Here is a 60,948-nt window from a genome sequence, read left to right as displayed (position 1 = left end):
ATGAGCACAGATTTTCCAGAACGTCCTTCTTTGTAACTGTATCTGCGCTCCTGAACTTAGATTCGTCCTGTCACAAGTGATGCATTCTTGTACTTTTGAAGGCCAATTTGTGGGTAGGAATTTGTCCAATTTGTCCTTACATGCACAGAATATGACAGCTTTTCAAATGGAATCACTCTCAGGAATTTTTCAAACCAAACTGAAACACAAGGTATTTATCACTGATCCACATCTGAAGAGTACATGTCAACACATTTTGCTTATATTTAACAGCATGTCATGCAGTATCTTTCAGTCCACAGGGCATAAATATACAGTATGCGGCTTCGCCCATGTTGCACAGATTTTGGTACGCCCTGCAGCATATCTAGATCTTGTAACGAGTGTCAGATGTAATCATGAATCATCTTATATTGTATTTTACAAGGTGAGTTAAGCAACTTTTATGCTTGGCTGCGGTGAATAGTTTGTGTATCGATGCAGTGCAGATAAATAATGACATGCATGAAGCATTTGACTTAAACATCCACTGAAGAGACAAAAAATAGCGTCGGACCGATGAGAAGACCGAAATGCTCCTCAAATTCCAAGTTCCATCATGTTTCCACATTGTTTGACACTGACCTCATCTCCCTAATTGCGCCCTCTTCTTCTGCAGAGGTTTAACGGCACCTGACCGCAGAATTAGCGCCACCTACTGTTTGTTTGATGAACCAACACCTTTTCCTTCTTGATGTCAAAGTAGTGGAAGGAAACATCCATTAACTTGCATTTTCTTTTGCAGATTCTCTGTTCAAATTTACATTAGATTTGTTACAGAAAACCAGCATGTTTGATTTCTGTATTCTTTTCAAAACACAAATATAAGAAAGTGACATTTTAAGCCATAACACTCAGTGGTAAAAGTTGCCAAAAGGTGTCTAAACAATTTCGATTTAAATCTGATCCAGAAGTCAACCAGACTAAATCTGATCCGACACTTCATGCCAGCTTTAGTCCCAGTGCCTCAACCCTGATATGAAAACCTATTTTCTTTTTCACCCGAGTGCCTACAAAACACATGAAGTCGTATGTGAGCATGGTGAATTTGACTTTTTAATACATGGCAGGGTCGAGGCAAAGTGTCGCCATTCGCTCCACAGCAAAAAGAAACCTCCACACGTTCACATTCATAAAGCTCTGACTGTAATATCTTCACGGATTGATGTGGGAAGACAGAAAGCTGAACTTGAACCTCCTTTGCATAATTGTGGTGGACACATTATGAATAATTCACTCACTCAAACAGAGAGTTAAACATTGCAGAGTTTCAAACGCACAGCGCTGTAACAAAATCTCCTTATTTACTTTCATTGGCCTGTAATTGTGTTGGGAAAAGGGAAACTCGGTTCAAACCTGTGTGATCGTATAGTTAACAAACTTGTAGCCTACAATGAATCACACGACCAAACACAAGGCACGAGGAGCTGGAGAGGTTTGTTTATGGACCGAAAACACTGTTTTTCTCCATTTCCATAAAAATTACACTGCGCCATCATCCACAGTGCTGGAGGCGCTCTTGCAATCTGGTGAGCATCTGATTGTTATTTGGGCCTCATTGTACTGTTATCAAGATAAAAAACACTGAGCTGGGGCCCAAGGGCTCTTTAAAGAAACCCAGAGAGGTCTAAATTGAGACTGTGACTGACATTGGTCGCGATGTCGGCGAGAAGGCTGTAATCAGAGCTGGCTTTGTGTAGACAGCGGGACCATCCGACGCTCGCTAAAAAAACTGCGGCACATCTCGGAGCTGTAGGCTGACACACGGGCGGAGGACATGCAGCAGCTGTCTGCTCTTACTTCAAGACCTCGAGTCACGTTCGACTTCAGAGTTCGTAAATGTTACAACAGCATCGATACCCGTGAAGCCTTTCAGAGATTCTTAAAGCCGCGCGATCAATGTTTTTACACCAACAGTGGAAACAAACATTTGACGGAATTTCACTCTCGAGGTCCAATTCATCGATTTTGCCATATGTCGACCGTTATTAGCCAAAACTTCAGAAAACTACATGTTAGCTCTTGTCCATCGTGATTCCACTTTATCGTCGTCGCAGAGAGATGCTGCTGTCTTTAGCAAAAAAAGCTCTGATAGACACATTGTGCACTACCTGCCCAGTACCAAGACAAGATTAGCTACTAGCTAGTGAATGTTATGGAGCATTTAGCAGCTAAACAGCCAGATATTTCTCTCCAAAACAGAGCTAAAACAGAAAGTTACAGTCGTCACGTGGTCAAAATCACATCTCCAAATAAATGCTAATGGTGCTCCAAATCTGATGAACGTGTAGAAAGGCAACTATTTGCTAACACATTAGCCGTAGCAACTTTTTAGGGTGTGAGCATGTTAGCGTTAGCTTGTTCTGCTGCCCCAAAGTGGCTAAAAACAAACATAAATTGACAATATAGATTTCATGTTGTCCAGATGTTATTCTGTACCCGACAACATGCCAAACAGAATCGCTACATTAAGCAGCATTTACATAACAATTTCATGTTTATTCATATATTGTAAATGCAAAGTAATATTGTGATAAGACTACAAAAAGAGCAACTGAACCAAAAGAGTGTCGTTTGACTTAATGAGACTTTCACTCGTGATAAAAGGCTCTGCTGCCTCACAAGAATGATGCTGTTTACTGACCGACGTTATTTAAGCCTCATCTTACAATATCATTATTCTGATTTAGTGTCATGCCCGTTTATGTCCACCATTCTGAATTGCGATGGACGACCGGTTGGCCACAGCTGTACAAACCCTGATTTAAGGCTTGTGTAAAAGTAGATGGACCATGAGGAGTGCATGTGTGATTATGGAAGCTGCTCTGTGCCTCAAATGAATGGGTACAAGATGTGTCAGAGCAGTGATAATGGCTGAGATATACGGGCTTTTCCCCAATTTTTTCATCTTTCAAGCTATTCTCCGGACCCGTCTGTACATGTCTGTGCCCACTGAGAGTGCTGGACATTAAGAAAGACTTTTCCCTCCTCAACTTGTTTTTTCTCCCTCAAGAGGGCAGTGTTTGAATGAAGGAGCCTCCATCTGTCAGCACTCATCAAATCACTGGGATATGAGGGGATGCCAAGAACTTGGAGTCCTCAGTCCATATTGTTTTATTCAAACCAGATACCAGAGATATGGAGCGCTGGATTCCCATGTAAAGCATCAGATACATTCAAATCACGGTGCTGAAGTGTATCTTAGTGCAGGAGGAGGAAGGAGTTGATGGAGGTCAGTGGATTCCTCAAAGCTGCGGGATAAGGTTGAGACTCACAGACTGATCTCATTGGTTTTGGTCTCTTCTAATCACGTAATTGATGTGAGAAATCAATGATTAACTCAAGCAGGCAGGGTGAAGCCTGTTCGGAGGAGTGTCGCAGGAGGCGCATGTCGCAGCAGCTTCATTTCTGCGTCCAGAGACGCGGTCCAAAATAAACCACCTCAAAAACGTCTAAATGCTTCGGAGACACGTGATGCTGTGGAAGCCATTAAAGGGGGAGAAGACGCTTGTTGTTCACTAAGTGCCAACAACAACAACAACAACAACAACACAGTGAGATGTGCAGATCAGCTGCTTCACTCAGCATGCTCCAACAGTTAGTCTGCTCCTCCATGTTCTTCACCTCTCCTCCTCTCCTCTCTCCTCCCTTTTCACTCTGTCTTTCTCTCCTTCAAAGGATTTTTTCCTCCTCTCACCTTTTTCTTCTCCTCTCCCATCTCTCACCTTTCACCTCCGTCTCATCCCTTCTCCTCTCCTCTCACTTCTGTTATCTTCTCCTCTATTTCCTTCTCTTCTCCTCCTCCCTCCTCTATTTTCCTCTCCTTTCTCTTCCTCCCCTCTATTTCACTCCTTCATCTATTTCTCTCTCCTTTCATTCTCTCCTCTTTTTTCCTCCTCTTGTCTGTCTTCCTGTCCTTTCATATCTTCTCCTCCCTCGTCCTCTCTCCTGTCTCTTCCTCTCCTCTCTCCTCTCTTCTCCTCTCCCCTCTTCCTCCCCTCTTCCAATCCTCTCCTGTTTCCTTGTCACCTCTCCTCTCCTCTCTCTCCTCTCCTCCTTTCCTCCCATCCACTCTTCCTCTCCCCTCCTCTCATCTCTCTTCCTCTCCTCTCCTTTCCTCTCTCCTCGTCTCCTCTCCTCTGCTCTGTCTTCCTCTCTCCTCCTCTCCTCGCTCACTCCTTCAGACCTCTCCCCTTTCAGTTTCTCAATGAATCTCTCCCCCAGGTTCAACCCCTCCCACTCGGTGTAAGCTCTTAATTGTCAGTCTTGACGGAAACTTGCGTAGGCTTAAATACCGTGTGCGCCTCCTGCACTGAGGCTGGAACTGACCGACTCCTTCAAGCGGGCATCTCCCTCTCTCTCTCTGTCTCCCTCGTGTGTGTGTGTGAGTGTGTGTGTGTGTGTGTTTCTTTCTCCTCCTCGCGCACTTTGCGTTATTTCTGCCGTCGACCGACAAGCATGCAGGTGTCTGTGGCGCTCCTCGTCTCCAGCTCGGCGCTCCTGCTGCTCCAGGGATGCTGCACCGCCGTGAAAGGATGGAAGGTACTAAAAAACGATGCCACGGAGATTTTACCGGAGTACAGAGAAAATACTCGGACACCTCAGGAGGCAATAATTCAGGCGTCCAACGGCAGCAATAACAACAACAACAACAACAACAACAACAACAACAACAGCAACTCTATGAATAACAGGGCGAAAGACGGTGGAAGAGCAGCAATCACAGTCTCCTACAGTGAGTATCCCTTCAAGTTCATTCATGATAAATTAAAAGAAATAAAAGTGGCACGTTTGAGGTGAATGAGGTGAAATGAAAGCCTGACAGTTAATGCTGTGCAGTGTTTGAATTCACGTCCAGGTCAACCTGAAAAAGGTTCAGTCACTTTATTTAAGGCCTGATGCGTAAAAGTGACAAGAATGAAATAACGACGCATGTAGAGGTCAAACCGTCTGTCAGAGGCGAGCGCGCGTGTGAAGAAGGAAGCTTGAAAACATGTCATTTAGAGATAAACAACGAACTGCGGTTTATACACATTTAGACAATTAACGTTATACTCAAGTTCAAGATCTTCATTTTGCAAGAAATACATTTTCTTTTTCAGATAAAATAATTGAATTCACGATTTGTGCCGCAAACGCTCCTGCTGACCCAAACATCTCTTATTTAACGCCTAAAAAAAATGTTACAGAAATTTGACAAGTTTTGTTAAATTTAGCGTGTTTGGTTTTGCTCTAAAATGGTTAAATTAGACTTTTTGGACCCACAAAATGAACCTAGGCCGACCAAAATTGTGGATGTGACTTATGAAAGCGCAGAGAAAGCAGCCGCGCGTCGTTTTCACACTGATTCGCTGATGAAGAGCAGCTCTGCTGTGTGGGAAGTGTGTGTTCTGGCCTAATCCGCTGCCAGAGTTGCGGGTGATGAGCGCGGCACAGACACACATTCTTGTGGTTTCATCCTCTACACAATTTGAAGTGGAGCGTTCAGTGAGACATCAGGGCTTTTTTCACATTGTCTTCCAGGTTGTTTCCTTCTCTCTTTATGCTATTAGTCAGGCTCTACTTGCGCCATAACTATTTGATTGCAACAACATGTCTCCGTCGTGGAGGAGCCCACAGTTTGCTCTTCGGGGGATGTGTCTTTTGGGGGGTTTTTGGAAATTGGTTTTTAAATGCAACACTGCCTTTGAGAATGATTCCCACCTGTGGCCAGTAAAGGTCGTATGTCCTGATTGAGCAGCGCATGTAGAAGAGGCTCACTGCTGCTCTCAAGGTGGGTGGTGCAATATTCCCACGCTTTAATCATCATTTAATCAGGGGCGCTCAAACTGCAGATCAGAGGAGGAGAGGATTGATTAGATTAGAAGAGAAACAGCTGACGGGGGGAATTTGCAAGTCAAGATCTGTTAGTGTGACTGACTTTTGTCTGTGGAGGATATCCCCACCTCAGGAGCAGTGAATGGACACATTAAGCCAGATTGTGCTTTTTTTTTATTCTTTATTAGTCCTCCAAAAAGGGGTGGAAAAACGCATCCGCTTGTTTTCACTTGGATAAGCAGCATATGTGTTGAGTTTCACGCAGGGAGGCAGAAATCTCCTGGATTATTTTCTTCATCCATCTCTCAGCTCTCGTCCTGGGACGGCTTCTCATGGTCCCCGTGGGGTCACGGCAGAGGCTTGACCACTGCCTGGCCTCTGTCCAGTCCTCCCCCAAGACTTGTCTCTCACCGCCGGGGAGAAGACCAGCTCACGCAACTGTACAGTAGTCCAGTGTGTGATCCGTCTTTTTTCAGACCACCATCATTAGTAATGGGTTATATTTTTCAGGCTGACAGTAGAGAGGAGAACAGGAAATGCAAGGGAAGAGAGAGAGAGAGAAGGGATGAAATAAACACTCATCATTGAACAAGACAAGCTGACTTTTTGGGTGGTAATTGGTGCAAACCACTGTCCAGTGCGTGCTGTAGACACTGTATACTACTGTGGTCCCTGCAGCCACAGAATAACACTAGATCAGGTTCTCATGGGGAGGGAAAAAAAGGAAGTCACCTCACATAAATCCTTTGTTCAGCCCTTTTTTTTTGCAAAGAAAGCCACAGAGGAAAACAGATCCCTCTGTGAATGTATCATTTCTGGACCAACAGTTCCTTTGCCCCCCTTTTTTTTACCGCACAGCTTGTAAAAAACACGGGACAATAACTCATGCATACGGCTGCTAAGAAGCTGTGGCTGAAACATCGGATTGCAGCCTGAGTGCGTTGTCTCAGATCAGTCTGGCAGATGTCCAGTTTGTGCAGAATACTGTGTACAGTTGCAGCGCTGCCTTAAAATAACCAGACAGCTATTTACTCCTCCATCACCACATACATTTCCTGAGGGCCCGTGCTGTATGCCAGCTCTGTCTTCCAGCCCAAGCCTCCATTAGGTTTGATTGAGCTGTTTAATGGCCCTCTGGTCTGGATTTGCTATCAGCTGATTGCTGCCAGCTGGATTTCTTTGTCAAGCCCCATGGTCAGCTAATGATCAGACCATGAACCAAATCAGAAACACTGATCTGATCTCAGTGGCTTAAATCTGTACTTTAATGTACAAATTGTTGTGTTAAGTTAAATTTCTAAAAGTGCATTTTTCAGCTGCACTTTTCAAAATGAAATGTCAGAATTAAGAGGATAATGCTGCAGCCTGCTCAGTTTTTATCTGGCTTGTGTTTTTTAGTTTGACTTCACGCTGACACAAATCAGAGAAATTAGCACATGCTGGAATTAGACACAGCTGCAGCACTGAGGCGGTTAACCTGCAGAGTGTCCATTCTGGTGTGCGGCGCTTCAAAGGGCTTGTTTTTGGGCTGAAGCCACGAGTGTAACTGTGATATGCTGCTCTTCGTCCCAGGTGCCTCGGAGCTGAGCTGCAGGGAGCTGCGTTCCACCCGTTACATCACTGACGGATCTTGCCGCAGCGCCAAGCCCGTCAAGGAGCTGGTGTGCTCGGGTCAGTGCATGCCAGCCCACCTCATGCCAAACTCCATCGCCCGCGGCAAGTGGTGGAGGAGTAACGCTACGGACTACCGCTGCATCCCCGCCCACTCCCGGACGAGGAGGGTCCAGCTGCATTGTCCAAACGGCAACACTCGGACTTACAAAATCCGCGTGGTCACATCCTGCAAGTGCAAGCGCTTCAGGCCCCACCACAACCAATCAGAGGCCAAGGAGGTCCCGAAGAGGCAACGCAACAAGAAGCACAGTCGCTCGTCTCAAGACCGGAGAAAGAACAACACGCCGCTGATGGGCAACTCGTACTGATGCTCCTCTTCCAGGGACAGACACCAAAGCACACTCATACGCACGCACACGAATACACAACACACCAAGCAACATATCTCCTTCAAATAGGAAGGAGATGCAAAAAGAAATTTAGAAGAGAGCGAATTCATAAGCTAATTGCTGGGCTGGTTTTTAAGTCATCAGTCTTTGTTTGTCAGCCACATGTCAGCATATGTGTGAACTCTGCTTATTTGCATGACAAAAGGAGTCAGTGCCAGGGCTTGCCCCAACTGTGACTGGTCAGGAGACGTAGCACCGTGTTGGATAATAAGTATCTGATCACCCCAACAGCTCACAACCTCCCTGAGCTCACACATTTCATGTAAGCATAATGAGAAGTCCTCCCCGAGGCTTCAGGCCCATCTGTACAAACATCCAGCGGAAGCAGAGCCGCAACGCACCGCAGCCCTGTTTAAGGCCGAAAAGGTGTACCTTCGCTCCAAGGTGGTTGTAATCTGTCTCCTTTTGGCTTTGTGTGGAGGAGATGGTGGCAGCTCTGGGGGCTCTGACCGTGGGATGTCGACAGGTTTCTGAGAGGCCCCGGCCTGTTCGGCGGTCCAGGCACTAAAGGCCTCACTCGTCAGGACGGTCAGCGGTCTCCGCGCTGCAGCAGCCCCAACCGGGCCTGTCAGTTACAGTAGCGCCTTTCCCACGACCAGACACAGAGAGTCAGCAGAAACAGAGGAAAAGAAATGAGGGGAGAAAGCGGTTTTGTCAGGACTAACACCACAGGGGCACTGGGCAGTCCTGTGACTCCTCGTAATTACTAAATGAGCCCATTCCTGTGTTATTTGAGTCATAAGAAGCCATTTCCTCTAGACATAGCCAGTTCCTGTTTGCTGGAATCGCACACAAAAAAGTGCACATGTGTGTAGGAGGCATCAGATGATTGTGCGTGGTTGTGTTGTTACCTAGGGGCAGAGCGTTCTCCAGCACGCCCACACCGGAATTCTTTTGTAAGAGGCCAAACAGAGCAGCGATCAAACATCCACAGCCAAAATCCATCCGTTGTGTTAGGCTGCAGGATTCACGACACCTCCTCTCCCATTCACTCCCTGCACCCATTCTGTAAATAGCTCAAACAGGAAAGATGGGAATAAAAATAACACAATGCAAACAATAATTGAGTTTTTATCATTGTATTGAATGACAGAATCCGGCAGGAAGAGGAAGTGGCGATACCCAGTGTGTCTGTCAGCGCAGACAACACAACTCCTTCCTCGGCAGTGCCTCGGTGGGGCTGCGCTCCATGAAGAACATTCACGATGTTTCCACATATTGTCAGCACCCCGTTGTTTTTCTGCTCATATCGCTTCCTGATTTTGGTTGTCTAAACTGTACTGACAATGCTTGCTTCTTTTTCCCGACTGTATGTTCGAAATAGCAACTGGAAGGGGGTTTGTCCTGAAAGCTGAGAGCTGTGACTGTACATATCATACCTGTGTGGTCTTCTGGAGTGGTGCCCCCACCTGACGGGGGGTTAAAGAGAAGCAGGGAGGGAGGGCTGTTTCCTACAGACACAAAGAAGGACTGCTTTAAAGAATGAACTGCATATTTATTTTTTATTTCCACATTTAAATTATTTATGCAACCTTTTGTAGTAAATGATAGCCATTATTGTCATATAGTATGATAGAGACTTTGGAAATGAAATACTGTACAGTACATGAATAAAGTAAAGGCAGATATATTTGAAAGAGCTGGCTTATTTGTTATTATTCCTATTTGAATGTGTTGCCGGTGACACTTTAACCCCCATGTAGGATTTATAGGCAATACAGAAACATGTAATACGTGGTTTGTTACGTACTATAATATAGTTGTGAGCACATATAAGTGTTGCATTACCAGCTCCAGTGGACCTCATAAATGGATTAATCTATGATTGTTGGCAAATAATGTACAATAAACCCTTAAAATACCCTTATATCTGCTCACGTGGGCTTTATAGTGTCTTATAAATTACCCATTAAATGCTTATGTCGTGCTAATAAATGCTAAATGTGGGGAGGATAATAAGGTGTGACCGTGTTGCCTTTACTTGCACGTGCATTCTTGGGAAATCTCTCAATTTAAATTTCTGTCTGATGCCCGTGCAAAGAAATTCAAGCGTTTTGGAAGTTGAGATTTCCAACCGTTTAGACTGTCTGCACTGCTTTGCAAAAGAAGAAGAGGAATCTTTGCTCCTGAGATCTGTGCTCAGTCACAACACCAACATTTCTCTGTTTATGAGGCTGGATGTCAGCCACAGCTATCATTCAACCATTCCTCTCTGCCTCTCCTCCCTCAAGGCTTCAGGTTTGATACACTGCGAGCCTGAGAGTTCAAAACGCATCCCTCTTTGCTTTATTTGAGAGCTCTGCGGATGCTCGTCATATCTGGAGCGCACAGCTCCACCAGAGCTCACCGAAGCTTCAGGCTCGCAGTCAAACGGGAGTTATGCAATCCAGGCACAGAAAACAGTACCCAACTAAATGAGGTGTTTATGCTAAGTTTCATCTGCAAATGTAAATTTTAATTACCAGGACAAGAGCTCCCTTAGAGGGCCAAATAAGCTCAGCGTAAACACAAAACAGAAGATCGCTGTGGTAACTGTGGCCGAGAACTCGTCTTTTGTCGCGCCAACGGAGAACAGTAGATATAAAATTTCACTACGTCATCCATAATGTGCAGTCATTATGTCATTTTCGAGCACTGTTTTCCAAGAAAGAACAGACATGGCACGCTTTTACTCAGGCAACTAACATGGAACAACTTTCCCAAGAAAGTCAAGAACACATACTTAAGAACAGTGCCTAAATATATTGATGCTGACAAAGCATCTGCACTGTGCCCTGCAAGTCACCCTTACAGACCTGGGGAATACTAAGGTGCACGAGAAGTCGGGGATGATCTATTCCCAAAAAATGCTACAAGTCCACGACACTTCGTTCAGGCCGAAATGTAAGTGTCATCAGTGAAGTTTTGGATACCAGGTGCAGAAGTCCCTGAGGATCCCTGCTCTGTGTAAGAAACCGGACTCGATTTGGTACACACAACGCCAAGAGTTCGCAAACAGATCCCGGTTGACTCATGGCCTCTATAAGGAATATTTATAGAACTGACATACTGACCACAATAAATGATAACTGGCTTCCTTTGTTCGAGTGTGGGAGAAAAAATGAAAGACTGCACTGTAGGAAAAGAATTACACTGTGTTCATCAGGCCTGCAGTCAGCTCTCAGTGCAGACTCCATGTTAACCTTATCTTTCAACTGACGATTGCTTAAAATAATCACTGTTTCCCAACAAAGATCTGTACTGCTCTCGGCACTCGCTGCAGCCACAATCAACTTGTCTCCGTCCCGCCACGTCTTCGGTTAAACTGAACAAAAGGACCTACGTGGAGTAAATGTGGAGATACTCCTCACAGATGCACTCTGCTTCCTCCTTTGAACTCGCATAATGGATCGGTAAAACATCTCATTTCAGCTCTGTGCAGTGCAAGACTTATTGTTTAGCATGTAGCCAGAACGTTGTCTAGAAGGCAGCCACTTGAATGTCTGAGATGTCTGTCAACACAGACGATGTAACTGATGTTCTGCCAAACGCAGAAGAGACAGTCAAATAAAACAGTTTGTTTATCATCTGCAAATAAAGAGATTCTTGACTGGTGCCTGTTTTTGCCAGTGGTATTGCAAAAGTGAGCAAGTCTCCTCAGTTGACTGCAAAAAGCACCAGTGGAAACTGACTTGAGGTGACATTCATAGCATGTGAAACACTTTCTCTCACAGGCCAAAAACGAACCCTTATAAAGTCTTTAATGTGCTGTGTTTCTGGTCAGCTGCCTGTTAAATTGAATTGCTTAACAATCTTGCAGACTGTCCAAGATGTTTATTGAGATGGAATATATTTACCGAACACATAACATTCAGACCTTCGTCAAGGATTACGTGAAATCAAAATGCTTCTACACCCCGGTAGTTTCACCTCCGGGCCTTCCAGTCAAACCTTTCCAGGAACGGATATTATTGCTCAAGTCAAACACATATGGACGATGACGGATGTATTCGGAGACGGATGTTTGTGCTCCTCCAACCACTCCCTTATCAGGTCATGAGTGAGCGCTAATAGCTTAAAACAAATGGAAACCAGAAGACATGCCTGGCTGCCTAAAGGAATGAAAAACGCGGAAAGCACAAGTTCAACTAATTTTTTGTTCCTACAATGATGCAGGCTTTGGAAGGTGGATAGCGTTTCCTGCAGGCTGAGAGTTCAATTCTCAGCAGGGAAGGGAGAAGCTGGGGCCAGGACAGAGGCGAAACCCAAAGATGTCCTCACATGTTAACTTCAGCACCCAGACTGCATCTTAAAAAGTGATTCATGTTGTCCTGGGTGAAGCTAGAGTGCCATGACGAAACAGGCCTCCTCTGCATTCGTAGAGAGACGTGGAAGTAGGTGACACTTTTCCAGAGATGGACAGCAGCACCGTACGGGTCAGGGGCTTCCACTGAGCCATGTAAGCCGCAGTCTCTCAGCTGAGGCCAGGCATGCAGTGAGGCGAGCCAACCATATGTGCTCAGGACAACAGGAGGTGCAGGGGATAGGAAACAGGGCTGTCAACAAACACTTCTAAACAACCACAGCGAGCCCCAAGGTTCTGGAGGCAGAATGCATTTCCTTGCTTAATCATCACCTTATGGACTTAGTATCTTGTATGCACATCAGCAAATTTTTCACTTCAGTGTTGTGTTTTAACAGATAAAACGTTTGCAAAAGTTAGGTGTTAACTTACAACCTTTTTCAAACCTTAAAAGAGATGAAGATTAAATGTATTTGGTGAAAACTATGTGGTAGGTGTATGTTATTTTGTGTGGGGCCATGTTAAGGCCAATCTAACACGTGTAGCATCCAGAGTTTACATAACCTGTCATTCGATAATTAGCTTGAGGTCAATGGAACTGACAACTCAAGGAAAGCTGACATAAGCAGGGTCAATTCCTCCACATACAAAAGCAATTAAAAGCCTGACATCTACATACATTTGACGTGTTGTAAACTGTTACAAATCTTCATTAAAAAAGCATAAATAAGGTTAGATAGCAAAAATATTTCCGCCTCCCAACATAGAGAGCCTTCTGGGTTCAGGTCCAGATGGAAGAAAACCTTAAAATCCCACATTTACAACACAAACAACTAAAACTCCAGTCTTGGAGCAGAGCCTTTCTCAACATGATGTGAAATGACTGGCTTCATATGTCTAGATAAGGATGGCAGTTTTTTGAAAAATTATCAAATTTCATTCTTTATATAATATTGATGTTTTTTAGCAGCCTTCAACGAACTCTTCCCATAAGCTCTAGCCTTTTTTCAGGATAAACGTCACAGCTGAACAATAGAGGCGAGTCAAGGGCGAGTCGAGGGGTCGCGGTCAGCCCGTGTACGTCTGTAAAAACAGCATGACTTCTCAATCCTGTTTCTGATTAAATACTGAAGGACAAAACAAAATAAACAAAACAAATCAAAATAACATGATAATTAATTTAATCTACTGTTAAAGCTGCATTAAATAATTTTTGGATAGTAGGGGGCAGAAAAGCTTCAAAACAATCACTCAACAAGATTCTTGATGTACTTTTAGTTTATCAAGGCTAAAATGTTTGCAAAGATGCACCTCCCAACACATCCAGCAATATTTATGTGGCTGTGTAATCTTTCTTGCCTCCTCTCAAATGTAAATCCAGTTTCCACTTACATCTCAACTTATATCTCTAGTTTGTTGGAGAAGCAGCTAACTGCTCCCCTCTCGCTAACTAGCAAGCTAAAAGTTCCCTTCTCACCAGTGACCTGTTGACTTTGGTTGACTTGTGGTTTCATGCTGGACAGATTGCATACATTTGGCATTTATTTCGGAGCTGTTAGCTGTTTTGTTTCCTTCATAAAGACTCATGAATGAGAAGAATTAGCTGAAAATGTCTAAAAGTGGCAGACTGTGTTGCTGAGTGCTGAATCGGAGCAACACCGGCAGCTTTAGCAATTAGCTAAAGCTAAACTAGCATGATGAGCATTTAGCTCAAGCTTAATTAGCTTTAGGTGTTAATATCAAGCAGTTTATTTAATTTGAACAAACTTTTACCTGGTTAAGTATTAAAAAATGAAAATTAATGAGCACTCTCTTGAAACAAGCTGTTTTATTTGTTTTTTAAATAACATGTTGATGGATCAAATGTGTTCAAATGAAGGCTGACAGTACAGACCCTCGGACATCATGTTCAACAAGTTTCAGCAGCTACAGAAAATTCCCAGTTTGCTCTTTGACACATTTGATCAGTTTGCTTAAATTCGTTGGAAATGAGCTGACTCACTTCACTCCTCACCATCAGCTGGTCATTTTTCCACAGACTGTGACCCAGGATTTGACAAACCCAGCCCGGCGCTCCCTTCCAGGGTGGAGCACAAGATGGCTTCGAGGTACCGGAGCTGCTGCTGCTCATCACGTCTAAAATATGTCTGTTTCATTCTGTGACATTCAGGAGTTTCTATCAGCAGCCGTGTCATCTCCAGATGGTGTATGAGCAAAGCGGATGCATTTATTGAGTAACGGAAAGAGTCGTCTTTTCAATTTAGCTGGATATATTGTACATGTATGCACATTGGCACATGGGCCTAACCTGTCGCTACGGTATATGCACACAGAGACACACACACTCATATAAAGCTGGTGGTCACCCAGAGCACTTGAGCTAAAGCATGTTTCCAATAAGGCGAGTTAATTCAGCAGGCATTTCTGAAAAATACAGCGACTAGAGGGATCGTTAAAGCTTGCCTCCTTTAAGAGCGCACAGAAACAATTAAATCCACTGCAGATGATTTTTAAACAGGAGCAAAGTATTTGTGTGGGTGGTAGACATGGCAAGTTGGGGATTATGCAGCCCATGAGAAACAGATTTATGACAGGCAGTAGTCTGTCTCTAACCAAAACCTCCCCTCGCATTTTGAATCCTTACAGAAATAAATACAGTGAGTGAATCAAACCAATTTTCTTGATGTCATCATCGCTAACCACAAGGATGCTGATTGTATTAATGTGGTGGTGCCAACCAGACCGTGACTTGTGATCCATCCCTCCCTATACCCTCCCTTCTCTTCCACTCATAAATTGTTTGGCCCATTATAGCCGATTCTGATCATGACAAAGCTCTCTGGACAGGAGCTCGCCGATGACAACAGCATCTTTGTCCTGTTTGAATTAGATTAATTTCTGTGGCATTATATCACCACACTGGCTCAGCGGCTGAGCCCGCTCGCTCCCCTTGGCTCCCCTTGGCTAGTGGCACTCCCTCCCTGGAGGAGGATATCGTATCTAGTGTAGCCTATCTTGAAAAACCACAGACACCATCCTCAGTTCACTGGCATTGCAAAATAGGCTGTGCAGGACTGAGAAGTAAACAGTGGCGTATTCTCCTTCCCAGAACAACAAACTGGAGTTTTTCCCCTAAGGGTTTATGGCTACTTCCACAGACAGACCGGTGCCTTTGTGCTTGTTTGTATGTTTATGTCATAGTTCCTCAGCTGAGGAGGTTATTTTAGGGCACAAGCGTAGCATTACATCTCTGTATCTGTCACCCTGAACTTGACGATATTCCTCTGTTACACACATGATGTAAACAGTCAGGAAACTCAACTTTGTCCCCACATGGAAGCTGTTTTATTTCTGAGCCCGGCTGCTGATTAATCAGGCGTCAGTTTCTTTTTTTCTTTTCGCTTCACTCCGGCCCCCATTGGACCAGCTCAATGCAATCAGCTCCAAGTGCAGAGGAAATTGCTTCCTATCCGTGTGGCCGTGGGTGCACGACCCATGAGAGGCTGAGGCAGATATCTCCACAATCTCCCCCAGCTTAGGAGAGTTTAAGATCAGGATCAATTCAGCTCTCCAGCCCTTATCAGATGTCAAAGAGCCTCTGGAACTGTACGCCTAATTCAGTGTCCCAGTGTTGACCCAGGTTGCAAAGAAGGTCCCTGAAAGTATGTTGCTTCAGTGTGGTCAGAAGTAATGCCCCTGAATCAAGCTTTTTGGTGAAACAGATGATTCTGGGAGGATCCGGCAAAACTTATGCTGCTCTAATGTCATATTTTCCGTCTAAAATGAAGCTTTTTCTCTAAAAAAAAAAAAAAAAAAGGTAATTTATGCTTGGAAGCCCTTACCCTGCTTGACAAACAACAGCATAATTGATAGCTGGGCATGACTATCAAATGCTATAATCGCTTTTCTCATGGAAACGTTCTTCTCAGGGAAATGTGTGGTGAGAGCGGAGTAGTCCGATACTGGGGCGTGGGCAGGATTATTACTGTTATGACAGCTACAGCTAATTGTTCATAAAATAGTTCTATGAGAAAGTGTCTCTTTTCATGACTCACAGTCTACCATCTGTCTTTCTGAGGAGAACTTTTCCATTTAAAACATTAAGTGTTTGCATCATCTCCAAATTCTCAGAGAGATCAGTAGAATCCTGGGACCCGACTCAAAAATAACTCACAGCCTTTGTTTTTGCTGTTTATGATGATATATAACCCACAGGCTTTGACATCCACAATGATGTGCTTCTATCGCTGCAATAAAATCGAGAAGGCGACAATCTCCATCTTTGCTTTCCTGTCCTTCACGGGTTTGTTCGGCTGAATTCACATGTCTGAATTTCACTGTTGCCTGGAAAAGCATAGGATTGTTTTCATGTCACTATCATAGATTGCTTCCTTAGTCAGCATATCTGACCCAGCAGGAAGAAAAACGGGGCAAGCAGTATGTTTTCTACCTCCAGTGAAGAGGAATAGACGGGGAGAGAGTTGATTCACCCAGCAGATGCCTCTGGACCCTTTTTAAGGACAAGCAACCAAGAGAATACATAGATAATTAAATGCATTACAAAACCATCTCAGGCTACTGTGTGTGGCGCCTCAATCTCAAACATTTTAAAGGAAAACCCATTGCGTGTCATTGACTTTGGCCAGAAACTTGCATGTCTCTGCACTATTTTGCTTACAGAAAACTCTTTTTTTCCCAACAAATTTGAATAACACTGCTCAATGCCATATGAAATATGACTGCCAGACAGCAAGGCCAAACACCTTCTTGAAAGATGGCTACATCAGTGGGGATGAGATTTTTATGACATGATCGATCACATTTTGCAGCAACTTGGCAAGAACAAAGCACACTGAAAAAAACGGCCAATAAATAAAACCTGATTGCTGTTGTGTCAACAGTTAATCACGCAGCATAGACGCTGTGTTTTCCCTCCAATCTCTCTGATATAAATGATGTGTTCTGTGTCTGGTTCAGACTCGGCTTCTCTCAGTCTGGCCGGTGATGAAACGCTTATCAAAGCGTTGAAGTGAAACTAAAAGAAAAATACATAAGCAAGTGCAGTACAATTTACAATTCCAGTCATACTTTTCTGATTAACTTTAAGTGTTTTGTAATCTCGTACACTCCAATGTTGAAAACAAAACTTGTTTTTGTGTGAAAGGAATTCCAGGAGTGGAGAGCCACTCGTGCACACTATTGTGTAATCCTTTAAAGTCACAAGAACGCAGACCTTGTAAAACTTTGCAGCCAGAAGTCCAGACCCCCATCCAGCTCTCTCACCAGACTCCAGATCTGAAGTGGCTTAGGTCACAGATTGAGGCACCACTGGCCCACCCAGGACCAGCACTCCGCCCATACGTACACTGGCCATAAGTATTTGGACACCTCTCAGTCTGGGTCTACTTTTATATTCTATTTTTATAGAATCTAAAGTTTTCCTTCAATAACCTGCTCATTTTTGCTTCCTGATAGTTACTAAGGAAGTTGTTGTACATGAATTATGATCTTAATAACCTAAACCTTATAACTCTAGCCCCCAGAACAAGGCATTTGTGCTTTATAATGACTATTAAAAAGCCAGTACGCAACTAATATGTATCCTTATATGAAACAAATTCGTGCCTTTAATCAATAGCAATCCATCTGGACAGCACTAAACTTTGAGGGAACAGAGAGCCAACAGGTCCAAAATGGAGGAAGTTAGCATGGCTTGCTAGCTTTGTTGCACCATCCACCTCTGTGAGTCGACAGTACAAATATGGACAGATTGTGTCATCTAAAAAGTGAGCTAATGAGCTACCTGTCAGTTAGCAAGTTTGTTAGGGGAGTAGAAATCCTAGGAGAAACACTAGAAATACTCTCAAGTTACTGTGACTGACTAGCACTAGCAGTTGGCTAGTGCTAGTCAGTCTGCTAATAGTTAGCTTAGTGGTTAGCTCACCAGCTGCCACAGTTCTATTGAGTAGTCACTTTGTCCCCAAAACTGCCAGAGGAGAAAACAAAATAAAAACAATCTCAGGGAGCTTTTGTTACGGACTAGCGCTAGCATGTTCCCAGCTAGCTAGTGTGTTAGCAGTTAGCTCACCTGCTACACTAGTTCACCCACTAGCCCTGCGAGTAGTTCACCAAACTTCTAGATATTTTATAAAGGCACAAGGATGAATGAAGCTCCCGACCACTGAGCCTTTCCTATCAGGCCGCTTAGTGCCACCGCAGAGAGCACAGCGGGTCAACAACCTGTCAGCAACCTGTGGATGATGAACATGATTGGAACAGCAGACTAGCTCAGGATAGTTCTGGTGGTCTGCCTCACTTCCACCTCCGGAATGTCCATATTACAAACTGCAATCACTTCCTATCTTCAGAACTGTTACAAGCGCATAGTTCATTTCAATGTCAGATGTCTTTTTTTCCTCCTTTCCCCCCACCATGTAATGGCATTCACTGCGCCGTGTGAGGACAGACGAGGAGAGCGCTTTCTGCTCCCATAAATAAGGCCGAGGTAGGCTCCGGCCTGTTTCATCCATCACTGGGCTGGAGCTGTGTTTGTAGAGCTGGAGGGAGCGAGGGGGTCCAGATTCATCCATGTTCCCAGCAGCCGTTCCCCTGTGGGAACTTCACACAGCCATTAAACACCTCATGGCAGCCCGCTAGCTATTGGGCCAGCTGAGCTGAAGAGAGAGCTGCAGTCCCACAAGCTCTCCTCTCGTCCCCGTGGACGTGTCAACAGGTTTTTCATTTAAAGTTTAAGTGCACATCTTGGGCACATAAGTCTGCTGAAATAGGAGAAATGGAGGCGCATACGTCTTCAGACTAACAGAGAGTCACATGGGTATTAATGTAGGACGTGTTGTAGTGATGTCGTTTTGATTTGGTCACAGTAACAGAAATAATTGTTCGCATACAGCAAATCTAACATAGTCAGGAAGTGTTCGTTTATCACAGCTGAATTATAATGAAGCTATTTAGGAGAGTGCAGTGCAGCTGATGTGACTTCGGAGCAGGTGTTCAAAATGATCTGAAATCAGCTCTGATGGCTGTTTGAACTCCGTTTTATTGTACACCGAATGAGAATTGACAGCTTTTAACAGTCCAGTGTGGAATTGGTTTACAGCAATTCAGGCGTTTAAATATTTATCTCATTAAATCAAAACCTGCTTGATAAAACGATATGGAGTCAGCGGCTCTGTTCAACTACTTTGGGCCTTTTTCGCCATTTATTTCGACGGTGATTGTGAGGTCATCTCAAAGCGCTCAGAATCCATGACGACGGAGATCCTTCGATAAACACAGATGACTTCTGGGATGTCAGCAGGCCGGTGAAACCTGCAGTTTGAGTCTAAAGGGATGCGATAACGTCTAACATGCCCTTAAGTCACCCTTGGGAGTGAAACGAGGTGGTTTTTATGAGGGAGTGGAGCGCAGGTGTTGAAATTGACAGACTGCGCTGCAGATTCCCAAGCTTTTTAAAAGCATGCATCTGGACTAATAAAGCGCCTCCATTTATAAAGACAGGGCCGGACCCAGATATGTGTGCGCTTGGTTATCATCACTTACCACTTTATTAAAAATCTAAATGAAAAACATAATTATAAACAAACCAAACCAACACCTCGCTCTCCAAAATCCTGACAACGGGTCAAATTCCCCAGCTCGAGTATGTCCCCCCACCCTGCCGTGGGAGTGGTGCGTTTGATCTCACCTCGCTCTGATTAATTAAAGGAGAATGCCACAGACTCTCGGTGTCTCCATGGGTTTCACACAGCCGTCCCAAAGAGGCGAGCTGCATCATTCAGGCTTTGTGCTGAAGAGGTGGCTGCTTCCAGCACTCCTTAAAACCACACTCCACATGCCACAGATTCCTTCTGACCGCACAACTGGGCAGAAGCAGATGCCTGATTGATGCATAGACTTCACTAAATGTGTTTTCTTCATCAAACAGTGTCTTTGAACTGCACGACTTTTATTATTATGGTGATTTTACTCTCCAGCATCATAGTGGTATAGTTCGTAAAGAGCTGATTTACACCCGCATAAGGAGAGTGTTTATCTCCGTTTTTATAACAGTTTTTATCTATATATCTTTCTAGAGAGTGCTTTCTAATAAGTTGCGCTTTAGAAAGGGTTTATAAAGACTTTATTAATGGTTAATACATCATTTTTAATGCTGTATAATTCAGTTACAAACCATTAATAAGGAAGCCAGCTTGTGAAAAATCTTTGGCTGAAGTGAAATTCATTTGTAGCACATAACCTCATACACAAGCTTTAGACAGCGATGAAACAGTAAAAAATAGTAGAAAAAAAACAAAAACAAATTAATAATGTGACAAAATGAAAGGATGAAGAGTTTCTCTCTTTTAAAGCCATCAAATCTGGAATTGTACATTTTGATTTAAAAAAAAAAATAGTAAAGGATAAGAAACATCAATTCTACAGATATAAGTGTTTACAAAGTTACTAATAAAAGGTAATACAGATCATTAATAATGGGTAATGACCATCATTTCAGCAGTTATGAATGTTAGTAAGTAATTAATGAAAGTTAGTCAACAAGAAGTCTGCAGATATAAATGTTAATTTCATTAATAAAGGGGAATAAAAATTAAGACTGAGTTTTTAATGGTAATTTATTAATAAGGATTGAGTTTCTCCCTTCTAATAAGCCAATGAAAAAGTCATTTTAATTAGAAAAAAGATAATGGATTCTAACACAAATGCAGTTCTGCATTTATCAGCCATTAACGAAGTTACTAGTCAGCTGTCCCAGCTGATCAATGTTCTCATCTTCTGTCCTGTTCAATACGTTTCCTCCTTTCGAATCATTTCACTGGGAGCAGAACACACTCCTCCAGCTCTGTGAGGGAGTGTGCCTGTCTGTGAGATGGACTGCACCATTATAAAGTATCTCTCCGAGCTCCATCATGCAGCGTGACAGTAAGGACACGGCCCTGGATCGGTGACAGCACCCATAAGTCTCCGGCGGGGCCCCGGGGACGCTGTCTCATGACTCGGTGCAGGTGCCTCCCGTTCCTGCCGCGGTTGCCAGCCAGTCAGCCCCTAAATGGCTCTCCTCCTCCGTCTCTGCTCGTATCCCCTTTAAGCTGAGCTCCATCACGTCACTCAGTAAGATGTTCCACAGCCATGGAGGGGCTTAGCGCACGACGCCATGTTTAGTCATTAGTGAGCAGGAGATCTCTGCGAGCCGAGCTGTACGCGATATCAAATGTCACATCTGACAGGAGCTGGAGAGGAGAGCATGTGTGTGTGAGCGAAGGGGTGAAGGATCAAAGAGAAAAGCATACTTATGTTAACTTACACCTGGTGATAGTGAAGCATCAAGAGCGCGCTGCTTAAACAGAGATACACTTGTAAAACAGGCGACAGTTGGCCTCCTGTGAGACGCATTAGTTATCAGCTGGTCTGACTCACAGGAAGTGTGCAGCTCATATAAGCCTACCAATGGCCAACTCTTTCAGTCAGCATCCCCTTCTGCTATCTGCTCCTTACCTTTAAAAGTCAATGTCGCTAATGAAACAACAAGCTACGAACCTATATTTTAAAAATGACAAGTTCTGACTATATTTTGGATTATACAGTTAGGTGGTCCTGCCTGGTTCTTCTGCTGGGATGTTAATACCAGGGCTCACTCCCCATGTGCAAATATTCCACCAAAACATCCCAGCAGTATCTTGCAAGGGCACCATTGCTGCACGCTGGATTCAGCGCCACCCATGGCCACTGTGATTGGAAGAGCTTTTGTCTGAAATCAAGTGTGGACATAGATTTGGCTGTAGAAGATGAGTTATTAGCCATCATGAAACTGATGATTAAAGCTCGGCACTTTAATTTGTACAAAAACAACAGTGTACAAACAACAAGTCGTGGTTGTACAGACCACCTTTGCCACCTTCTCTTCCATGATTTGATTAGTAGCTGATCACCTGTTATGAACAGGTATACTGCTGAGCAGTCGGTGTACTCCTCCTTCATCCAAACAGCTGTCCAACAAATGAACTGTTGCTTCACTTGATGCCTCAGCAGCTGTGATTTGTCAAGAACAGGAGGGCTGCGATTAAAAGCAAATAACTTGTCAAACAATTAGTGCATTACATGGCTTTTCAAAAGCCACGGCCGCGTGCTTGTACACACAAACACACAGTTTTTATAAAGGCACTGGCATGGCATGTGTGTGTATGGGCCAACTGGGCACAGGTTGTACAATTTAGTTTGTTAGGAAACAGACCAAACACCCGGCAGGCGTAAAGGCAAATGTCCCACTGAGTCTGTAAAGACCGACTCAGAATGTTAACAGAAAATCACAGCTTTTCCCAAAACTGCTAAAAACACAAGGGGGTTTCTGGGTACTGACGTAGCTGGGGTAGGAGGGAACAACCACTGCTAACTGCCATAACCCCTAATGTTAACGTCCTGACGGAGGAATGTGTAGGTCCAAGCGTATTTGGGGAGTTGATAAACGATGCTGATCAATATTTGTTTAGTCACAGATCTGACAAAATGATGTCAGTCATGGTTGATGCTAACAACAGAATGCAGAAATTACAAGTAAAAGTCCTTCTGATGAGATGTCATTTGACTAAAAATACATATCATCAATTAATAAGTGATGCATTAATATTTAAGTGCCATTTTAGAGTCCTCGCTGATTGAGGTGGAGATAATTCCTTTGTTTTGGTAGATTAATCAATACCAATGATAGAAGTGTTTCATAAGCTGATCATGTGTCATATTTGAAATATTAATGTGTAAAATAAAGTAACTACAGCTGTTAGACAAATGTAATGGAGTAAAAAGTACAGTATTAAACTCTGAAATGTGTGAAGGAGAAGCAAAGTAATAAAAATACTCACAATAAAACCGAGGTAAAGTGCAGGGTTTTTTTTTTTTTTTTTTTTTTTTTACAAATTCCCAGTATGTATATGTGTATAAATGTGTGTGTATGTACTGTATTCTGCCGTGGTTGCATACATTCACATGTACAAGGCGTGATGTCATCATCGTGTTGCAGCTTCAGCCTCGTCACTGTAATCCCTTCTTGACACTGATTTATTATTTTGTGGCTGCGTAAGCATTTGTGTAATTCTGCTTTCAGTTTTTATGATTATTTATTTTCAAATAAACACAGAAATGAAGATCGATCAGCTGATCAAACATGTTAAGTGTGCATGTGTAGTGTTGCTGTAAGAAACAGCTCACAGGTTTGTCTCGAGCTTGTTCAGCTTTTGAAATATATCTTTTTCTGCTCTGCTGGGAGGGTATTTTGCTTTCAAGCCAGCTGCAAACCAAATGTTTTCTGAGAGTTTTCATGCGCCTCAGGCATATTTCTGCTAAATCACAAAAACCCAAAGGACTGAATTAGCACAATTTAACAAATCTTAGCCATAATTACACATTTTTGCATTATGTGTTGCCTTGAATGGTGCAAAACCTTAGATCTAGTTGAAATAACACACAAGATTGTTCAACCAAAACTATGTGACATACACAGCAAACATTCGACTTGACATTACAAGTTCGACAAGTGAGGGGGGCTGGGGGAAGCAAAAGGATTCCACTGATGTTTGCGCCACTAAAAACATGCATCCTCTAGTGAATAACAACAGAACGCCGTCCAAATGGGCTGTTGTATCGAAACCTTAGATCACCGAAGGGAGAAAGAAAAACTATGTGCAAGTTAATGTCTTCCTTTTGGAGCAACTATCACACATGTATTCGTGTCTTGAGAAATCTAGTGCCATCCGACTCTGCTTGTATCCACAGTACCAGTTAAGGAGCAAAGCAAGATGAACTCTGATCAGGACAGGTCGGATAACTCTGTGTTTTTACGGTGGTCATCGAAAGGTGCTGCAGGATCCATTAGGAATAACGGTTCAGTGGACAAATAGAGCTGGGTGTCTCTGAGGTGCTGATTGAGCCGGCAGATGGAGTATAAATTATGATGAAAAGGCATCAGCAAGGTTGACCCCCCTCCATCTATGCTTAATCTGCAGCCAAGGAGAGATTTTATTTTCCTTGCAAGATCGGGGGGAAAAAAACGGCCGGGGAATCATTCTGCTAAGCCCTCGGTTGGCAGGCTCTGTCTCAGAGTGGTTCAGCATCTGTTGCTTTATTTTCCGATGGAACTCTCAGCTCTTTTTTTTTTTTGTGCCTAAATGATTTCTTGCACCATGTGAAATTGATCAATCTTTCATAATAGCAGGGCTAGCTTTAATTTTGAAAATGTCCCACATCTTGAGTCCAGTTTGCAAACTTTGGCAACAGTCAAAAAATACCCCTGAGGTGGTATCAGTGTAATAGAGGTCAGAACATATTAAAAAGAATGAGTTTGTTTAAATAAACAGGGATAATGGCCGGTTCTGGTCTGAAATGGTCTGTTTTGCCATGTTTTGGTAGTAAAGTTTAGTTTAGTATCATAGCAATTAAACACAGGAATCGTAAAGCAGAAAATGATAAAACCCCGTAATAAAATGCCAAGTGAGGAAACAAATTAATAGGGCATTAATATATCACAGCTGGCCTCTAGAGCCATCTGAAGCTATTAAATACCGCTACCAAGGCTGCAAAATCCTCTAAATTTGTTATTTTAATAACACAATGTTTTTTAGGGATTTCTTTAAAAAAATGAGGCAGATAACTTTAAGATAAACGAACAAAAAGGACCAGAAACACAACTTCCCAGGCCGTGGTAACGGCACCGTTCAGCGATCGCAACTGGGGGGATGACATAACTCCTTTCACTTCCACAACCTGAACCAGAAGAAAAAAATAAAAGAGCCGAAAAACCATCTCCAGTCGTGCACAGTCAGTCGAAGTGAAGCCTGACCTCTTTCCCTGTGACTCCATCATGCACCTGTGCAGGCGGGGACCTCAGGGACAGTCCCTGTTCAAACCATGCATGGGGCCTCAGGCCTCCCTGTCGTGCCTGATGTATGTTGAAGTGTCCCGGGGTCCTCTCCCCGTAGGTGTGGGTCCCCCTCCAGAGGCCCGATTAAAACGGCCTGCTCTCTCAGCTGTGTTTGCCGCTTGTCAAACACTCTGGTTTACGGGCTTCATTAGCAGAGGAGGTGGGTTACATATGGGGAGTGTGTTTTACTGCCACTGGCTGTCTGTAAAGTCCAGAGATCACGACTTGTCCGACACTCAGTAAATCAGCCAAGCTTGTGCACATTTCAGTTCAGTCGTGGAACACAAGTGCAAAGCGGATGAGAAAGAGAAGCTGTTATGGTTACAGAACAGTTTCAAGAAATGAGAAATGCTTAAAAGCACTGCCAGTGCAAAATCCAATACTGTAAGACTTCATGACACATAATCAATACCTGACTGTGTTTATGGGAACGTCTTTTGGCTGTGTTTTGTGTGCATGTGGGGGTCAACATTAAGTTTGAACAGATTGTTCTGCATGCAGCTTTGTTGCAGCTGAGTCCTGAGAGTGTGTGTTCAGTGCTGTTATGTTGTTAATATTATTGTTATTATCAATATTATGCTATTATAGGATGTTTGCACGTGAGCGACCTTCACTAGCTTGATACTTTAACAACAATACTGTACCTTTCTGTTAAAAAAAAGACAGAAAAAAGACATCAAATATTCATTCTGCATATAATGAAGGTGTCAGAGACAATGGGCATAAAACCTGTTGAAAGAGCCACAAAGAGGTAAAAACTAAGTATAAAGAACAACTTCACTGTGAACCAACACGTTTCAGCTTGTGCTCTTCATCATTCAACATATTACAAAGAATATTTAAATAAGATGGAGATGAAAAAAAAAATATAAGAAAATAGAAAAAAAAAACAATCAAACATATTCAAAGGACCTGTGAGGTACACCATGAGGTAACAGAAAGATGTGGGAAACCCTTCTTTAACCTGTGTGGTCGACACATTACAGACATGATGCTTTCACAGGATGTTTAGAGAAACCGCTGATGACACCTGCTGACATTTGAAGACAAAGCTCAGTTAAGAGACTGAGGTGCTGATATTTGCTAAGTTATGGCTGAAAAATGTCAGCCGTGTTTGCTCTAGATTCACTCCCACACAGTAATGAAACAGTGATTTAATAGTGTAAACTTGGGATACAACAGAGTTAAATCCAAAGGAATTTTTGCAGTGGGAGGTTACAGCAGATTTGTGACTGTGTTAACAATGGAAGAATAATTTAGCTCCCAATAAAGTCAAATGTAAACAGTTACATTCAGGACCACAACAGAGTCTTTTCAATAACATAAACTGGCAACAGGCAAGATTTTTGCTTTATCATATCATTATGAAGTAAATATTGATTGGACAATGTGATGGCTTTAGGATAATGGCGTTTAGATTGGTTCCCCGTAAGGAAAATGAAATATAAATGGCGATCCAGTCCGGCTGACATCATTTCTATCTGCTTATGTGTCTCAGTTATACATTAAATGAATGAATAAACTCTCTCGGAGGAAAACAGAAAGCGATCCAGTTGTCTGGGTTGGGACGGTAATTAAATAAAAAGATAACTTAGTATGAGTTTTCAATTACAGAGGTCAATAGTTGGGCTTGACAATAATAAAATTACATATTGTACCTTTATTTTTGGCCCTTTGTTTTGATTGGCCGCTGAACTGGACCTGTTGTGATTGGTTGAAAAGAGACAAAGATGGCGGGGAGACGCACTAAGGCAAGGGGAGAGCAGAGCGGCAAGTGTTTGGATGTTGTTCAAGTAGCTGTTATTGAGCCAAAGTTAAGTTAAGTTAACACGCCGTCACGGAACTATTCCTTCCTGATTCCAGCTAATTTAGCTGCACCTCAGTACGTGACTGAGGTCCGTGTATGTTTGTTGTTAGCCGCTAAGCTAGCGAAAATAGGATGCTAATCGCGAAGCTAGTATGCTAATGACGCGCTAACGGCTGGTTTAGCTAGCCTCTTCAAGTTAGCTTGTGTGATAAGTTAACGCAGAAGAGTGGGGGCTTTGACCCGACGTTTTAAGGTCAGACAGACCCCGCAGTGACCGAGAAAACTGCAGGTCTTCTGATGAAGACGCTTGTTTGACTGTTCAAGTGCCAATGGAGACCTAGCATGTGGTCTCTGATGAAGACTTCAGCCGGACACAGCCGGATAACGTCCAACACCCAGCCACTTTGTCCCGGACTGACCGAGAACTGTAAGTTTTCCATTTTATTTTGGTACTTTGAGAGTAACTACATTTTGGTTAAATGTTGTTTTGAGGATTTTAGTGATTTTTCTCTATATTTCTCTGCAAAGCATGTGCGATTGTCAGTAGAGGCCAATGACAGAGCGAGGTCCACTAGTTGGTCGATGGTGTGGTTCTCTCGGCGGCAGTTAATATGCCGCCCAAGTGTTGTGTAGGAAATACTAGTGTTTTATTAGCACTTTTACTTCAGTAAAGGATCTGTGTACTTCCTGTACCACTGTTAAGTTGTAGAGTGGCAACAATCGATCTGTCTATTAATTAAGACAATAATTTTCTGTTTGAAGGGGTCTTTTTTTTATTTTTTTTGACAAATTAGGCTTACATTGTCTGGGGTTGGTTAAAAGTGAATCAACCTAAATTAGGTTGTTGTTGTTGTTGTTGTTGTTTCTGTTTGCAAGCTGTGATCATTTCACCTCACTGGTAGCTACGTTGAGTAAGACTCTGTCTTTGCAGTCTAACTTCAGTTTGTGGCATCTTACACACAGAATATGGTGTTGAATAAGGGTTTTGCTGAGTTGTTCAACCAGTGCAGTCCTCAGTCTTCTTGGATGAAATTATTGGACATTTACCAGAGTGCTTATTATATCAAGTCCCACTGCCACAAATCTAATGCTTTGAATTATTTGGACTTATTTGCCAGAAATACTGTATGTGTTCCTACCACATTTGTCTCCTAATGCAGTGAGACATAAGAGCGCCTAATGCCAGTGAGTGAATACATATGGGAGAAAATTTGTTCCATTTCTTAGAGATTTAGTTGGAGGTAACTTTATATTTTCTGAGCTTTTAATATCAGGGAGTCGACTGACTGAGGAGACAGGACCAAGCAGTCATAACAGAAATCCTCATCTCTTCTGCTTAATGCGGCTCAGTATTGGCTGTGACTGTCATTTTAATTCTCACCCAATCAGGCTACTTTCACTATTGATGTGCTGGAAAATAGTGATGCACACTTTATGGCCCGTGCCAGACATGGCAGACGCGCCGCTCTGTGGTGGTGACAGCATTTATGTTTCCCAGGACGTATTTCAATTTAATGATGCAAGTAAAACGAGGGCTTTCCCTCAAGCTTACTTCTTGACTATTCCTATTTTTCAAGCAATTTCACCTGTCCACAGCCGGCCTCAGATCGCAAACTGATGTTGTGCTGAAGCATGACATTGATGTCTTTTTGGGTTTCAAGACTTTGTTGTGGAAAACTGGGAAACAAATGACTTCAGAGTCAACTGAGGCATTGAAATACCTGTATGTGGGTGTGCTGTCACTACGGGTTTTTTAGTACTTTGGCAGTGAGCTGACAAGCCAGCAAATCTGGCAATTTTTGCGCTTCTTTGGCAGTTTTCATCATCCACTTTCCTGGTGGTCTTCAACCTACCAAGTTATAGCATTCAGCCATCTTAAGTGCTCAGAGAAAGACCTGGCAGGGAGGCGAACCTGGCAAAGTGGTCTTTCATGCAGAAAAACAGCAGTGTGTGTGGCACATCGCACGCAGGTATGTGAGTGTGTGCATGTTGGTGTTGATGGCGTCTAGTGTGGGAGCAGGCAGCTCTGTCATGAATTTAAACAGCTCACTGAGGACAAGGCACTGGCAGCCGAATGCACATCTGAGGTGACGCATCATATAAAAAAGGCAACGAGCGTTTAATCTCTTTCTCCTTGAAAAAGAGCAGCTCCCTCTTTCGCAGAGTTCCCAAAAAAAACACTACATTCTCCAACAACGCAGATGGGGGTTGAATAATTCATGGCAACACAGGCAAAGTGTCCTCATGCTGCAGTTCTATAAAAATAATCCCATAACATCATCACACTCACCCCATAGCTCGCGGCGCTCATACAAGGCAGCTGGGAGAGGTTGACTGGCCTTTAAGCTTCATGACTCAGACTCCATTCACTGGGCCTCTTCTAGTCTTTGTGAAGAAAACTTTGCGAGAAAGAGCAGAATTTTATTAGAAAGGAGCACAGAACTAAAAGAGAAGCTATCAAGAGTCTTCAGCTATGTATTCAGACACAGCAGTGCTTTGAGCTAACGTCAGCATGCTAACATGCTCACAATGCCAATGCTAAGTTTTTAAGTGTGCTATCTTCTTACACTGTGTTAGCATGTTAACATTTGCTTATTTGCTCTAAACACAAAGGACAGCTGAGGCTGATGGGAATGTCATTAGTTTTGCCGGCTCAGAATATTTCATCCACAGTCACAAATATCAACCTTATGGTGGCGCTGGAGGTAAAGTCAGGGGATCAGTAGATTCATTCAGATGAATTGCCTGGGAACCTTGAATATTTGTTCAAAATTTCATGGCAAACCATCCACTGGTTGTCAAGATACATCAGTCTCAGCTGAAGTGGTGGATCAACAGATGACATTCCTACATCGACGCCAGTAGTGCAACTGTGTGAGTACAAGGAGAGAAGAAAGATAAATGCTACGTGTCTGCGGAGAGGAGATGGACAGTGTGTTTCCTGAAGTGAATGTGACTGAGCTCAGCTTCCAAGGGGCAGCCTACTTATTTTGGCCGTTTTTGTTCATCTTGGCAGACGCAGTATTAACAGTCGTCCGCCCATTCCTTTAATGTGCTTCCAAAGTCAAGTTGAACAATTTCATTAGAACAGCACTTTCCCGTCCTGGGAGACAGATTGGGAGACAGTTGACAGGGATGAAAAAAGCAGGAACTGATGATAAAAGGATGAAAAAGAGGTCAGGAAGAGGAAAGAAGAAAAGGAGGTGAAGACTGAATTGCTCTGATATTTCACCCAACTTGACAGGACAGTTGTGTTAAATGCAGTGAGTACAGTTAACTTGGCTTTGAGTTTTTCCCTCACACCTCCTTTCTGAGAGGTGAAGCAGTGACAAACGGACGTCTCATGGCTCTTTGCCAAACTTCCCCCTCTCTGGAGTGATGTGATCTCCCCCACAGAGGATATTAACAGTGACCCCTTATGTTCATACTGTGACCCGTGGACAACCTCGCTGCTCCGTCTGCTCAGTTTGTTCCAACTCTGAACGCTGTTGTCAATTTATTCAAGGTTTCCGTGTGTGGTTATGATAACATGAACCCCAAAAAGACATTTACATTGTGATAATGTGTGCCTGGGAGCAAGTCTATTTACATGTAAGTGCAGTCAAAAGCATTAACATGGAATCACAGGCTACAGTCAGTGTTTAATCCTGTTTATATGCAGCGTGGAAATACTGGTGTAATACTCATAATTCTGTGTTACCCTGAAACATAATGCAAGAAAAAGACTTGATGGCCATTACTTTTAAATTTTTACTGTAATCTGCATTTGTGTAAAACGGTTTAAACAGATCACATCCCCTTTAAAAGTAACTATCATTCACAAAATGAATGATTATTTCCGCAGACGTGCATTCCTGTAAGTACCACTTGTAATTAAACTCTTCATCTGTTGATAGAAATACTTCAAAAGCTTCTCTGTTGCCTGTGTTTTCACAAACAGGCAGCGCGGTGGTGTGAAAAAGTGACTTTACGAGCACATAAAAGCGGATACTGTTACAGCATACTGGCTTGTGGTCAAAATCTCTTAAATGGTTAAAACAACAGTTGGGTTTTGTGGGTTTTTTTAAATCACCCCTTTCTCTGGCTTGAACTCGGTCAAATGAAAACTGTGGCACACTATGGTTGAACCTCAGTCCATAAAAGGAGCGCAGCTCAAAGCAAGGCAATTTATGCAAACTGGCTGTGGTTGAACATGATATTTTATATTTCATTAGGCCAGTTTAGTCATGTAAACCTGCAGAGAGGTCCTTATGGACAACTTAACAACAACCGTGACCATGGTATTTAGTCATACTTCAAGTGGAATCTGCAGACATTTAATAAAGACCATATTTATCCTCAGAATTGTAATTATTGTTGGGAAAAACAGGGACTCGCTGGGGAGTGATGTTGTATATCTGTACAAACAGAGTGATTGAACTAATTTTCTTTATTTCGGTAAGGGACTGGGGCTCATCCAGATTTCACGTGCATATAAACACACACTCATACCCGTGGTCACATCCGCGCATTCTTGCCCCATGGGCCAGGGTGAGTCTTTCTCTTTGTTCTAGCCGAGCGCCTGATTAGAAACATCAAGCATAATTTCCTAATTGGGCTGTCCTAACCACTTTCATCTGGGGGATGCAAGACGAGCAGGTACAGCCGTAATCTAATAACCATGAATGTACGGCCCACTCCAACGGACACATGTAACAGAGGATGTTCACCCTGTGACTCAGGCTTTTCCATGGAAGAATTGAGTTATCATCGCCACCGTCATTCCTCCCCCTCCAGCGCTGCATGGCCTACAGCAGATCCTCTGGCCTGTGCATTACCTACTGCACCTGCGTCATGAGCATGTGAAGATGAGGTTCTTGTGCAGCTTGTCCTGGAAGCACATTTGGGATGTTGTGTGTGTCCTGCAGAGGCTGCACTAATCAGTATTTTGATATTAAAGATTGAGTGTGATGTGAAAGAGGTCACTGGTAGTGACAAAGCGTCAGCCCTAAGAGGCCTTTTAGTGTTGTTCAGCTCATTTTTTTGCAGCCCACAACTGTTTGTTTCAGTCTCACTGCTTTCATCTGCTTTGTTTTTAGTCACAGCATGCAGATGTTTTCAGTGAAAGAGCTCTGATAAACCTACTGAACGCGACCTGCCCAGCACCAAACAACGGACAAAGTTAATGACCGTGGTGACCAAAGTGAGCATTTAGCAGCTAAAGAGCCAAATACTTTCTCAGGAGTTAGTTAAGAGCAAAACAGAGCTAAAAGGAGAGTGAATATTCAACTAACACTCATCAGGTGGACAGAAACGCGACATTGGTTAATTGTGCTCCATGTCTGCTCAATGTTTAGATGACAGCCTGTCACAGCTTGTTGTACTGCTGCTTTTTGTATTTTGATTACATGGAAAAATGAAACTTCTTGACACGAGAAGGCAAACAAAGATGTCTGAGTTTATAGACGGACACTATGAGTCTTCAAAATGTACAGAGACGTGAGTAAAAAAGAGAGAGGCTGCTTACTTTGCAAGCTTATCCTGGAGCTAACATCTCTAACATTATCTTGGCCAGTGGTGGAAGAAGTACTCAGATCTTTTACTTAAGTAAAAGTATTAATACCACAGCGTAGAAATTATGTCAGAAATAAAAGTCCTGCAGTCAATTTAGTAGCATCAATATATACTAGAAGTGGAAAAGAAAATGGAAATACTCAAGTAAAATACAAGTACCTTGAAATTGTACTTGTACACACTTGAGTAAATGTACTTTGTCACTTTCCACCGCTGATCTTTGTGCATTGTGAGGGTGAGGAAACACAGACTGCAGTCAAATATGTGAATATTTGCAAAAATCACTTAACTTTCTGTCTGAACACACAGCTGCAGCATTCGTGAATGGGTTTGTCCGTTCACTGCGGCTGTTTGAGTGCATGATTTATGGATTGGAGAAGATGTTAGCGTGTATAATAAAACTGATATATGGACCTCTAGTTGCCTGAGATCTGGGAAATAACAGATTTTCACAATATCAGCAGTCTTCCTTTTCTTATGTGGAAGGATCAGGCTCAGTGATTCCAGCGCTTTGTTAATTAGCTTGATTTCTCCAATGAGGTACACTATGAAGTATTCTTATGTGTGGTTTCTAAGTGAGTTATGATGGAGATTGTTACTTTCGCAGTCAGCAAACACCATCTCATTACTTAACTGATATTATGTTTAGTGTTACTCTTTGATGAGTCTGCTTGCAGTATTTTTAGGATAAATGGTCATTTGTCGAATTTACTGAGAATCAATAAGTTCCTGGTTGTGGTAATCTGGAGGTCATCATTGCAACCTTCAACAAATAATATTTTTTATTTCAATATTCAGCAGATTAGGAAAGTCATTACTTAAAAATGTCCCAAAAACTATCCAGAAAAAGTTTTAAAAGCACTTTAGATAAATACCACTGACAAGCCAACGCAGTATTTTCTACCAGCCTCTGTGAACATCTCGTATAAATGTTGTTTGGCTTAAGTATTTCTTGATGAACTCCAAACTTTCAGTTCAAAACCTCCTCTGGGACAAACAAAAATGCTCATGCAAATAAATCAGGCTACATCAAATGCTTTGATAAATGAATGTAAACAAATGCAAGTCAGATGTGGGGAAGTGCATGCGTCCGCAGAGGGCCCTAACCTCCTCACTCCAGTAAAAAGCTGATGTCAGATAGCTATACTAAATGGACAGTGAGTTTAAAATTGTCAACATATACTCAACAAGTGATTGAGTCATCTCTCTTTGGGGCCGGAGCTTCATATGGCACACATGTTATACGCTTACAGAGGGCCTCATTCATCTATCAAATCTGAGATCAGAGTGTGGTTGTGCCTGCAGGTTCGTGCTTGTGTGTGTGTCAAGGTGTCTGTGTACTGAGCTCTGCAGCATACATGTGCGAAACATACGCAACCATACGAGAAAAAGTGGGCCATCCCGTGGGCATTGGAGGAATGCAGATGGTGTGGTATGGAGAGGAGGAGGTGTAGAGTGTGTGCCCCTTTTTACCCCCCTTGTGGTGGTTAATAGATGAAGATGGCGGGAAAGGTGGGGTCTCCGTGGCCTTATCACAAGGCTCCATCTGTGGGGTTTGCAGCGCCGACATCCCCTGGGACAGTCTTGCGACCCGGGAAAGCCCTGAGGTCAAGGCCGAACCAATAAACCTTCACTATCTATACCTCCCTCATACCCTGGTCCCACCATCCACCATCCCTCCATCCCTCCATCACCCTGTCTCACACACTCATCATCCCCCGGCTCTCTAAATAAGGGCATGTTGAGTCTATCAGCACTTGGGAGCACAGAGGAGACCTACTTGCAAATCAGGAGGGAGTGAAGTTAAGGGAAAAGAAAGCTTTCATCTGATAAAAGCAGAATGTAGCAGAAATTCCTCAAATGGTTGTTTTTAGATTTGGAGTCTTGGGAGATCCTCGCTGATTTTGCTGCCTGTGTCAGTCGGAGGGGTATTTTCAAAAAAACATGCAGACCCATACAGAAATCCTGCTTCTCATAGTCAACCACTTTTGTGCTCATTATATCAGGTTTTGGCCTCTTTGAGCCCACAACCTTCGCTGTGTAGATGTATCTTTTCTGAACTATAATTCCAGCTTAATTGATAAACCAACTAATTATGTTCTTTTCTTTCAGTTTTCATCAGTATCCAGATGAGGAACAATGGCGGACATCCATCACCCAGCGCTCTGGACCGTAGCACAGGAGGTGTTCGTGGGGGACAGCTTGGGAGTTTGAGGTTTGTGGTTTTGACATTTGATTGATGGATGGCGAGAAAGATGAGAGAGCAAGTGAGGCAGATGAATGTTGTGGCCAAATGCTTCAGCTGCCACTCTGTGCTGGCATAGCAACATGGGAATGACCCACATGGCCCGACAAGCATAAAACACAGATGCACACACACGCTCACAGACACAGTCATGTTTTAAAATGAACACGCATATATGAACCACATACCTTTACCTACAGTACAGATTACAGTATAAAGACGTCCAGTCTAAATATTTGGAGTGGCTGTCACTGGTCCCTGGCTGTTTGAATGTACCTGTAGGGTTTATGCGTGTTGGGAATTGTTCCCTTCTGACAGATGGAGCTTTTAGTTCCGTTTTTAGGCTGATCTGGGTTAATAAATTCAAGCTGCGTTACGAAGCTTTACCGTCTGTCCCTTGTGCATGCCAGTATACACTCTGTCCTCATCCATGCATCAACTTAATGCACTGCTTTATGTTTGAATGAGTATGATGCTTAGCCCCCTGCATATAGGAGCTTTAGGTTGATTCTCTGTTGTTCTGAGACTTAATGGCAGAAAACGAAGTAAATGCTTGGCCAAATCAAAACCAGGGCCGTTTGTCAGGGTGCATTACATGTCAGCCTTCTGCTTCACCTTTCCCATTGGTCACAGAGAGCCAGTAAACTGCCCAGAGACAAAGGGCCCTTCCTAGAAATGCTGTTGAACCATCACAATCCTCCCAAAGTGTTTGCATTCAAAGTATTACTGGTCAGCCTCCATCAATTACATTCTTGGCAGTCGCCGGCAGTGGAGCCAAATTTATTAAAGGGTGGTGCCCAGTTGAGATACTTGCACGGGCTTTGAGGAGGGCTTTTAAAGATTTCAAGGTACAGGGGAGGGGGGTTTGCTTTGAACTAACCCCTTTATCATTTCAGCTTAACATCTATTAGAATTCTGCAGACATCAATTGTGATAGATAACTCTGCCCAGAAAAGCTGTGTTCTTTTTTGACATCTTAAAATGATTACCAGGGTTAAAGAGGCCCTTTAACATTAGAAGGAGGACTGGTGGGGTGGGGGTGGGGGTGGAGTGGAGGGGTGTGTGTGTGTGGAAGGCCTCCCAGGAAAATGGCACATGGCTTGCTGCTGTGGGAGTCTGGCACATCAGATTATGCTGCTCATGCTCTGTATTAATTTTTGTAATCAGGGTTGCAGAAAGCTAGCTTTTACAGACACAGCTGATGTCATGCCACACAACACTGCACATAAACAATGTCACTTCACACTCACTGATGTTGAGTAAATGCCCTAACAACGTCTCTGGCCTGTGCAAAAAAAAACAAAAAACTCTAAGACTGACTTTTACAGTACATTGAAGGAGACAACAGCAGACATTTCTGAGTATCTGTTGACCGTGAAGGGTGACCCGGTGGCCTCTGGAAAGTTTAAATGCCATTTGATCCTCTTCTATTCTGTTTCTCTTCACCCTCCAAGACAACACCCAGGACACAAAGCCTGATTTGTGTCTTTCTCACCCACTCAGAATTAGAAATGTTCCCACAGCCCAGTTCATATGTGCTGTGTATACCTTCACTTCCCACACACCTGAATCACATTTTCCTGTGTTTGAGGCTGTGTTTGTTCTCCTTGACCCGCCCCAGTGATGAATAAACAATCTACCGTCCCTGCCCTGCTTTAGGCGTCCTTGCCTGGACGATTGCCTCCTTCCTTTCACCTGTGTGTGAACACATGTTTGAATATGTGTCGTCATGTGTGCTGTCCTGTCACTGCTGAGTGGCTTTGGAAATGTGCCGTTTGTTTGGGAGCTTTCTCAACTCTGTGCACAAAAGGTTACAGATCCACTGTAGCCATGTGGAAGGTGTGGTTGCAGGGTGATTGTGAAGAGTTATCATCAGTGTAGTGGAGCTTCCCATAGCCTCAACTTTTAAGAACCTTGTGTAGCATTCGTGCAAGTTTCTCTGTGTGTTTCTACTGTATTTTACAAACCGCAGTGTTTTGGATGTATGTCATTAAAACAGTTCCAGATGCACAGACTGTGTCGTTTTTCTGTGCTGTTGGACTAAGTGGCTGTGGACAGACAGCAGGGGAAGAAGTGATGCAGTTGTTCAGGCCACACCGCTGCTGGGGTGGCACAAGCTGGGCAGCATCCAGCTCTTCAAACCACTTCTGAGTTTTTTGGTTCTGTGTTGTGAGCCTTTATTTTTCTGTAATTTTGTTCCCGCTTCATTCTGTGTTATATCCTCATTCTGCTAAGAAATCTTCTCCTCTGCCTTTTGGTTTTTAGCCATGCTAGCAGCATGACAATCTGTTGGTCAGCCGCTCTGATTCACACTGAAATATCTCAACGCCTCTTTGATGGATCGCTTAAAGTGGATGAAATATAATAACGTTTATGATCACTTGACTTTCCATCGAGTGCCATCATCAGGTCAACATTTTAGTTTGTACTTTTTTCAAATTGTATTTGTTTTTGACCCAAATACCTTCAAAACGGATGTTGAAAATGTTACGGTGAACATCAGTACGTTGGTATTGTCATTGCGAGTCTGTCGCTGACTCCAGTTCTCTCTGAACGGCGTCCTCTCCCCAGCAGTAAAAACGGCCTAGATGTGCACATGTCTCTGTGTGTATGTAGATACAGGAGGTTGCTGGTGGTCTGTATAAAGCGTAATGAGAAAAGAGGATTTAGATTGCTGTGCTTTTGAGTGGAACCTAGCCATGAACAATAGCCAAAACAAACCCACATGCAGGTCACACACTGGAAGTTCTTCTGTCAAGGATCTGTGATCAGTTTTTCATCAAGCCAGTGTTTACATTGGTGCAACTCCAGCCTCTAATTGAGTATATGGTACAATAGTTTTCACCCTGCCTTTTCAGTCACTCAGCAGATCCCTGATGATGTTTCGCCTCATTTGAAATGCTGGATGTGAGCACTACTAAATCTTCATCCACTTTCCATCTCATAGAAAAAAAAAATAATAATGATAATCCACACCTGCAGTTTCACCTTTGGACTAAACCTCTCAAGTGATTTACTGTGAAATCTGTTTGCGAATGCCAAGAAAAAGCCTTTTAATTAGTATGCAAATGATCACAAATCATGGCTGATTTCGACGCTTCTTTTTGTAAACAGATTTAATTTAATTGATGATCGTTTCATGATTTTTCACACACACACACACACACACACACACACACTCACACACACACACACACACTACTGAGATCAGGTCAAGAACAAAATATCACTGTAATGATGAAATGATTGAATTCCAAAAAAGAGACTTTCTCATATTGCACCATAGAGGAGTCATTATTCTCAACATCACAGATGTCTTGGTCTAAGAAGGGAGAGTATTTCATCCTTTTATTTTCTACTGACAGATCTCTCTGTTGACTCACTTAAGAGGTCATCCAAAGCTTTCTGTCCATAAATCTTAAGTGATGGCCGCATCTCTCAGAAGCTCAGTAATGTCAAGACACTGAGCCCCTGTTAAAGCAAGATTAAAGGGAAAAACCAACCCCTCTCCCATTGTGTTTATTAACCAAACAAACCACATGGCTTAAGTCAGCCTTGCTCTGCTCTTAGAAACACGGCCAAATTAAGGAACTCAGATTATTAATGATTCAACAACACAGCAACCCCAGTAGATAATGGTCTCGCCCACACTTTGAAAGACTTGTAAATATTTTGTTTGCTGAGGCAAAGATGGAATTGCATTCCAGCTTCTTATCGACACTTTCTGTGGGAAAACGAACTCGAAGGGATGGATTTGGTTCTCCCAAATACTCCCCCTATCCCAGCACTATCCCAGCTAAAGGAATGTGATTCTATTTAATTAGGGACCACAAGTGGGCTCATGGGAAGCCCCCCATTTTTAATTACTGATCCCCATGGCTCCCTGGGCTGTCTCCAGCTGGTTGGAGGTCAATGCTGCAAGGCTCAAGTCATAGTGCCATGCTGCCAGAGGTTACCAGGGCCAGCTGGTTCTCAGACTGGGTGTGTGTGTGCGTGTGTGTGCCAAGTCCAGTATTCTCCTTCCCCTGTCGAGACTCTTTCAGTGGATGGCATGCTACAGGCCTGCTCTAAACATGTTTCAAAATATTTGTAAACCTAAATGGCTTCAAATGTTTGAACAAGCAGACATGAAAGGTTGACTACCAAATCAGCCGAGGAGCCCAAAAGCTGTGTGAGCCCCTGCAAGATGAGTTAAATGAGCGATTCCACATGAATTTCCAAATATGTTCAAATGTACTTTTCTAATATGGTCCAGCTCTTGTGTGTTTATGCCACCGCCCAAGTAAACACCAGAAACTATTTGGCCATGTCACAGATTAGAAGTCATTACTCGGATTCAAATGCTAACTTTGATCTAATTGGAGAGAAAGGCTTTGGTTTAGTGCGGTCTCTAATCCAACAGTTATATTTTACAAGAACAGATATAACCACAAACACATATGGCAAGGAACTGCCCATTGTGTAACAAAACCCGCAGGGCTTTCAGTTAATGTCTCATGTCTCTGACCCATGGACTCCACTAGTTAAGTATAATGATGTTGAAGTGGGAAAATAAAAACAAATTGACCGTTTCACAATATTAAGTACAGTCAGGAGCAGATTCTACCTATTTCTACCACTACCACAGCTGCTTAAAGGTTAAAGCAGAAGGACACAGAGCAGAGCCTCTGGATATGTTGATAAAATGTAAGTGGAGTACACATTAATTACTGTCTTCTTCTCTGCCTTTGGTCGAGGAACATAAACCCCAGCTCCCTCCAAATGGGAGCCGAGGCATGATCGTATCAGTTCAGCCTGTGATCAGTACGGTTTTCAGTTTGTCAAACCCAGTTTTTGAGACTGTTTATGGCTCTTTCTCAGCAAAAGTCATTCACAGCATTAGCAAGACTGGCAAGTCACAGGCCGTAAAAACCAAATCAATGAGCTGAAAGACTGTAAAACGGTCCCAGAGGTGAGGAGAAACTGCAAAGTAGGGTGATAATTTTTTGTTGGTTTGTCTAGGGATGCCAGTTTTAATTCATTTTGGTTTCAATAGTTCAACGCCCATTAATTGTTGAGAGACTTGTTAATTTTGAGCTAGATATCCCACTGGGCTGGATCTCCCAGTCGGCACTGATGAAGTGACGGATAGTTTTAATGCAGCTTTTGTTTGTGAGAGCTGTTCAGCAGCTGGTGCTCAGAGCTAGCTTGTCTGCCCCGGCTGACTTGACTTGTGGCATATTGTACTTGGGGCTTGAGGTACAGAATAAGCTTACTGAATCTCTCTCCATCTACCACACTGCATATCATTCTCAATCTTTTGCCACATCTGCTGGATGATGGCCTCAGGTGCGCATCACACTCTTCCCCTGACCAGCAGTGACGTGATCTTTGGCAGCGAGCCATCCTCGTAAATGGAAGCTGGGAGCTTGTTCTCAATGTGGTGAAGCATGTGCTCAACTTCTTTCTGGGGGAAATGTTGCCACACTGAGCTTCATTTAATGCTTCTCAGTTTTTACCTCATAGGCTTTTTGCGCTGCACTTAGCCCCAGGCTACCGGAGCTGTTAGCCCCGGGCTAACAGAGCTGTGAGCCCCGGGCAAAGGGAGCCGTTAGTGGAGTGTGTGCATGAGTGTGTGCATTTATGCAAATTAATCTATAAACTGGCGTGCAGAACTGGTCAGAAATATTCTCTGTGGTTAACCGATTCACACTTAACTGTTATAATGCTGAGTCACTATAAGAGGCCTCTTTCATATAAATGTTGTCATTTGATCTATTGCTAATAGAAACATATATCATATTAGATATGGTCAGTAAAATCCTTACCAGAACAACTAATGGTCAAACTTCTCTAAGATGCCTTTCAAATTTGTGCGATTTGTTTATCATCCTTTCAGATATGACTTGATGCGTTTGAGGCCAATTGAGCACAACTTAGCATGAGTGACACCCGTAGCAGTAGGTTGGTGGGAACAGATGATCAGAGGTCAAAGGTCTCAGTGTTCAAACATATTGACGATGCAGCTATTTGACCTGACAATCCACCCATCAGTCACCTCCTCACTGTGCGAACAAGCGCCATGTCAAAGGCTTTTAATGACATGGTGACGCTTAATGAACCTGCTTAAAAAGTTCACATGTACTCACAATAGAAGTTTGATTGATAGCAATGTAATGAGGTTTAAGTTGTTAAAAGTAGTGATGTAGACACTTCTGGAAAAATGTTTCATTTTCACATCAAGCAACAAATTTCTGAAAGTATTCACGTTTATCCTCCTGGAGTGTGTACTCTTTGTATTGGTGAATAGAATTCAAGCTGAAATAAGCCCTGCAAGTTTCTGCATTGCAGACAAAAACACCATCTTCCCACAGGCTTACAGGAAAAACAAAGGAGCTAAAAGAGAAGTGAGCAAAAGGATAAAGGTGAAAAGCTGACTAGATCCTATGTTTCTGTAGAATTTCCTCCCTACACACATTTTCTCACAGACACACACATACACACACACCGGACAACCTGTTCCAAAAGAACCATTGACCTTCTTCATGAAAGCCTCCAATAACAAAACGAGACATCAATAAGCTGAAAAATGATACTTTGCAAGCGGAAATCACCTCGGCGCATGGAATAGCCCCGGAATGGCTGTTTAGAGCACAATTGCCATAATACTGTAAAGGAGGGGATGTGCTTCTGTATTGTGTTGGCCAACAAAAGCTGACTGTAAACTCACAGCCACACCACCCTATGGATTTAGCAGTTCAAGCTATTGTCCTGGTCCCGAAAAGCAGTGCTTTGTGGCTGAAGGCCAATGTGTGTGTCAGGTAACAGGTGGTGAAGATCAGTGGAGATAACAGAGAAAAGAGAGACAGAAAGAGAGCGCTAGAGAATGAAAGACGGAGGGAAAGAGAGAGTGAGGAGGAGACAGAGGAGTAAACCTGTTTCTTTTTTTTCGTCCTTGTTTGAAAAAATTATTTTGATTGCTCTTCAACTTGGGCGGAGCAGGCTTTAATCTTTTCCACTAGTTCACAAAAGGGCTGTCACAATGGTATGATACCTCCATACACTGAGCCGCAATGAAGCATTCAAGAGCTCGGAAACAATCCCCAAAAACAACAGCACACCATGGGCTGTACACACTACCACAGCAAACCTCTGTTCCTCCAGCTCAGCTTCTTCTAAATAAATGGGTTAACCTTACTACATATACAGATTCTAGCTTTGAATGCCAACTTTAATGTTTAATTTGTCCTGCTCTTCTACATTAAAGCTGCATTAATCTTCATATTTATAATGGATCAAATAGCTTGGTGTAATGAGAAAGGTGTCAAATCTGAGGTCATGCTCAGCTCTGTGGTGCTTTATAGCCACGTTTAACTTTATATTGGTTTTCGGCCCACAAACTCAGCTGTCGTCAACTTTGTTTCCAGACGCAGCTGGTTTTGATAAGCACGTTGTACACAACCTGGCCAGCACCAAACGTCACACAGACAAAGGGAGCAACTAGCTGGTGAAGAGGATGGGGGAAATTTAACCTCTAAAAAGCTAGACGTTATCAAAGCAGAGTAAATACTGGACTTGCATTCATCTGGTGGCCAGAAATGTGAACAAATGCTAATATTGCTTCTCATCTTCTGGATGTGCAAATATGTTACTGTTTGCTAACGCATTAACTTAATGAAGTGGTGACATTGTATTTTCAGCTCTGTCTGCTGCCCAACAGTTTAATAACATTCAAATATTTTTCTTACATAATGAAATCCATAGTGTTCAGGACATTGTTGGTGAGAGGTAGCTGAAATTATGTTGCAGCTGCAGTGAAGCTGGCTAATCATCCAGTGTGTTGCTTGTAACTCTGTCTCACGTTGTATATAAAAATCCATCTAGCTGAATGAAACTGCCCTCAACCATCCAGGTGATGTCTTTGATAGTTTGTTACTGTCTAAAGTAATAAAATTGTGCACTAAAGTAGTACCATATCCTAATAGATTTTATGATATGAAAACATTTTCACAGTAAATCATGTTTTATTTCACTTCGAGTAAAGAAAGACATAATTAGCGCCGTCAGTCAGAAAGGTTGTGAGCTGCTACACAGAACAATGAGACCAAAGCATCACATAGACAACCGTGGTACATGTACCAGTCCAACAACACTCCACCATCAGCCTCTACGGACCTTTTACCAAACCAGCCGGCCCAAAACAGATCTTTCATCCAGGGACAGAAGAAAGCCAGCTCTGGTCCAGAGTGGTCAGGTGTGGTTTAGACTGGACTGGAAAGAAGAAGGTGCAGGTAACATAAATGGTCCTGTCGGCATCTGGATAATGATGTGCAGAACATTCACGGACCTGCCCGTTCAGATCACACCCTATCATTCAGCCCTGAGTGGTTGGTCAGCATCCAAGAGGGTACGTCCAGCGGGATGCCCTGGAGGAAATGAGGTCATCGGAACAGATTGTGTGGAGTAAATGAAGTAAACCATGCCGATCCAAGTCTTTCGCCTCTGCATTTGACCTGTTATTACTGTCAACTAGAACTCAATTTTTACTGTTAGAGATGACTTCATTGATATACCTCCTGGTTGTCTTTGAACGCCTACGCCACCACGGACGCACCCTGCCAGAGGTCTCATGCTCAAACAAAGCTCCTACACATATGTCCAGTTTAAGACGCTCTAAGGTCCGGTGAGCATGCTCCCATCATCCTCAGTCCTGTTCAGCTTCCAAACAACAAGCTCAGTGAAGACGGATGACTGGGAGGAAAGAAGAACAAGTGAGGTTTATATGCTCTTTGTTGTTTTTATTACTCAGTATACAGCGGAGAGCATCAGGGAAGAGAAAAAGAAAAATAAGGAAAAAAGCTCACGAGCCAAGGTCCAACATTTCACATCACCCAAAAACAGTTTGCACCTTAGCCTGTTGATCCTCCAGCACACCCCAAAGTGAGGGAATTTGGAGGAAGGGTAAAAAGAGCTTGTGTCTTCATGCCAAGCATTACGTCTTGCCTTAGTCACCAACCCCTGAGCCTTCAGTCTTGGCTCAAAGGGGGACAGCCACTTCAACAGATGACGTTTTTTTTTTTTTTTTTCAGCACAACCACAGAAACTGCAAGGAAAAAACAATCAAATGGCATGAGGATGTCAGATTTCCGATCAAAAACTTCTGAGAAAACCCTCGTACTCAAGGATTTCCTGTTTCATCATTTATTTGTGTGTTTGTTTTCCAAGTCGCCATCAGCGGTATTGTTTCACTATCATCGCGCTTTGATGTTTTTGCCAGTTTTTTCAACATGCATTATGATCTGGAGATGAGTAATGAATTACAACAGAGACGGAAATGTTTTCTTTAATTAGAACTGGCAGTGAAAGCGTGTGGTTTGAGCTGTCCCACTGAAAGGATGTGATGCATGCACTTATTTAAGGGACAGTTCACCCCAAAGTCCAAAACACATTTTGTCCCATTACCTGTAGTGCTATTTATCCTTCTAGATTGTTTTGCTGTGAGTTACCGAGTTCTGGAGATATCGGCTGTAGAGGTTGCTTAAGATAATCCACAGTGCCCCACCACCACCACCATTAAAAGTATTATTTATTTGCATTGGCTCTTTGCCTTTAGTTCTTATGTTGTCAAGTTGATGAGGGCCATTCAGTGCTTGACAAAAAAATAACAATAGAATAGAAAACAGTAAAAAAAAAAGAAAAAAGTCTTCAGTGGGATTGGCAGTACTAGAGATCTATTCACATTGCAGGCCCTAATTTAATCGAAAATATCAGTTTTAAAGAATACACAATCGATTAAAAAGTCTAAAAATGACAGACATAGACACAGTGCAGCTACACTGTGTTGGTTGCTGATACAATTCTTGAGTAGAGTGTGGTTGAGAAAGTCAAGCAAGCTTTTCATCACATATGTTTTGCAGAGTCCCTCATTGGCTTTGTAGAAGTAACAAAGCCAAATTGCTCTTGACATAGATAGGGCCCACTCTGGAGTGCGTTCAAAACATGCTATATCCAACAAATATGTTTGCCTGCAGTCTGTGAGCGAGTTAGTGGTATGGGAACAATTGCTCTGAGAAAAGCCCAGGAATATGTTTACTGTCATGCGAGGCGAGCTGCATTGAGACAACAAAATACCCTAAATTATTGTAACCCCAGCATGTAAAGGTTTTAGTTTTTTGGAGCAAATGGCAAACAAAAGTAATACGACAATAGCAGGTCACATGTGCAGTTAGAGTGCTGTAGCTGCAAGCGAGGATGACTGTTTAGACACAGTGTGACTGCTTCAAGTGAAACATATATAGTTTCTTAAAAGGGTTCTGTGTTTGTAGGAAGTGTGTGAAAGAGTATACTTTAGCTCCTTTATATGCACAGGCACAAAGAAAAGCCGTCGCTTCGACAAAATATGTCATGAAACGGAAGGTCCCACCCATGTTTTACCTGAGTCCCATTGAAAGAAAGTGTGCAGAGCAGGATATCATTACTATTAAAGAGGAAACAAGGCTTAACCAGTGCCAACAACCTGCTATTAGAAATGTGAATACCTTATTGTGTTGGTGGTCTAAGGCTGAATCTTAAAATAACAGGGTTTTACATGGTTCTCGCTCCCCTAGGCTGTGAGCTCTAGCCACAGTTGCCTTTCAAAGATTTTCGCTTTCCTTGTAATCGACGCGCTTATTCACATGCTTCCTCGCAGAAACCTAAAAAAAAGATATAAAAAAAGAGGGTTGGCACTCTCTTACTCCTCCATTAGTATTCTGAGAGAACAGGGCCGCGGCAGAATTAATAGCCTTTGACACGTTCAACTTCCTTTCCAGAATCCAGTTTGATTGGTGGGGAGCTTTCGTGTGGGTGATGATAAGAATGCCGGAAGGCAGGCTGACATTGCAAGTCCCCAGACAACTGATTTCATTAGTAATGTCTGGTGAGATAGGTCTTAACCTGAGTCCTCTCCTCTTAAAGTCCCCATCTTTTTCTCTCTGGGGCAGAAGAGTACGAATTCCAACACATTTATCACCTAGAAGTAAAAGCCAAGAAAATAAATTGGGAGGAATGGGGGTTTTGGTAAAGGGGGCCAAGCTTGATGAATCGAGCACTTTTCTGTTCTCCATGCATCAGGTTGGTTATTTCTCCAGGCCGTCTGAACCATGAATATGATCTTGTCCCTGCGGATGTTGTATGTGACTTGCAGTATTTCATCACAGTCTGGTCTGCGAATTGATCGAGGCTGATCAGCGGTGATGTATGGGAAAGATAAGCAGGCAAGATGAGTTGTTTGACTCCCATCTACTGATAAATAACAGCTGTAGGGAAAAACAAATACCGTACATCTGTGAAGGAGTTGTTTCAAGCATTTCTACTTGTGGGAAATCTTTTGACTGTGGACGCAGAACAACTTACAGGTTTTTGAGTATTTTCTTGGCTGATTCCACATTTTTACACACAATATATTCAGGTTTGACTACTTTTAGGGCAACCAAAGGAACTACACAGCTGTTATCAATGAGTGTAATGATGCTTTTGAATGCTGTAATTATTTTTGAACATTATTTGTCAAATAGTTGCGTCACTAATGGAATCTTACAAAATGTGAACCCCAGTGGTATTTTTTCTTGTACTTATAATTTGACTGCTATGTGACTTTTTACTGACCCTGAGAGGCCAAAAAAACAAGTAACAGCATAATTTTATCTGATTTTTTTTAGTGTGAGATTAGGTTGGTAATCATGATAGCTTAAAGAAAACTATGAATTTAAACATTTTAATTTCAGTCAGCACTGAGATCGTTCAGCAAAAACAACCTTCTGATGTCTGATCAGACTTTTTCTGAGGTGGGCGATGCTTTGACGAGCTTGGTCTCATGATCTCAGTATTTCCAAAGTTTGGGCCGAATTGTTGAAAGTGCACTGATTCAATTGCGATGCATTTCATTTTGCTGACATTTCAAAACATTAGCTTGTGCAGCATTTTAGTGTAAACACAACTTTTGTCTGCTTTGGTGGCCTTTCTGCTCGCAGACCTTTGCAGCTCCCGGCCTGCTTCACTGTCTGCAAACCTTACACCTGCTGTTCTGCTCGCCCTCACAGGCAAACCTCACTAATTCAAATGACCTCATGAAGTTTCTCTCCTCTCCTCCAGACTTCTCACACCCTTCTCTCCCCTCTCTGCCAGTCAGCCGTTTATAAACACTCCTTCTGCTCAGCCGTCGAACGCAGCCCGAGCCAAATCACGGCACATATAAACAGGAAAGCCAGTGAATAGACCTGACCTCCCTCCGTTTTACATGCCAGCCACCATGCAGCCTGTCAGTCAAGAGCTGCTGGCCCGTAAAGAGCCCTTCGCATGCGTGTGATGTTTATAGTGTTATATTCCTGTGTTTGATCCTCACATGTCCTGGCTTTTTTTTTTTTTTTTTTTTTCTTTCCTTCAGAGAGTTTTCTCCCACTGCATTTGTGAGGCGAGGAGCGTGTGAGAATGACTGTGGGAGAGCGTAATCGTTCCTGACGGAGGAATATCTGTCACAAGGGAGTAACGGCTCTGTGGTCAGATTCACAGTGAGAGGAAAGTTCTCTGTAGATGGAAGGATTTGCTGGGGAGTTTGTAGTTTCCACCGAAAGATGCTGACTTTGAGGGTACACATGTGGCACAGTTTGATTCATCCTTTAATTCCAGCCATTATTTTCACTGCCAGACACCGTGGCCAAACAAAGATTGGTAATTTTGATCAGAATTTCCATACTTCCACTGAAGGCGCGACAAACACGGACCACATCCACGATGCGTTATTTAAAATGCAAAACAGCATTTGCAGAATTTCCAATCACTCTCATAACATAATGATTTTGAAATGTGTGGCTGCCCTCATGTAAAGGGCGGCTCCTCTTAATGGTGCACATAAATCTGAGGTAATGTTCACCATGAAGGCTGGACGCAGACAGATCTTCGTCACATCCACAAAATACAATCGTCTGACAGCTTGTTTGCTTATTTTTGATTTTCATAGGATTTGTCATATTTCTGTGGTGGCAAGGAAATGGATTATTATTATTCAGGCCAAATATTTAATGTTCCTATTATTTGAGCAAGCGCATAAACAAATGCGTCATCAGCAATTCATTGCGCATACAATAACACAGAGGCTGTTTCCCACAGTGGGGCCAGGCCTGGCAGCCGGGCTAGCCTCCGCTCGGAGCTGCTGGGAGGAAGCCAGCTCAGGGTTCAGACCACCACAGCACTGACACACACGCACACACACACAGGCCACCACTGCAGAGTTATATTCTGTACTACGCAATGCATCTGTGGTCACCGAAGACACAGATGCCACCACTGCTTTGCATCATGGGTACAGGGTATTTGTTATGACAGTCTTTGATAGCTGAAAAATAAATCTGTTTTTCAAGTTGTAACTAAGTGCCTTTAAAAGGTTCTTAATAACTGTTACTAATAAGCAACATTTGTAAATGTGATAATGATGGTTTAGATAAAGTAGTAGTAGCTCAAACAGTGTGATGATGGTAATAATGGTGCTTTTTAGCTGCGCTGGCATGGCGTGGCTTTAGGGATAGCAATCTCAGCAAGTTGGTCGGTCGCTCCACCATTCTGATCCAGAATTGAACTGATCAATATGCCACGTTTACATCAGTCACTTTGTATTATGGGAAACCTGTTCCCACTTGTGCTGTAAGTCGTTGCCACTGGTTGAAACTAGTTGCATCATTCTGTGTTTGAGCTTCTCAATGACAGACCAAAAGGTCGTGACCAAATTGCTCGGTCTTGGTCATCACTGCAACTCCAGGGAGTCATACAGAGGAGGGTGATGTCACTATATGGGGCCTCCGACACATTCCTGGATCCGACCAAAACCTCCAGCAAAGTCAAATGACATACGACTGCGCTCTCAATGCACGCAAATGTGGCCGGCTACATTTACACACTCAGCATAAACCTGTTACCCATAGGACTCAGGCTGCATTGACATGGTAACACACATCTGTTTTTAAGCATTTTGTGGCACAAATGTGGTCTCTTAATAACATCCTAAATTGGGGGAAAAAATCATTTTCATGTTGTTTCCCATTTATTTTCTCAGCAAGGAGAAGCTCACGATCATGCCCTTTCTTTTTGTCAGATAAATACTATAAAAATCTGTAAACCTGGGTGCACATCTGATCTGAGTGAGCAAAAAAATCCATGAAATCTGATGTTCCACCATTTAGACAGCCTAATTTCTAGAATTACAGAGGTAAAAATCTGAAAGTTGAGACCTGTGTAAATAAACCCTGTTAAGACAACAAATAAAACATCAGATGCATGTCACTGAAATGGAAGGGAAAAAGAGATTTGAGTCAGCAGAGCAGCCATAACGGAGCCGTTGTATCCTGTGTCATCTAGATTAACAGCTACGCTGTAGTGTGGATGTAGCCTCTGGGACCGGGGGAAGTGTGTTGTGAAGTTATTGTAGTATCTCAATTCATTTCATGGGAGCCTTTCCAGAGTGCAGGGGCTGCAGCGAGACCCCGTTGATCACTTCTTCATTCTAATGTTCTGACATGCTGGGCCCCTATAGAAGAAAATCTGTAATCTGAGCAAAGCACATGGACCGCAGGGAATACTGAGCAATGCCACAGCGCTGGTCATCTGCTACAGAATCTAAATCAAAAGTGTGAATGGGACACGTCAAGAGAGACCGCCATCAACCGGCAGTAAAGCAGTGTGGCAGTAATTTAAGATGTTCTTATAACCTGATGCCAACAAAGGTGGGACACTGTGTAACACGTAGATAAAAACAGAATTCAATCATTTGCAAACAAACTGTGTTTACTGACAACAGCTTTACGAAGTGTCCCTGAGCCCATGTATTCATCTCCTTTATCCAACCGTGTTCACAAAGAGGTGGACCTCGCTCCGTCCTCGCTTGTGCACGACTGAGCCTTTCCAGGATGCCCCTTTCATACCCAATCATGATACTATCACCTGTTACCAGTGAACCTGTTTACCTGTGGAATGTTCCAAACAGGTGTTTTTGGAGCATTCCACATCTTTCCCAGTCTTTAGTTGCTCCTGTCCCAACGTGTTTGAAATGTGTAGCTGTATGAAGTTCAGAAGTATATTTGCGTATATTTACAAAAATGAGTTGATGAGGTAAATCATTAAATATATTGTCTTTGTGCTGTGTTCATCTGAGTAAATGTCAAGAAGGATTAGCAAATGGTCACATTCTGTGTTGCACGGTGTCCCACCTGTTTTTGGAATAAGGGCTGGAGTAGCTTGTTAACATGATCCAAGCAAAGGTGTGGTTGAGTCATCATTTCAGCAGCCCTTTAATCCTACAAAGACAAGACAGAGGGCATCAAAAAAACTCTTTATGTCTGTAATATGAGCGCGCACGAACAGCATTCATGTGGTTTTTTCTGTGTGTGTGCGGTGGCTGGGGTAAAATACTCATGTTCTGATTTGATCTGAGATATTTCCTTTAGCTGGGTTGCTATTTACAGAACTACTGTAATGACTCAGAGTGCAAACGCCAGCAAACATGCTGATACCCATCGGCAGAGCCTGGCACGCGGCCAAGTCTGAGCGTTTGACAGGGTTCACAGACATGCAGCATGACCTCCAAGTAACATAACAGTATTATTCTCTGGATTACAAGCAATAAGGAGGAGGAACACAAAGAGGATTTGTATGATTTTAGTACCTTTTGTAGTGTGCAGTGTGAATTATGCGTATGTGCTCGGCCATGAGTACACGAGGCTGGGGCAGGTCGTACAGTGACAGTTGTGCAGTTAGATCTACTGGCTTATTTTTACACAATAGTTCAACATTTTGGGAAACTCTTGACGAGTTGATGAACACACTCTCATGTCTGTATGGTAAATATTGAAGCTGCAGCTAGTTAGCTAGCTTAGCCCTGTCCAAAGGTAACAGAATCCCCTTAGCAGCAACTCCAAAACTCCTTTTAACGCATTATATCTTGTTTGTTTAATCCATGAAACCCCGAAGTGTAAACAGAACAGTTTGCTGGTTTTATGGAGGTTCATGGGGGACCTTTAAGGGTGCTGGTAGGCATATTATTATTATTTTACATTATTTTTTTAGGCGAGCTGTTTCCTTGTTTCTTGTCTAAATGCTAAGATAAGCTAACTTGGTGCGAGCTGTAGCCTAATAATTACTATACATACATCGGATTATCAGTCTTCTCATCTAACTCTCAGCAAGAAAGTGAATAAGTGTATTTCCTAAAACGTCAAAACTATTCCTTTAATGCTCGCTCAACCCACAAATAATTTATTTGGCTCTTCTTGAAGCGACAGTGAGCGACCACAGCACTTTACTTTGCACAGAAGGAGTTTTTAGATCAATTCTTCCAAACCCACTCCTTAAAAATAGCATCCAACTGTACTCACGCAGTGACACACACATTGTAGACACATGCGCGCGCACACACACACACACACACACACACACACACACACACACACCTTACTATGCACTCATCAATCATCCTTTTTCCACAGGAGTGTCCTCCAGGATTGAGTCTCAATGTCTGTTATGAAATCTGGACCATGTGTTGTAAACCAATATTAGTTTACAGTCCCTGGGCCTTTCAGCCTAGTTTGGTCCTGTGCCTAAGTACTTCTCAAAATCAAATCCATTTATAATGCAGTGGTGCATGAACATTTGCTTTCCCTTAAAGGCCCAAGCTGGATTCGAAACGGCATCATTAAAATCACCCTGCCGGCTTTGTTACCGCATGCGTCATTGTGCTGAAGACATTCTTTGACTGACTGACTGACCCAGACTTTGAGTTCTACATGTATTTTGGAGCTGTTTACAAACACAGGAATAAAACACACTTTTCTTTTAAGTTACCACTGGAAGCCGAAAGTTGCAGAGGGCTCATTTTCCACCATGAAATAATCCATCATAAAATGTTTGCACATTTCTAAGACTCAAAATAAAACCCATACTGGAAATTTAATGCAAGAAATATTTATATGAAGATGCAATGTCATTTTCTCACCACTCCCTTCATCTTTTTGATTTTTCTCAACCGCAGCAGAGGGACCAGTGGTTCCTTCCCTCAAACCAAAATCCAGATATTGTGACACTGATGAGGGAGAAGGTGTGGGAGACATGAGGGCCTCCGCTGGGTGTGAAGTTGTGGTCAACTGGGCTGAGAGAAGGGAGAATTTTCCCTCAAATTTGCATTATTTAGCTGGATGTCTGCATCATTAACACATGCTCCAGCAGCTGTATGACAGGTTTTTTTTAGGTAGGGATGGAGGGTTAGATGAGTGAGAGACCACTACATCCCCCATCGTACCGGGTGATTATATGATTCTGTTCTGTAGCAGTGAACAGAAGTGAAAGAAAAAAGGTGGAATAGAAAACTCAGGCACAAATAGAGCATTTGAAATCGAACAGATGCATCAGTATAATCATTACTTTGAATGCCTGCCAGTGTCTTTAACACGTGTACATGTGCAGGGCCTGTAATCATGAGGAAGGGTGTCGTCATGTTTTTGCATTCAGGTATGCAAGCGTATGCATATGTACGTGCTGTGTGTTTCTACCCCACTTCGAGGCCATGTTCGTATCGACCCCGTGGCGTTTCCTGCACAGACCCCTCCCTGACGCCGCACCCAGGAGAGAAGACAAGAGAGCAAAGGAGGGTCCCTGCCTGACAGCACCAGGGAATGACTCCCTCCAAATGCTATGCAGGGTGACATCTGCAAACCATAACAACCCCCTAAAACCCCCTGAAAATGTGATACAAAGAACAGGGCCATGGCCTTTTTCTGCTCACATAATGAGGCCACGGGATAAGCATCTTCACAGAGAGGAGGAGGAGAAGAGAGGAAGAGAAATAAGAGAGGCTCCTTGAGGTTCAGTTTTGTTTTACGCAGATGAATTAATAAGATGTCACTTTTTTGCTAAACATTTATATTCCAACTCAGTGCATGTAATTACAATTCGTGACATACACCATAAGCATCACCGCGTTGAGCGATTCAGTATGTCGGTGCTGAATTATCCCAATTGTCACCTTTAACCGGGATGTTATTTATCAAAATTATTTCAAACTGTTGCTCTTTTGCACTCTTGTTGAGCTCCACTCAGCTTGGAGGTCATTCACCCTGCTCCATGATCCCCCACCTCTTTCCTCAGCAATTGTTCCTTTTGTGTGGATGTGTCGAGTCATGGCAGATTTGGGGCCGGGGCAGTCTTTAAGTAGTGGCTGGCTCCTTCAAGGATCAACTCCATCAGACGCCAAAACAGCCCGAGGACTTACTGGTTCACAGCCACAACATTTGAACATGGAGACCAGTTAAACTCCGTTGTCTGTTTACTGTAAAATAGCTGATAAAATCCAGTGGGCCTGGTTTCATCTGACATAAAATCTGAATACATGAATCTAGTCTTATTTGTTTTGAGAAATTTTAGAGGTGTGACGAATATTCAGAGCTGCTGGGACACTTGGTATCAGCTTGCACAAAGTGTCTGAGAGAAAGTCCATAGGAGATCTAGAATATCTGATATTAAAGGGGGAAAAAAGAGTGCAGATCTCAATCTGTGCAAACTAACCCTGCATATCAAGGCTTATAAAAGCACTTGGGCTGTCATCCGCTGTCAGAGACAAAGTGTGACATTCAATCAGACTGAACTTGGATAAAGTTTGCTCGTCTGACCCAGAGAGGGAGTCGACCAGATGTCCTTATCTCCGTTAAGTCAGTTGAGGATCGGTGTCAGAAATGCCAGCACGCTCCACCAAAGCCCCCTGGCCATTCCCGATGCAACCCTACCTCGATGGCCGACTTACAGACAGCTGAGGAGAAGCTCTGCTGCTCACAATTCACCTTGGCTTCCTCTCTCATTTCCTCCGCTGTTGCCGTTTTTGTTGAACACATGTGATTGCGGTGGACTTTTCCCCTTTTCCTTCTCTGGCAAACAGGGAATGCCCTGTGGATTCATAGGCATTGAACCCTAATTGGGCTAATGGCGGTGGTGTATCTAAATTACCTCCCTCCATCCATGAGGGTTGCTGTGTTTATGTCTGCTGCCTTGGGTAAGCCCCCACCCCGTCCTGTCATTTATCGGGGCACTTGTTTGTTGTAGAATGCAGCTCCACAGCAGATCTTTATCAGCATGGCCAACTGACCTGTCTGGACCATGCAGACAGTAAAACAGAGCCTGTATTTTGTTTTCCCTGAAAAGTTTTGAAAGGTTTTAAATTGCCAGTACGATTAAAAATATGCAACCATTTAACATTATTTGGACAATGAATGTCAAATGTGATTGAAAGACACAGCCTGGAACATCTTAAGTTTAAAAATTTATAACCATATAATGAAGAAATTGCCGCTCTGGAGACTTAAAGGAATAGTTAGGGATTGTGGGAAAATGTGCTAATTTCTTTGTGAGTGAAATAAGAAGCTTGATATTCATTTATTGTCTCTGCATTTGTACAAAGCTGAAACCAACAGGTGATTAGCTTAGCTTAGCTTATCATAAAGACAGGAAGCAGAGTGAAACTTCAAGCCTGATTCACTCCAAAGTTAGAAAGTTCATATTCCCGCTTTTGGTTCAGACATTGACCTTTGGAGGAATTGTAAAAACTTTGCTGATCCCTAAACTTTTCGTCTAGCACTAGCATGAGGTCAGGTGTTTAATTTGCCCAGTACTTTTGCCATAGCTTAATACCTGAAAACTGATGACATTTCCCATCAGCCTTAGCTATGTGTGTTGTGCTTAGTATTAATTAGCACACCTTAGCATGCTAACACACCAAACTAAGACGATGAATACAGTAAACATTAAACCTGCCAATCACTAGCATGTTAGCATTGTCATTGTGAGCATGTTGGCACTTAGATCATGGTGTTATTATTACCAACAGTGGCTGAAACTATGACACAAAGAGCCCAAAAACTGCAATATTCCTTTAAAATGAACTTACATGGTTCTTTGTCTTGAGGCAAATTTATTAAAGTTTTTAACACCTGGCAAGAAAGGCTGCAGTTTATGTGATGTATTATTTCGTTGATGCAGAGCTGCTTTTCCCAAGTGTGATTAGATCATATTTGTTAAACAGAAAGCCAAATGACAAAGACGGACTAAATGCCAAGATCTTGTTGAAAAACAGGCCATTCAGGCTGTCATGGTACAGTATTTATCTACTCTGACATCCACCTTACATTTTATGACATGTTATTGTTCTCTTCCACAGTAAATTAAGCAGAAAAATAAGTGAAAGGGCTAAAATGTGTCTACCAGACTCCTAGTTCCCATCCAACAGAAGTCATGTTTATGAACCAGCACTCTGAACACTAACCCAAATAACACTTCCGACCCCAATGGGAATGAAAACAAATCCAGGAGAAGGCATCACAGCTCGGTTCCTCGTCGGCCATCACGCCGTTTCCTTCCACCGCCACTCGTTCTCCCTCATAACTTCGCTGTTGCAGTAGCTTACTCCTGGAATAGTTGCACTGACAGACGGGATGTGTAGGCCCGCATCAGCAGACCCTCGTTAGGCTGCAGAGTGCCTGCCGGTGACCTGAGGTGACCCCTGGCCAGCCCTCCTCCCCACAGGATCCATGTGAACACGCTCTGCCTCTATGAACGCCGCTGTTGACACCAAGAGTGTTGAGGGAGATCCTTCAGAATAGAGCATGTTCAAACAAACCAAGAAGAAGAGAAAAGGGCCTCTTGTTTAATTTTTCTCTCCTTTTTTCACCAAAACAGTTCTTCTTCTCTCATGGCTACTTTTTCCTGCCCGTGTCCCGTCTGTCTTTCCTAAACAGTATTCATTCATAAGATTCATTGAACGCCACGTGGATAATGCATGAGATTTTGCTGGCAGCGGAGATTTCAACAGATGATTCAGCATGTCATCAAAACCTGATAAAGAGGAGAGGATACAAGATGAGATGAAAGGAGATAAGACAGCAGGAGGCAAGATGAGGATGGGAGAGAGGATGAGAGAACAGGGGTGATGAAAAGAGACAAGGCAAGACTTAAGACCAGGACACATGAGATGAGAGGAGACAAGAGGAAGGGGAATGAGCCCAGAGAAAAGGAGAAGTGATGAGAGGAAGAGATATGAGAGGAGACAAGAGGAGAGGAGATGAGACAAAAGGAGGCAAGAGAAGAAATGAGAGGATAGGAGAGATGAGGAGTGATGAGAGGAGATTGGACAGGATGAGAGGGAACAAGTGTGAATGAGATGAGACCAGAGAATAGGAAAGGAGACCAGAGAACAGCTGATGAGACAAAGGGAGGAGGAGACAAAATGAGACGAGAAGAATAAAGCAGAAGGAGAGGAAATGAGAGAGGAGGGGAGAAGTGGAGATGAGAGAACGGCATGAGAGACTAGAAAGGAGGACAAGATGAGAGGAGAGGACACAAAATGAGATGATATAATACAGAGTAGGAGATGAGATTATGTAAGAGGAGACAAGATAAACAAAAAGATGAGGAGACCATGAGATGCTAAAGGAGGAGATGAGATGAGACAAGAGGGGAGCAGACTGAAGGAGGTGAGACTAGATGAGAGGAGAGGAAAGGAGCACAGAGTTGTTTGAAAATTGCTTCCCTCCTCTGCTTTCTCCTCTCCCCCTTATTTGCTGGCTCCCCTGTGCTCCCCCTGGTTCCAGGTTGAGGAGTCCTGGAGCGAAGGTCTGCCTCAGAAACCTGAAAGGTCTGCAGGAAAAAGGTGATTGAAACCATGTGAGATGAAGCAAGCTCTGGAATCAACTTTCCGTATGAGCTAACCCCTCGAAACCTTAGCTGACAAAAATCTGGAGAGAATGAAGAGGTCCCAGCGCTCCGCCCAAGCATAAATAGAGACACAAACAAAAAAAAAAACAAAACCAATAACCCTGTATGTACACTGCTGGAGCGGATTTGCTTATATACTGAAAGCAGGTGCCAATACACAAAATAGAAACACATAAACCTGACTCAAAGACAAGATGATCACAGAGAAATGTGATCAAAGCGACATGACTAACAGACTCTGCTATCAATTTTAGTCACGTCAACACACCTTTTCCTCGGCGACTTCGTACCTGTGTTTCTAAAACATGACAGACAGGCATCAGCTGCTGTGCTTGCATATTTGGAAGCCGTGATGTTGAGTGTTTGGAATGTGATGAACGTGTTTCCAGGAGATTCTCAACGAACTGAAACGCTGCGAGATCTCTCGACGCCCTGTGCCATTGTTACCGTCGGAGGGAAATCCTGAAGTATGTGTCATTACACATAAGCGTTTGTGAGATTCATGGAGGTTTCAGATCTCTCTCTCTCTCTCTCACACACACACACACACACACACACGTGCTGCCCGGACTCTTTTGTTTATTTGTTTTGGGTGTAGCTCTGAAACCATGGTGCTGGGACACACATCGCTTCAGTTTCAAATGGCAGTTAGAAATACCAATCCGGCATAGTTGTCTTAAAGTATTTCCCTCCTCTTTTTCTACTGTCTGTTTCTTTTTTCCTCCCTCACACACCCACATATACAAACACACACACACACACACACACACACACACACACACACACACACACACTACACTGACAAATGAGAACTGGCTTCACTGGAGCTGGCGAGGCACCACAGCAGCGCAGCTAATCACACTCAGACACCGTTCACTGTGAACTCAACTGTTCCAGTGGTGTGGCCAAACTCCCATCTCCATCACCACCACCTTTCTTCTGCTGCGTCATGTTTAAAAAAAAAAAAAAAACACGCCCTGCCATCGATACCAGGAGTTGAGGCGAAGCAGGGAATACAATGCCAGCAGGCAGTCATGCTTCTCTGGGTGGCCTGAGCTTATCAGTTCGACATGTCTTATGTCACAGTGTCCTTTGTCTGTCTTGCTAAGTTACTTGAATGAGTTACTCTTATTCAACATCGTTAAAGTAAAAACATGACGAAGCAGGAGTCCGCGGACCTTCACCACAGGCCAGTAGTCCACTGTTCTGTGATATGCAAATGTGCAAGCACAACTACTCTACTCTATACGTCTGGATTTCCAAAACTATGAGAATTTCACATTTGAATGTGAATGAGAGTATAATTAGTTTGCTAATACACGTGTGCCTTGTGTGTCTTGTCATGGTTCAACTTTGCTACCATCGACTGGATTTTAAGAGGGATGGCATTTATTCTGCCGTGTCACAGTGTTGGTTTCTTTTTGTGCCGCTTGGTGGCAGCACAACAAGCTGTAAACACAAGACTGACATGTTATCACCCTATAAAGTTGATTTATACAACCCTGATTCTAGTAAAGTTAGGACTCTGTAAAACGTAAATGAAAACTGGATTCAGAGATGCTCCACTGTGTTCACCAGCTAGTTGCTAACTCTGTCTGCCTGCCTTTCAGTGCTGGGTGAGTAGTGTACAGTGTGTTTTTCCGTAAGCTTTTTTGTTGAAAATAGTGGCCAGAACACCCAAACAATGAGCTCAACCAATGGCAAACATGTCGAGCTGAGGAAAGCTGCAGTGCCAGGTGATAATTTTCTGTGGGTTCGTCACCATGAGGCCTTGTGGTTTACCAAGCAGCCAGCCCACTGTTTGGAGATATTGACCGGCCATTAACAGCTATCTTAGCCGTGGTGGCTGCACGCAGTCCCTGTGAGTCCGAATCTCACAGTGAAGCTGTGATTCTGAATACTTACTAGTGGCTAGCTAGCCAGCTTGAAGAAGACAACTTACTTACTTTCTGGGATATTTCCCCCGTCTCCAGTCCCTGTGGCAAGATAACATGTACATCCTAGATCAGTCTCTCCACATTACTCTAACTCTCTGCTCTTAATGAGCTACTGTTCCAACACTGATCTGTGATACCACAAACCATTTAACGGTGGACAGTGTCATTGCTTTGCTTTCGAGTGCCTAATGTCTAACTCTTCAAGTGTGTTCATTTGCTTGTTATTATGAAGTCTGCCTTTTCTAACAGAACAAAGTTGTCAGAAACTGACCACTTCCAACAGACACTAACAGATACTCGGGTGGCGTCTTGTCATTGTGGTCTACCGCCGTGTATCCAGCCCAGGTTACACAGACCATAGCTGTGGTGAAGTAATCAATCCACCAGGTTGTCCCAGCTCTCTCATCCTCAACCAGAGGATTAGTTCAAGATGGGTTGCATTCATTTAGGCTCTTCTAAAGTGGTCGGCCCTTGGTTAACCGCGACACAACATGTGGTGCAGAGCTGTGGCTGTGTGTTCCTGGGAGAAAGAGGGGAAACTGACACATTGGCTGATGTTTTACAGAGGGTGTGTACGTGGTGTTTTCTGCATCAAGGTCATGGTAAGCAAACAACATGATGCACTTGTATACAAGGCGAAAACATGTTTTTATTTTTAAGGATGAGTCATTCCTTCAGAGACGCTGACAACGAGCCACATAAATATACACTTAGATTCCTTTCCTAAAAGTGTTCACAAGTCGGAATTACAGTGTCTAACACTGCCGAGAACACATCACCACTGTGCTTGCGTCACCTTTAGGCTTTAACCAAAGACAAAGCTGAACTATTCAACTATTCCAGATTGCATCCACTTAATGATACACATGCCAAGAAACTTAATGTAGCAAGCCTCCTGCTGATACTGTGAAGGTTGTAATACTTTTAACATACAGTACAGAGTATAATGAGCGCTCTGCAGTCCCCCTGGGACATACTGTGTCCTGTAATGGGTTCAGTAGAAGGCAGCGATTTCCCCCTCGGCCTTGGCATGAACAGAGGGCATACGGGAATGTGTCTGTCTCTGTCTATGCGTGTTGGTGTGTTCCTGTGGGTATTTCTTGTGTGTCAGTGTGGAGGTGGAGCCGTTCTAAGTTTGGAAGGGAAGTCAGAGCTAACTCACTGCAAAGAAGGAAAAGTCTCCCTATCAGAGGAAAACAAGCGTGATTGGAAGTCAGCAATTACCCTGTTGGAGATAACGAAATGGGAGAGATAAGAGTGCCACGATTTAGCTCAATAGGCAAATCCCCCGTAGGCTTCTGTGAATGCAGCTCCACACGCACAGCACACGCAGACTGCATGAGGAGCCGCGAGTCCTTTCTCTCACGTTCTTTCACTCAGAGAAATATCAAGCTGTGCTAACATAAGTTAGCTCTCCTTATTCAGTGGGAACTCATGTGAACTTCAGACTAACTTTGTCAGAAGAAAATCTTTGAACAAAAATAGCAGCTTCCAGTTCAGTCATGCAGTCCAGGAAGCACAATTAGTCTACAGTTGGGAAGCCAGTTAGGGATCGTGTCCTTGTTATAGCATTGTTGACTCCTACTGGTCGGTCAGAGCAGGGAACAGACAGCAGGTGATTTGACTCTCTGAAAGGTCTATCAAGCACAAGGCGCAAATGTGATGCTATTTCAGCTTTTATAAACACTTGTTTGTCAGTTGTAAGGAATAGTTTAGGAATGATTTAATCACCTTTGATCAAATAACTATGCCTGATATGCCGTTGAAAAATCCAGTTATTAGTGTTTCTTATTAATTTGTGTGCCAGCTGGTGAGGTGCTTTTGTACAAAGAAAATATTGTATAATGTGGGCTTCAGGGAAGCCATGAAAACCCGACCATAATGATGCTGTCGTGGGTCAGAAAGCAACTTTTCTGTGAAGTGCCAATTTTCTCCGTAATTGTGTTTGCTGTACAAATACAGACATACTCAGGAAGGGCTGTTTATGGGTGTTTCAATGGCAAACTTAACTCTGCTGTGAAATCAGATTTTTATCTCGAAGCTTGTTTTAAATGTCCCCACAATTGTTCAAACATTATTTTTGATATTAATCGCTTCTTAACATAATATTGTCAAGCCTGGTGAAACTACGTCGCCTATTGTGCAACAGTTAGTTTTGAAAATGTGCCATACTCATGCTTCCAAATATTTAGGCTCGTGTATTAAATTGTTTGTATTACGTTGTGTATTATTTAATAAGACATTTCTACAAACACATGCCCATTTATACAATTAGAGAGCAAAGATCTGTTTGTCTGATGTGTACTTTTGAATATAATCTTTAGCTGTCTCTGTGCGCAGTGCATCTTTGTGTGTGTCCGTGCCTTTACATGCGTGTGTGTGTGCAGTTTTTCTTTTGCATGTGAGCATGAACACAGTTGTGCAGAACGTTTGTGTATCTGTGTCACAAAAACAGTTTCTGTTGGCATCCTGCCGCTGCTCGCTGCCAGAATAACCACACATTTAATCTCTCGCTCTTCTT

At 43.1% G+C, this 60,948-nt stretch overlaps 1 protein-coding gene across 1 annotated transcript; it reads left to right on the top strand.

Moving 5' to 3' along the window:
• The first annotated feature begins 4,305 nt into the window (after nucleotides 1–4,305).
• On the top strand, nucleotides 4,306–9,873 carry sost (sclerostin). Its single transcript, XM_076760620.1, has 2 exons — nucleotides 4,306–4,774; nucleotides 7,429–9,873. The coding sequence occupies exons 1-2, from the start codon at nucleotides 4,498–4,500 to the stop codon at nucleotides 7,836–7,838; spliced, it is 687 nt and encodes a 228-aa protein (XP_076616735.1). The 5' UTR covers nucleotides 4,306–4,497; the 3' UTR covers nucleotides 7,839–9,873.
• Nucleotides 9,874–60,948: the final 51,075 nt, after the last annotated feature.

Source organism: Chaetodon auriga, chromosome 20 (genome assembly GCF_051107435.1).
Source record: "Chaetodon auriga isolate fChaAug3 chromosome 20, fChaAug3.hap1, whole genome shotgun sequence".
NCBI classification, from domain to species: domain Eukaryota; kingdom Metazoa; phylum Chordata; class Actinopteri; order Chaetodontiformes; family Chaetodontidae; genus Chaetodon; species Chaetodon auriga.
This window is presented reverse-complemented; position numbering and strand designations above follow the sequence as displayed.

Bases quoted from the DNA above. Each gene is read 5' to 3' on its own strand.
- sost (XM_076760620.1), top strand. From the start codon at position 4,498: ATGCAGGTGTCTGTGGCGCTCCTCGTCTCCAGCTCGGCGCTCCTGCTG. The intron at 4,775-7,428 runs GTGAGTATCCCT...TCTTCGTCCCAG, and splicing joins AGCAATCACAGTCTCCTACA to GTGCCTCGGAGCTGAGCTGC.